This window comes from Herpailurus yagouaroundi, unplaced genomic scaffold (assembly GCF_014898765.1).
Source record: "Herpailurus yagouaroundi ecotype Mexico unplaced genomic scaffold, PumYag 220, whole genome shotgun sequence".
Taxonomy (NCBI): domain Eukaryota; kingdom Metazoa; phylum Chordata; class Mammalia; order Carnivora; family Felidae; genus Herpailurus; species Herpailurus yagouaroundi.
In genome coordinates, this window is record NW_024412451.1 from 1,553,520 (window position 1) to 1,625,608 (window position 72,089).

General features: G+C 41.1%; 1 protein-coding gene across 1 annotated transcript; it reads right to left on the bottom strand.

The window, feature by feature from the left end:
• Nucleotides 1–15,347: 15,347 nt before the first annotated feature.
• On the bottom strand, nucleotides 15,348–48,787 carry ZNF235 (zinc finger protein 235). The gene is made up of 5 exons (XM_040457330.1): nucleotides 48,662–48,787; nucleotides 46,960–47,024; nucleotides 44,198–44,324; nucleotides 43,386–43,481; nucleotides 15,348–18,008 (listed from the first exon to the last, which is right to left on the bottom strand). The coding sequence occupies exons 2-5, from the start codon at nucleotides 46,972–46,974 to the stop codon at nucleotides 16,072–16,074; spliced, it is 2,175 nt and encodes a 724-aa protein (XP_040313264.1). The 5' UTR covers nucleotides 46,975–47,024; nucleotides 48,662–48,787; the 3' UTR covers nucleotides 15,348–16,071.
• Nucleotides 48,788–72,089: the final 23,302 nt, after the last annotated feature.

Here is a 72,089-nt window from a genome sequence, read left to right on the forward strand (position 1 = left end):
GGCTCTGAGCTGCCAGCACAGAGCCCAACACGGGGCTCAAACTCAGGAACCCAGGAGCCATGAGATCATGACCTGAGCTGAAGCCGGTCACTTAACTGACTGAGCCACCCAGGTGCCCCATCAATTTGTTCTCTTTAAGAGGTTCTTCTGGTTTGCCTCCCGGTCTGTTTTTATCTTATTTTTGCTTCCATTCCCTATGTTCGTCTGTTGTGTTTCTTAAATTCCACATATGACATTTGTCTTTCTCTGACTGACTTCGCTTAGCATAATACCATCCAGTTCCATCCACATTGTTGCAACTGGCCAGATTTCATTCTTTTTGATCATCAAGTAATATTCCATTGTAGATATATACCGCTTCTTCTTTATCCATTAAAGGGGCACATGCACCCCAATGTTCATCACAAAATCATTTCCTCACTCATAGTGCTAACTACTGGCACAATTTCTGGAGGGACGACTTAGAATTGCACTGGCCACTTGGGGAACTTTTACAAGTGAGCGAGACTGTTTGAGACGCACCTTGGAACAAAGTGAAGGAAAGATAAATTCATTGGGAGATTTTTTTTTTTTTGCCTAGAAGTGAGAGTATTTTGTTTAATTTGGTGGATACCTGATCCTTTGTTTCTGTATTTGAAGAGTTGATCATTGATAACTTTAAAAATTATTGGGGCGCCTGGGTGGCGCAGTCGGTTAAGCGTCCGACTTCAGCCAGGTCACGATCTCGCGGTCCGGGAGTTCGAGCCCCGCGTCGGGCTCTGGGCTGATGGCTCAGAGCCTGGAGACTGTTTCCGATTCTGTGTCTCCCTCTCTCTCTCTGCCCCTCCCCCGTTCATGCTCTGTCTCTCTCTGTCCCCAAAATAAATAAACGTTGAAAAAAAATTTTTTTTAAATTATTTTTTAGGGGTGCCTGGGTGGCTCAGTTGGTTAAGTGTCCGACTTTGGCTCGGGTCATGATCCCATGGTTCATGAGTTCAAGCCCTGCACTGGGCTCTGTGCTGACAGCTCAGATTCTCTCTCTCTCTCTGCCCCTCCCCTGCCTAAGCTCTGTCTCTCTTTCAAAAAAAAAAAAGTTAAAAAAAATAAAATTATCTTTTAAATTTAACTTTTAAAAATTACCAGGCACCAAATTTTCTCAAAACCAGCTATGTGTCAGTCCTTGAATGGGTCTATTCCAAATCTTTTTCTGCATCTAAACTTTCTTCCTTTTTCTTGCAAAAAGAACATATTAGCCTCATCATGGTGTAAATGCATGATTGTCTGAAGCTGGATCCCTCTCATTTTTTTTTTTCTGTTCCACTTCTTTTTTTTCTTTTTTTAACGTTTATTTGTTTTTAAGACAGAGAGAGACAGAACATGAACAGGGGAGGGGCAGAGAGAGAGGGAGACACAGAATCTGAAACAGGCTCCAGGCTCTGAGCTGTCAGCCCCAGAGCCCGACGCGGGGCTCGAACTCCCGAACCGCAAGATCATGACCTGAGCTGAAGTCAGACGCTTAACCGACTGAGCCACCCAGGCACCCCTGTTCCACTTTTTTAAAATTTTCTCCCATGTGTGAGTTAGAGGGAGCAGAGAGAGAGGGAGAGAGAGAATCTTAAGCAGGCTCAATGCCCAGTGTGAATTCCAACACGGTACTCGATCTCAGGACCATGAGACTATGACCTGAAATCAAGAGTTGTATGCTTAACCAACTGAACCACTCAGGTGCCCCTATTTTCTCTCTCTCATGAAACATTTAAGATTATCAAAAAAAAAAATCATTTGGTTGTTATTCACACACACTAGGAAATAAACTGTCAAAATAGTTTAAAATAGAAGTTATTGGGGCGCCTGGGTGGCGCAGTTGGTTAAACGTCCGACTTCAGCCAGGTCACGATCTCGCGGTCCGTGAGTTCGAGCCCCGCGTCGGGCTCTGGGCTGATGGCTCAGAGCCTGGAGCCTGTTTCCGATTCTGTGTCTCCCTCTCTCTCTGCCCCTCCCCCGTTCATGCTCTGTCTCTCTCTGTCCCAAAAATAAATAAACGTTGAAAAAAAAATTAAAAAAAAATAAAAGTTATTAAACTTCAAATTATTATATGAATAATGTACCAAGAAGAAAAATTACAATTTGGGTATTTTTATATAAAATGACTAAGTTAATACATGCCCAGATTAATACAGTTTCCTTTCATTACCAAATTTATTCTGTAAACTCCCAGGTAACCATCAACAGTATTCTGCTGTTCTTGTGTATAGTGTTCTATATCACTTAGGGGCGCCTGGGTGGCACAGTCGGTTAAGCGTCCGACTTCAGCCAGGTCACGATCTCGCGGTCCGTGAGTTCGAGCCCCGCGTCGGGCTCTGGGCTGATGGCTCAGAGCCTGGAGCCTGTTTCTGATTCTGTGTCTCCCTCTCTCTCTGCCCCTCCCCCGTTCATGCTCTGTCTCTCTCTGTCCCCAAAATAAATAAACGTTGAAAAAAAATTTTAAATATCACTTAGATCAAGGTGGTTGATATTGTTCATATCTGTCTTCAGATGTAATTAAAAAAACTCCAATTCTAACACTCTTTGAGAGAGGTTAAAAATCTTTACTTCTGATTTTAGGTTTTCTTCTATTCCCCTTTAATTTTGTAAGTTTTGTTTCATGTATTCTAAAACCTTGTGACTTGCCACATAAACAATAATTATGGGGCACCTGGGTGGCTCAGTAGGTTGAACATCCGACTTCGGCTCAAATCATGATCTCAGGGTTTGTGGGTTCGAGCCCCAGGTAGGGCTCTGTGCAGACAGCTCAGAGCCTGGAGCCTGCTTCGGATTCTGTGTCTCCCTCTGTCTCTGTTTCTCCCCTGCTTGCGTTCTGTTTCTCAAAAATGAATAAACGTTAAAAAATATTAAAAAAACATTAATAATTGTATGTGTCACTGATGTATTGACCTTTTTATCATTGTAAGATTTCCCTGTTGTGTTTCTGTGAGAGTTTTTGTGAGGAAATCTACTTTATATGATAGTAACATAACTGCCAGTCTTCACACATTTACTGTTCATATGGACTTTTCAACCTATCTGTGTCTTTATGCTTAAGGTGCCTTTCTTGAAGACAACGTATAGTGAATTTTTTACCCATTCAATCTGCATTTGTATAGTTAATTAACATTTGATGCCATTATTTACGTGGTTACATTTAGGGATTCCGTTTTACCAGTTGCTCTCCCTTCTTTTTTTCCCTTTGTTTCTCCTTTCCTGCTTTCTTTTGAGCTAATTGAATATTTTTGAGCATTCAGTATTAATTCAGGCTGTACATATTTGCATTAAGTTACTTAAGTGATTACGTTCTTTTTCACAGTTGTCTTAAAGTTAATATTGTGTCATTTCCTGTAAAAATATTTTTTACATGTATTGCATCATCAATCATGTATATTAAATAAATTAAGAAAAATAGCATTTTATAATTATCCACATATTTACAGTTTTGGTGTTCTTCCTTAATTCCTGGAAGTCCATGTTTCTAGTGTCATTTCTGCTTGGAAATGTACATTTCTCGATGTGCAGTTCTGCTAGGAACGAATTCTCTGTTGTCTGTGATTTGAAAATATCTTTATTTTGAGAGGACATTATTCTGAATACTGATGTGTGTGTGTGTGTGTGTGTGTGTGTGTGTGTGTGTGTGTTTCCTCGCAGCAATTTACAGACAGTGCTGCTATTTTTTTTGGCCCCACGTTGTTTTCTGATTGGACTTTTCCCCAAATGCCAACAGTCATTTGAACCATTGTTTCCCTCTGTAATGTCATTTGTCTTTAGCTGCTCTCATGATTTGATTTATATCCTTGGTTTTTATTAGTTTGATTGCAGTATAGATAGGTCTGGTTTTCCTGTTTGAAGTACACTTCTTAAATCTGTAGATTTATGTCTTGCACCAAATTTGGATTTTTCATCTTTATTTTTTTAAAATTATTGTCTGCCTTATTCCCCCTACCCCTCCTCCTAGGACTGTAAATACACTAAGTTATCCCTTTTGATTATCCTTCTGATCACAGAGGTTCTTTTAAATTTGGGGCTATCTCTGTTCTTCAGATTTGATAATTTCTCTCTGTTTTTAAAGTTTGTTTGAGAGCAAGAGTGAGTGAGTTCATGGAAAGGGGCAGAGAGAGAGGGAGTGAGAGAGAATCCCAAGCAGACTCCACACTGCTAGCACAGAGCCTGACATGGAGCTTGATCCCACGAACCACAAGATCATGACCTGAGCCTAAATCAAGAGTTGGATGCTCAACTGACTGAGCAAGCCATGTGCCCCCAAATTTGATAATTTCCATTAATCTGTCTTCAAGGCCATGGATACTTTTCTCTGTTGTTAGCATTTTGTTATTTTAGGAATCTAGTGAATTTGTTTTTGTTATTGTCTTTTTAATTAATTCATTTGGTTTTTAAAAAAATTTTTGAATTTATTTTTGAGAGCGAGTGAGTGTGAGCGAGCAGGGGAGGGGTAGAGAGAGAGAGAGAGAGAGAGAGACAGAGACAGAGAGAGACAGAGGAGACACAGAATCCGAAGCAGGCTCCAGGCTCTGAGCTGTCAGCACAGAGCCTGATGTGGGACTTGAACTTACAGACCGCGAGATCATGACCTGAACCGAAGTTGGACCCCCAACCAACTGAGCCAGCCAGGTGGCCCTAATTAATTTGTTTTTTAAGTGAAATTCTATTGTTTACAGAAAAATAAAGCAGCCAGGGAGTTCCCATACATTCTCTCCCTCCTCCTCCCCCAACCCATTTTCCCCCGTCATTACCATCTTGCTATCGTGATACATTTGTTACTACTGATGAACCAATCTTGATCCATACTATTAACTAAAGTCTATATTTACTTCAGTATTTACTCTTTCTGTTGTACAGGTCTATGGGTTTTGACAAACACATAATATCCTGTATCTCCCATTACAGTATCATACATAATAGTTTCACGGCTCTAAAATTACTCTATGTCCCACTTAGTTAACCTCCCCTCTTATTTTCTTCAACCCCCTGATCTTTTTATGGTTTCTATAGTTTTGCCTTTTCTAGAATGTCATGTAGCTGGAATGCTATAATATGTAGCCTGTTCAGACTGGCTTCTTTTACTTAGAAATATACATTTAGGGGCGCCTGGGTGGCTCAGTTGGTTGAGCGTCCGACTTCAGCTCAGGTCACGATCTCGCGGTCCGTGAGTTTGAGCCCCGCGTCGGGCTCTGGGCTGACGGCCCAGAGCCTGGAGCCTGCTTCCGATTCTGTGTCTCCCTCTCTTTCTGCCCCTTCCCCTGTTCATGCTCTGTCTCTCTCTGTCTCAAAAATAAATAAAAAAGTTAAAAAATTAAAAAAAAATAGAAATATACATTTAAAGTCACTTCGTGTCTTTTTGGTGGTTCGATAGCTCATTTCTTTGTTTTTAATCATTGAGCAACACTCCATTGTAAGAATATACCATAGATTGTATGTCTACTCACCCATTAAAGGGCAACCATGTTCCTTCCAGTTTTTGACAATTATAGGTAAAGTTCCTATAAACATTTGTGTGAAGATTTGGAGGTATATAGATAGGTTTTCAACCCCAGTGAGTAGGTTCCTAGAAGCATAATTGCTAGATTATATGGCAAAACTAGGTTTAGCTTCATGAGAAACTGCCAAACGCTGTCTTTCAAAGTGTCTGTACCACTTTGCTTTTCCACGAGCAATAAAATATCATTTTTGCGCTCTACATTCTTAACAACATTTGGTATTGCCAGTATTTGGTGTTTTAGCCACTCTAATAGGTGTAGAGTGGTATCTCATTTTTTTTAATTTGCAAGTTCCCAATGACATGACCTCTTTTCACATTTTTTTTTTCCATCTGTATCTTCTTCAGTGAGGTGTCTGTTGAGATCTTGTGCTTATTTTTAAGTTGGCTCGTTGTTGACTTTAAGACTTCTTTGTATATTTGGGATACACAGCCTTTATTAGATCAGAGTTTTTCAGGTATTTTCTCTGATTTTGTGGCTTATCTTTTTATTCTGTCAACAGTGTCTTCTGCAGAACAGAGTTTTTAATTTTAAGGAAGTCTAACATTTTTTTTCTTTCATGGATTGTGGTTTTGGTTTTTTATCTACAAACTCATTGCCAAACCCAAGGTCATCTAGATTTTCTCTTATCTTCTGGGAGTCTGACAGTTGTACATTTCTACATTTAGGTTTGCAATCCATTTTGAGTAAGATTTCACGAAGGATGTAAGGTTTGTGTCTATTTCTTTTTTTTCTTTTGCATGTGGGTGTCCAGTTCTTCCACAACTGTTTGTTGAAAAGACTTTCTTGGCTCCATATTATTGCCTTTGCTCTTTTTCTCAAAGATCACTTGACTATATTTGTGTAGGCTTGTTTCTGGGCTCTATTCCATTAACCTGTTAGTCTATTCTTTTTTCAGTACCACACCATTTTGAGTACCGTGCCTTTGCAGTAAGTCTTGTATTCAGGTAATGTCAGTCCTGTCCTGTGACTTTATTCTTCCTTTGTTGGCTGTTCTCAGTCTCTTGCCTCTTACACAAACTTTAGAGTCCATTTGTCCATATTTATAATATAACATTCTGGAATTTTGTTGGCATCATCTTGAGTCTGTAGATCTAATCGGGAGAATGGACATCTCGACAGTATTAAGTCCTCCTGTCCAAGAACATGGAATATCTCTCCATTTATCTAGACATTAATTTTTTTTAATGTTTATTTATTTTTGAAAGACAGAGACAGAGCATGAGCAGAGGCGGGGCAGAGAGCGAGGGAGACACAGAATCCGAAGCAGGCTCCAGGCCCTGAGCTCTCGGCACAGAGCCTGACGTGGGGCTTAAACTCACGAACTGCAAGATCATGACCTGAGCCGAAGTCGGACGCTCAACCGACTGAGCCACCCAGGCGCCCCAGACATTAATTTTTTTTTTTTACCAGAGCTTTATAATTTTCCTCATGTGGTTCTTATACGTATTTTATTAGATTTATATATAGGTATTTCCCATTTTTGGAGCTAACATAAATGGTATTTTGTTTTTAATTCAAACTACAACTTTCCATGCTGTTACACAGGGAAGAAATTGACTTTTGTATATTGTATCCTGTACCTTGCTCTAACCAGGAGGAGGTGTTTGTTTTTTGTTTTTGTTTTTTTCAGTTCTTTGGGATTTTCTACATAGTCTTTGTGAACAAAGGCTGTTTAATTTCTCCCTCTTCAAGCTGCATACCTCTTATTTCCATTTCTTATTTGTTAGCTAGGACTTCCAGTACAATATTCAATGGGAATGGTGAAGTGAACACGTTTGCATTATCTCTGATCTTCAGAGGAAAACTTCTAGCTTACCACCATTAATTTATTATGTTGTGTTAGGTTTTCTTGTAGATGTTCTTTATCAAGTTCAGGAAGGTCCCCCACTATTCCTAGCTTACTGAGTTTTTATCATTGGAAGAGACGCAGTAGCACTGGCCTGCAGGGCACTCTCCTTGTGTTGTCCTCTGAGAAGCTTTCATTGGTGGATGGGGCCTGCAGTCAGGCCCAATGTCTGCCTTCAAGCCCTCTGCTGGGGCCACAGTTGGACTGGCGTGTGTGGTTGTGTTCCCCATTTCTTTGGGCAGGAGTCACTTTGGAGTGGTGCTGGTCTTTATTGGGGATGTTTCTTTGGATAGGATCTGGCCAAAGCCCTATGGCAGGGGTGGGGGGTGGGTGGGCAGATCTTCAGGAGATGTGGGGGCAGAGTGAGTGATACCAGCAAGGTCAGCACCGGTCAGCTAAGAGGGGCCTTGCAGCCACCCAGAATTCCTGCTTAGGCCAGGGCAGGTCCACACCATGTGTGGCAGGATGTGTTGTGTTAGCAAGTTAGGTAGGGAGTGTTGGTGCTATGTTGGTTCCTGTGTATATCTAGGCTGGGGGGTAGGGTTGGGAAATGGCATCTACCAACTCCTTTGTTCCCAGAGAAGTCTCCCAATGATATCTGCCTCTCCAGCACATGCTCTGAGATTAATAAATCTCCTTTTCATATACCCCAGGCATTTTTCAAACTGCTGCTTCTTGCTGTATCTCTTTAGGGCTGTTTGTTGTGCTATCTCTTTAAGGGCGAGGACTCCATTTCCTATTGCCCTCCAAGCTCTTGCAGAGCCAGCTGCTGACTTTTAAAGTTCCAGTTGTTAAGCCCCATTGGTTGTAAAAACTAAAGAAATTTGGCCCCTCTCGTTTTTAAAGCCCAATGTCATGGGGATTTATCTTTCCTGTGTGGGTCCCCTATGGCTGGGGTACCTGGCATGGGGTCTGGTCCTCTCCCCTCTCTGCACCCATGGCATCCCTCCCTCCTGCAGCCTATTTCATAAGTCTATTTAGATTTCGTGTCTCTGCCCTTCCTACCCTCTTTGATGTGGCCTCTTCTCTACATGGAGCTCTGGAGAGTCTGTTCTGCCAGTCCTTGGGTCATTTCCTGGAGTATTTATAGTGATGTGGGTGTTATCTAGATGTATCTGTGGGACATGGTAAGCTTAGGGTACTCCTCCACTGTCTTCTCCCTGGACCTTTTATTTGGTTATTTTTTTATAGTTTCTATTTTTCAGCTAAAGTTTCTTGTTTGTTTGTTTTTTTTTCCTTCTTTGGTGAGCATAGTTTCCTTTACATGTTAAGCATAGTTATAATAGCTTTTAAAAATCATTGTCGGGGCGCCTGGGTGGCGCAGTCGGTTAAGCGTCCGACTTCAGCCAGGTCATGATCTCGCGGTCCGTGAGTTCGAGCCCCGCGTCGGGCTCTGGGCTGATGGCTCAGAGCCTGGAGCCTGTTTCCGATTCTGTGTCTCCCTCTCTCTGCCCCTCCCCCGTTCATGCTCTGTCTCTCTCTGTCCCAAAAATAAATTTAAAAAAAAATTGAAAAAATTAAAAAAAAAATCATTGTCTAATTCCCACATCTGGATCATTGCAGTGTTGACCTCCATAGATGTGTTTTCTCTTGAAAATGAGTCATGTTTTCCCGTTTTTGTTTTCTCACATATCTAGCAATTTTGAATTATATCCTGGACATTGTGATTAATATATTCAGAAACTCTGGATTCCATTATGTTCCTCTATTTTCTTTTCTTATATTTTTATTAGGCACTTAATTTAGCTGGACTCAAACCAAAAATGTTCCCTTTCCTGTGGGTGGTAGATCAAATTTTAATTAACTTCTGTTAGTATTGGCTTGGATTATTTGTCTCCTCTGTCTAGTTGAGGAGTCAACAAGACATTTGGGAAATGCTTATATACAGAACTTGGGGTTTCACCTCTCTGGCCCTCTTCCAGGATATTCTACACACTTTATTTTCCAGCAGCAGTTGTGTAGGCCTTGAACAATTTTGTTGGAAAACTTATGATTTTCCATCTACGTTTTAGTTGACCAAAATACTGCAGACTGGACTTGCTCTCTGGGTAAAAGCCATGAAAATCAGGAAACTGACCTTGTGTTATTTCTTTCTTTCAAGTGTTGACCATCTCCAGAATCTGCGTGCCTTTTGTTCACTCTCAAATGACTTTGGATAGTTTTTCTTGCACTATTTGGTCTAGAATTTATACTTGTCATCTGCTGGAGTTTGGTGCAACAGGGACCATTTGGTCAGCAGATTTAAAATGTTTCTCTTGGGGCGCCTGGGTGGCGCAGTCGGTTAAGCGTCCGACTTCAGCCAGGTCACGATCTCGCGGTCCGTGAGTTCGAGCCCCGCGTCGGGCTCTGGGCTGACAGCTCAGAGCCTGGAGCCTGTTTCGGATTCTGTGTCTCCCTCTCTCTCTGCCCCTCCCCCGTTCATGCTCTGTCTCTCTCTGTCCCAAAAATAAATAAATGTTGAAAAAAAATTAAAAAAAAAATAAAATAAAATGCTTCTCTCATTCTTATACTTCATATATGGTTACTTGTTTACATATATTTACACACTAAGCAGTTCACCTCTAAAGCAGTGTTTTCCAACTACATCACGGTAATTCATGAGATGTTGCACAGATAACTAATTATAGCAACTGATCAATCTCCAAAGTCTTAAGTTTTTTTTTTTAAGTTTATTTGAGAGCACAAGCAGGGGAGGGGCAGAGAGAAGGAGAGAATACCAAGCAGGCTCTGCATTTTCAGCACAAGCTTGATGTGGGGCTTGATCCCATGAACTGTGAGATCATGACCTGAGCCAAAATTGAGTTGGATGTTAAACCAACTGAGCCACCCAGGCACCCCTGAAATTATTTTGTAAAAATCCTGAGTGTTGGCATTATTACTGTAATAGCCTTATTCTCACTAGAACTGCAATATGACTCTTACGTGAAAGATAATAAATTGGGGTTGGAGCTAGTGTGCAAAACACACTTAAGTCACAGCCTATTTGGACCACAAACTGTAGATTGCTTCATCTGGCATATATTCCTAACCCAGTTTCCTCTTCCCTGCCTTTCTATAGACTGGGAAACATAAACACTCTTGAAGTATTCCTTGCTGTTAGAGATTGACATGAGACACAGTTTTGGGCATTGGGATTTAAGGAAGTCTGATCTTCTTTCCACACATAGGGGAAATTAAGGTGGGAGAGTGAAAGCGAGTAGGAGTGATGAATTTTAGGTCCTTGTGAGTTCTAAAAGTTATTAAAATGAGAATAAAGAGGATATAGGCTGGTAAAATGACAGTTGGTGATTGGATTGGAATGTTTGAGATTATAGAGGGTTTCTGGTTACTTTCTTGTAAGTAAGATGTTACCATTGGAGTCAGGGGCTGAGGTGATGGGGAAGACAAGACCATTGGTGGCACAGCAGTCAAAGAACTGAGAGTCCAGGTTTTTGGAAGTGGATATAATTTCAAGTAGTGTGACAAGAGTAGTGGCAGGGTAACAGGACTCGTTCTGGAGATAAAATCAAGGGACAAGAAGAATGAAGATTGGTTGATAGCTGCATGAAGGAACAGTGGGTAGTTTGTGCAAATTAATGGGCAGAGGGGAGATGGAGATAATGGTTTGGAAGGGAAAATGAACAACAGATACCTACCCCATGTCCAAGTCTAGTAACTAGTACAAGGAATGTGAGAGAAAAGAGACAATTTGGAAGAGTTAGAATCCTTGGTCGGGGACAACTTTCTTCATTGAAATTTCATGGTAGTTATTAAGAATGCCTCAACAACAGGCAGCTTTTTTCCAGTAAATTGTCCAAGTCTCAGAGCAACTACAACTGCACATCGACTGCAGAGTTTGGTAAACTTTCTCTGACCCTAAAAGTCTGTACTCACTAGTTCTCTTTTCATATATTGATGTATAGATTTATATTTATATGTGTACATAAATATACACACATATTTTTTACTTTAATCCTGGATTATTTCAAATATAAAGAAAATACAAAGACTTGACCATTTGTAAACCACCAAACTTCTGTGAATCCACCCAATTTCCACCATGCATTTTAACCTCCCCATTCCTGTGGCCTATCTACACAAAGGAATATATAAAGATTAATTTCATGAAAAAATGAAAAGTACTTATTGTATATTTCTAAGGAGGTAAATAAAAAACTTTAATAAATATGTCTAACCATATGTCTAAAGGAAATCAATACAAATAAAAACATATTAGGGTACTTATGGAACTAGAGTTTCATCAGAACTTAATTCATTTACCAATTTTTGTAAATCACAAGATACAGAGAGCTTGAAAGGGAATATAAACATTAAAGAAAAGACTCTATTTCAAATGAATAATATAACTAGATTGAATGGAAACAAAAAAGAAATAGACAAAGTTACTTTTAAAGTACTTTATATACTTGGTTTAAAGAGAAAAATTCTTGTAAACAAGTCCTGAACACAGCCAGGTTTATTTTTGGCAATGCTATTGTTTTATTTATTTTTTGAGAGAGAGCACGCACGAGTGGGGGAGAAGGACAGAGAGAGAGAATCTTAAGCAGGCTCCATGCTCAGCTTAGAGCCTCATGCAGGGCATGACCCCATGACCGTAGGATCATGACCTGAACTGAAATCAAGAGTTGGATGCTCAACTGACCGAGCTACCCAGTTACCCCCACAATGCTATTGTTTAGCAACTCAAAACTACTTGCTGTGTATTAAAGGATTGAATAATCAGTAAACAGATTGATGATAGTGGGAACTGATTTCCGACTATTGCAAAAGAAGTTAATATGGAATAGGGACAGACTAGACATACTTATTTGAAGTTGAAGGTATCTTCATTTTTCACATACATACATATACAGGAAGGACTGATACCCCAATAATGATAACACATAGCACGCAGATCTTGGTTTCTAAGTACCATTCCACTCAAAGGAATCAGGTCTTTGTAGAATCTGTGGCTGCAGCAGGCAGTATACAAGATAAACCCAAGATGCTATTAGACCAGAAATCAAGTGTTCATATTGATGATACATACAGATAGAAAAGAGACACACGGGAGAAGGGAAAGCTCGAATGCCAATTGCTAAATATAGGAGGAATGACGGAGCAAGAAAGCCATCGCTTTGCAATCATCGCAGTAATAACTGATTCAGACCAAAGATATCAACAATAAAACTAGCAGGTGAAAGATTGTAATAAGGTAGCTGTTACACAAAAATCTCCCCACAAACTAGTTATTAATATCAAAGGCAAAACAGCAATTTTATAGTGGAGAAACCTTGAAGTTGTCAGTTTATTCAAATGATCAAAACTAGGATCACTGATAAATATGTTTCCTGGTTTAATGCACTGAGAAGTATGTGTCATTCATGGAACATGCTTGCCGCACTGATTTGAATCTAATCATGAGAAATCACACCAAAATTTAGGGATAGTCTACAAAATAGCCCATACTTTTCAGAGGTACTGATTTCATGAAAGAGAAATACCGTGGAGCTGATCCAGATTTAAAGATTAAAGGAACAGGACAACTTAACGACCTGTCTTAAGATCAGATCCTGGAATAGAGAAAAAAAAAAAAAAACTGTTATAAACATATTATGGGACAACTGTGGAGTTTGAATAAGCTGTAGATTAGAAAACATTATAACCAAGTATGGTAATCTTAAGACACGTTTGCAAATTCCTTGACGCTCCTCTTATCAAAAGGTGGAGTCCGTGCTCCCTCTCTTTTTGATCCTGGATGGGTTTTTGTAACTGCCTCCTCGAATTAACACTGTAACTTCTGAGGGTAGATTAGACGAGGCCATAGTACTTCTGCTGATTTTTGTTAGGATACTCTGAGCCTCCACGTAGTGTCCAGTCAGTATGAAGTGGCTCTGCGACCACAGAGATGGAAAGACATGCCCAAGGAACCAAAGCTGTGTGGGTCCTCTCAACTCAGCTGAAAATAAAGGCTTTAAAATGCTCTCGAAACAAGTTAAAATTTTACTCTAATACCCCCCGTTTTAAAGGTAATTGTATCATACGTATACATGAGAATATTCTACATACATAGCACAGTATATCTAGAGGTATGAATATGATCTGATTACTTTTAAAGGGGACATAATAGATTGACATGCATCTATCTCCTACAAAACTCTGGCCACTCTTATTTGCATATCCTGGGTATTTACCAGTATTAGTAACCATAAGTTTATTTTTCATGTGATTTTGCATAGTATTGCACTGAATAAACCATAAACTGTTTTGTCAACCCACCTGATGAATGCAAACTGTGCTATAACCAATAATGAAACAATGAACATCCTTTCATGCATCTCTGTAAACAGGTTCCCGTGACATATGGTGAGATAAAGCCATCCATAAGCACATCTGTAGGTATACATATTTGTTGGTCCACACATACTGGGAGGGCGCTAACCTAGTTTTCTCATGAAAGATGGTTCTCTACCTGCCATTATAGATCAAGGTCGTTATCTTTTTTTTTGCAGTTGTATATCATTAGAACATATTTACTCCAATATTTTGCTAAGCATTTTTTTTTTTTATAAAATTAAGTATAAGCATCCTGTGTCCACTCCCACTTTTCCTATAATCTTTTAAGCAAAGCCTCTAGTGCTATGATTGCCAGGTCAAAGGGTATTATGATATATATTGACCAGCTAATGGTGTTCGCTCCTAACAAGAGGCACTGAATGCTGAATGCTGTGCAAATGGTAATCCATCTAAATTGTTACATTTAATGAAATTTCAATAAAATTCAACAGGTTTCTTGCTCCACACTCCCTTTGGTGGGGGGCGGGGTGTGACAAAATTAATGTACTTGAAGTCTGCTAAAGCCCCTGCCTACAGAGGTCTGGATGGGGGACTTATGCACAGAGAAGGCAAGCTGACCTAAGCCTAAATGGAAAAAGGAGAAGAAACCAATTATTAACAATTCAAGTTTACTAAAAAACTTTTTGTCATTAGTAACTACTCAACACTTTTAAAGAGTTAACAGTGAAATCTACCTTAATGGATTAGGGTCCAAAATTCCCAAGCATATAAATTGTATCATGTTATTAGATTGCTTCAAAACAGTATTTTTCAGTCTATAAAATACAAATTAATAACATTAAATATTACACTGTACAACAGGGCTGACACACTACAAAGAACCAGGGCCAGATTGGGGATGGGGGCCATTCACCAGTGCCATCCCAATTTGCATTATTATGGATGGCAGTATTATGTAATTTTCTGTACTTGAGTATCTCCTGAAATTAATCTCATTAAGGCTACTTGCAGGATTCCTTTGAAGTATGTTATTATGAATTCAGGGTAGGGGAGTAGAATTTTCAAATACAGTAAAACCTTGGACTGCGAGTATCTTGTTCTGCAAATGTCCCACAAGACAGGCAAACATTTCTAATATGTTTTAACTTGATAGACGAGGGAGGTCTTGCAATACGAGTCAGGTCTTGCAATACGAGTCGTATGTGATGCCCAGTGTCACGTGATCACAAGTGAGCCAATGGTTCTCTCTCTCTCACCGAAGGATTCCCATGTTCAGATGCTCAGTCTCAGGCTGTGGTGTTCGGCGGAAATCAGTGATTTTTCAGAACGTTGGAAGGTACCCACAACAGGCACTAGTGTATTTTTTATCACTTCAAAGCACCTATGGACAGTCCTTTGCTTTTCCATACAAGAGTAAGCTTAAGAAGGCTTTGCTTCATTCTAGGTCAGGCTGCCTACAGATTGAGACCCTTTCCTCTGCTGCCTTCTTGCCAGTTACATTAAATACAGTATATGACAAGAGTTTATTAATACTGTATGTAGCCAACATCCGTGCGACCACATACAAGGGCCCTGTGCAGAAGAAGAGTCCATTGAACCAATAGATAGCAGTGATTCCGTTAGTGACAGTGACCGTCATCCTACACAGTAACCCTCCTTTCTCTTGTCTCCCTCACACCAGCCACTAAGGTTTTCAAAGGTAAGTGCAGGTTAATTTATTTTTCCTTATATTTTATGATTTTGTATTATATTACAGTATTGTAATCATTTTTATCCGAGTATTTTTGGGTTGTGGAACAAATCATCCGAGTTACTTCTTATGACGAAATTGGCTTAGGTATACAACTGCTTTGGATTAAGCATGTTTCTGGAATGAATTATGCTCACGTGTGGCACACATAAAACCAAGGTTTTACTGTATCTGTCCTAATGATAGATTTTCTCCATTTTGTCCGGTAATTGCTGGGCATCTCTTATGAGCCAAGCGCACTTTTCTACACAGTAGAGATAAAGTAGTGAAAAACATCCCTCCCTACATGGAGGTTACACTGCCACTGACATTAATTTTACTTGTCCATCACTATACTTTTGTTAAAGTCCTGCCCCTAATCTTCATTTATAAGGCCTTTTTCCTGGGTAGACTGGGGTGAATTTTGAAGTGCTTTTATGTTGCATCTCGAAAAATTGGGACATTCAGAATGCTGGCACAAACACTGGCCGTATTTATGGAAAAGGTTTTCTCTCGTCTGTGAAATCCGATTCGCAAAGAATTCAGCACCCAGCTGTCCTTAAAAGAGAGCACTTCACAGAGCTGCTTGCATGTGAAGATTCCTTGAGGCTTCTGAGTTCCGAAGGAACCGTTCTACAATTACTAGCGTCGATTTTCCAATGGAGAAGAAGATGTGAACTCTGACCGAAGGCCACCCCCCACACCTCACATTTCTACAGATTTCCTCCAGTGTGGACTCTCTGATGGTACACAAGATGTGATCTCTGGCTGAAGCCTTTACAACAGACATCACATATGTATGGCCTTTCTCCAGTGTGGACCCGCTGATGTGTGTGAAAGTGGGAGGCCTGACTGAAGCCTTTACCACACTGCTGACATGTGTAAGGCTTCTCTCCTGTGTGCACCCTCTGATGAGCACTGAGCCCGGCACTCCAACTAAATTCTTTCCCACACTCCTCACATTTAAACGGTTTCTCTCCAGTGTGAATGATCTGATGGACTTGAAGATTGGACCTCTGGCTGAAGGCCTTGCCACATGTATCGCACTTATATGGCTTCTCTCCCGTGTGGACTCTCTGATGGGCTTGAAGATGGGAGGCCTGACTGAATCGCTTCTGGCACGCATCACACTTGAATGGTTTCTCCCCAGTGTGGACACTCTGATGAGCTTGAAGATTGGAGGCCTGACTGAAGCCCTTTCCACACTCTTCACATTTATAAGGTTTCTCTCCTGTGTGGACCCTCTGATGATTGTGAAGATTCAAGCTCCAATTGAAGCGCTTCCCACACACCTCACATTTGTATGGTTTTTCTCCAGTGTGGACTCTCTGATGGGCTTGGAAATAGGAACTCTGACTGAAGCCTTTACCACACACGTTGCAGCGAAATGGTTTCTCCCCTGTGTGAACTCTTTGATGGCTCTGGAAACTTGAGGCTGAACTAAAACCCTTCCCACACTCTTCGCATTTATATGGTTTCTCTCCCGTGTGGACCCGTTGATGGCTGTGAAGGTTAAAGCTCAAGCTGAAGCACTTTCCACACTCATCACACTTATACGGTTTCTCTTCCGTGTGGACTCTCTGGTGGGTATGGAGATTTGAGCTACAACTAAAGCGTTTACCACAGTCTCCACACTTATATGGTTTCTCTCCGGTGTGGATTCTCTCGTGGGCCTGAAGATGTGATCTCTGGGTGAAGCCCTTCCCGCACACCTCACATTTGTAAGGTTTCTCTCCAGTGTGGACTCTGCAGTGAATGTTAAGATCTGTGCTACGACTGAAGCCCTTCCCACAACTTTCACATCTGTAGGGCTTCTCTCCTGTGTGAATGGGCAAATGGGCGTAAAGATGGGAGGTCTGGTTAAAGCTCTTCCCACACTCAAGGCACGAATAGGGCTTCTCCCCTGTGTGCACTCTCTGATGAGTCTGCAGGTTTGAGCTCTGGCTGAAACCCTTCCCACACTCGTGACACCAATAGCGTTTTTTTCCCGTGTAAACACTTCGTGGAATGGGCAGAGCTGAGCTATAGCGGGCGTCCTTCTCGTGTGCGCCGTACTCGGAGGACTTCTTTCTCGAGTGTACCTGCTGATGAAGTTCAAGACTGGGGCCATCGTTGAATGCTTTCTCACACTGACGACAGTGGTAGGTCTGCTGGACCAGAGGGGACACCTTTAAGATGTCTTTACCGCAGTCTTCGTTGTGAGGTTTATCGCCATCATGGTGGTGTGAGATACAACTAAGGATGTTAACGTATGGAGCAAATATACACAATTGGTTTTTCATCTGAGTCTGCTTACAACTTCTCTGGTAATTCGGTGTTTCGCTGAGATATATTTTACTCCAAGAATTCTGAACTCTCCCAGCCAGAAATTCTTGATTTTCAAGAATACTGGAATGATCCTCTATAAGGTTCATTATACAGCTATCTTCCACGGAAGCCTGAATACATATTCCTGCTCCCACTTGACAGGGGGAATCACACTGTTTGGGGAACTCAGAACTCTTTCCTTGAATATTTATCTTGGAGTCTTGATCTTTGGTGAATTTGCTCACGATATGTCTCTTGATTTGCCAACATGAAAACTCTCCCAATGAAAGGCACCTTACTCCTGCTTCGTGAAGAGTCTCCTTCTCGTTTTGATTCCTGCCTCCTGAAGGGATAAAGAGAATAAAGAATCAGGGACAGAGAGACTGACATCAGCAAGGTGGTGAATTAAGAAGCTCCAAGCCCTTGTTCCGCAAAGGAAACATTTTTATTTAAAAAAAAAAAAACAGAGACTAGCTAAAATATCTGAAAAACAAAGGTCTACAGCAAACAATAGAATATCCAGTGGAAAAAAACCCACACATTTAAAAGGGAAGGAAATTTGGGATCAGCCCAGAGTGAGGGCTTAAGGTCTTCTCAGGTCTTTTATTTATTTATTTTTGAGAGAGAGAGAGAGAGAGAGCGCGCATGCGTGCACAGGTGTGGGGTGCAGAGGGAAACACAGACTCTGAAGCAGGCTCCAGGCTCTGAGCTGTCAGCACAGAGCCTGACGTGGGGCTTGAACCCACAAGCTGTGAGATCATGACCTGAGCTGAAGTCAGATGCTCAACCAACTGAGCCACCCAGGAGCCCCTTCTCTAAGCATGCGTCTTTCCTTGGGGATCATTTGGGCGTTCTCCGTACGCAGCTACTTGTAAACGTACTGGCAGTTTTGCTCATGGTAAGGTGCTGTCTGAAGGATCCAGGAGCCCAATTCCCTATCTCAAACTGGACAGAGCAGACTTTGTGATAGTCCAACCCGTCTGGGGTCTGCTGGGGGACTAGAGACCTGCACAAGGCTGGGAACAGAGATTCTGTATGAAGGACTACAAGAGAACAGCTCTGTCCTCAAAAAGTTAGGGAGACCGTCTCTGGGAGTCTTTGTATATGAAGGAATTGAAAACCACACACATAGGTTCAGGCAAGACACATGCTCAGAATATGCCTGGGGAGACCCCAGGGTTCAGAACGCACCCTGCACATTAGTGAAGACCTTCCCTGGACAAGAGCTGGTCTCAAAAGATGTTTTTTCTAATGCCCAATTTGCAACAACAACAAAAAAATTAAAGCATACAAAACCCCCAGGAAAAATATGGCCTAGATTGGAGGGAATAAAATAAAATGGCAGAAATGAACTGTCCACCATGGGTAACGCCAATGCCAGAGTCTTTAGGACTGTCCAAAATATACTCAGAGGGCCAAAGGAGCAAGTGACATAAGCAGGAGGGCAGAGTGGGAAGGTCCAGCCCTGCTCCCATCCAGGAACGACAAGTAAAACACCACAGACAAAAATGACTTTGTGAGAACTTGGAAAACCAGTTAAGAAGCAGCAGCAACCAAGATAACATTTAGCCAAATAAAAGCTGTACCGGAAACTGCAAAACTTCCCAGAGGTTTTGCTCGCCCACCCCCTCCTGGTGAGTGTGTGGGGAGGTTGGGAGGAGGCCGCCCGGTTCCTGGTTCCTCTCTCAGCAATGTTCTGACTGACTTGGGGGCTGCTGCTGCCTGAGCACTGGTGGGAAGAGGGGCACGGTTCTGTGATGGAGTTTGCAGACCTGTGGGCACCTGGGGGGAAGAAATGATCAGGCAGAGGAATATAATCAAAACCTGAGGTCCTGAAAAAAAGCAGAGGTGGGAAAAATCAACATGTCCAAAAGCAGCCACACATGCGGGGGTGGTGAGGGATGGGAAGGAATGATGGAACAGACCAGGGTCCAGGGAAGATGCACCCCAGAAAAATGTCAAGCTAATGAAGGTCTTCCTCTGCACACAGCCAGTCCACAGACAGGTGGCTGTCCCCCGACCCCACAGGCTTAATTTTCAACAAAAGATCACAAGGCAAACAAAGAAACTCAACTCATGCAAAGGAGAGTAAGTATCTCTAAAAAACCAAACCTGTAGAAACAGGACTCTAATTTACTTGACAAAGACTTTAAAGACTTTAAATATGCTCAATGAACTAAGAAATACTGACATGACAAGATACCGACATAAAATCACGAAAATGACACCTGAACACAATTCTGAACCTGAACAATGCAGTAACAAAACTGGAAACTTCACCGAGAGTTCAACAGCAGCCTTGAACAGGCAGAAGAATCCATGAACTTGGAAGCCAGGTCACAGGAAATCATCAAGTTGAAAAAGCAAAAGGAAAAAATGAACAGGGCTGAAGGGACTTCAAGCTGACAAGGGGATGAACTGTATGAGTCCCAGAGGATACGAAAAGGGGGTAGAGAACTAATTTGAAGTAATATAGTGTCCAGAAACTCCAAAACTTCCACAGGATAAACTCCAAAAGACCCACATTAAAATACACTAAAACCAAACCGTGCAAAGTCAAATATCTAGAAAGGAGCAAGCAGAGGGCAGTCGGTCACACAGAAGGGATCCTCCCTAAGATCACGAGCGGATTTCTCAACAAAAACCTAGCAGGTCAGAAGACAGTAGGATGATATATGTAAATTAATGAAGGGAAAAAATCAGACAACTGAACATATTTCCAGTAAAACTGTCTCTCAAAAATGTGGGAGAAACAGACGTTCCAAGACGAACAAAATCTGTGGGAGTTCATTTCCATTAGACTTGACCTACAAGAAACACTAAAAGAGTGTTTGGAAGGGTACTGGACAATATTTGCACGTTATAAAGAAATGAAGTTCTCTGCTAAAGGTAATATATGGAGACACTTAAAAACCTGTATAATTTTAGGGGTGCCTGGGTGGCTCAGAGGGTTAAGCATCCGACTCTTGACTTCAGCTCAGGTCATGACCTCACAGTCATGGGGCTCTCTCTCCCTTCCCTCTGCCCTTCCTCCACTGGCAATCTTTCTCTCAAAATAAACATTTAAAAGACAAAACCTGTATAATTTCGGTTCCTAACTTCACTTTTAATTCTGCTACTGTCTTTAAAATCCTATGGGTACACAATATACTTTTTGGTAGCAATATTAAGGGAAGGTAGAAGTTGTAAAAAGTGTTTTTGTACGTGAAGTTAAGCTCTTAGCAGTTTAAAATAGATTGTTTTAATAACTTTAGGTATTAAAAAAATTTTTTTTTAATGTTTATTTTTGAGACAGAGACAGAGCATGAACAGGGGAGGGTCAGAGAGAGGGAGACACAGAATCTGAAGCAGGCTCTGAGCTGTCAGCACAGAGCCCAACGTGGGGCTCAAACCCACGGACTGTGAGATCATGACCTGAGCCACCCAGGAGCCCCTAGGTATTTTTTTTTTTGTGGTTACCATGGTGTTTACATAAACGTCCTAAAGAACGTACACCCCAAAAAAGAATCAAAATGCATCAACTACAAATAACACAAAAAGAGTAGGGAAGGAAATGAACAACAAACAAAGCTGTAAGACATGAAGATTAAAATCCCCTATCGAGGGGCGTCTGGGTAGCCGACTTCGGCTCGGGTCATGGTCTTGCGGTCCGTGAGTTCGAGCCCCGCGTCGGGCTCTGTGCTGATGGCTCAGAGCCTGGAGCCTGTTTCGGATTCTGTGTCTCCCTCTCTCTGACCCTCCCCTGTTCATGCTCTGTCTCTCCCTGTCTCAGAAATAAATAAAAAAACGTTTAAAAAAAAAAAAATCCCCTACCGAAAGACAGCTTGACAGAATGGCTTCAGAACACACGACCCACCTATATGCTGCCTGTAACAGACTCGCCTGAAATCTAAGGATGTGCACAGGTAAAAAGTCAAAGGATGAAACAAGATATTCCAGGCCAAAAGAGTAACCAAAAGAGAGCAGGGATGGCTATACTAATAACAGGGGAAAAAAAAAAAAGACTTTAAGTAAAAAATGATAAAAGTATTAACACACTAAGAAGACCTAACAATTACAAACACACATGCACCAAACATCAGAGCTCTTAAATAGGAGGCAAACACTGAGAATCAAAAGAAATAGCTCTGCAATAACATTAGGAGGCTTCAATACACACTTTTAATAATGGACAAAACAACTGAAAAGATCACCAATAAGGAGACAGAAGACTAGAACATTATAATTATACATCAGCGGGGCCTATGTTAAGTCATACAAACTGCTTTTCCAGTCACAATGCAAGAAAACCAGACAATAGCGGAAAACAGGAAAACCCACAACTAAGTAGAAATTAACATAAAATAGATCAAAGAAGAAATCAAAAGGGAAATAAGAAAATACCTAGAGACAAATGAAAACAAAAACACAGCATATCAAAAACTGATGAGATCTGTAGGTAAAGCAGTGCTAGAAGGGAAAATCATAGCTACAAATGCATACATTAAAAAAGAAATCTTAACTTTACAACTTAAAGAACTGGAAAAAGATCAAACTAAACTCACAGCTAACAGAAAGAAGGAAACAATAAAGAGAGAAAAATTAGAGAGTTGGTCTTCAAAAAAGATCAAAATGGACAAAGGTTTAGCTTCATTAACTAAGAAAAGTAGAAGACTCAGCTAGAATCAGAAATGAAAGTGGGACAATCTTACTGGGCCTATAGAAATAAAAGGACTCTAAGAAAAAGCTATGAATATTTGTAGGCAAGCAAATTGGATAAGCTAAATGAAATGGGTAAATTCCTAGGAAAACGCCTACCATTACTAAATGAGAAAAACACAACATCTGATGGACCTGTAACTAGTAAGGAGATCAAATCAGTAACAATAAACTTTTCAACAAGGAAAAGTCCAGGACCATGACCACATACCTTTGCTAATACATTTACCAAAATCAAGAGAAAGAGGGAGTATTACAAATGATTTTATAGAAATATAAAGGACTTTAAAAGAATACTATGAAAGAGTATATGTAAAAAAATAACCTAGATGAAATGGACAAATGCCCAGAAACCCTCAAACTACCACGACAGAATCATGAACAGAAATCTAAACTACAAAAGTAATTACAAAGAAGAATGAACACGGGAAAGCTTAGAACCAGATGGCTCCATTGGAAAATTCAACCAAATATTTAAAGAAGAATTAACATGTAGGGAACAGCCCCAAATTCATTCTAGAAGGCAAGCATTACCCTGATTCCAAAGCCAGACAGAGATACTAAAGGAAAAGAAAACCTAAGTGCCAATATCCCTGATGAACACTGATGCAAACATCCTCAACAAAACAGAATTCAATAGCAAAATAAAAGGCTTATACACCATGACCAAGGGAGAATTATTCTTACAACGCAAAGATGGTTCAACATAGAAAATCAACCAATGTAATATACCACAACACAATGAAGAAAAGAATACATGATCATCTCAATTCAGTAAGAGCAACGGACAAAACTGAATAAACTTGCATGATAAAAACACTTATCAAACCAGGAATAAAAGGAAAATATGTCAACAAAATAAAGGCCATATGTGAAAAGCTCACGGCAAACATCATATTCAATGGTGGAAGACTGAAAACTTTCCCTCCATCAGCAGGAACAAGGTAAGGATGCCTGCGTTTGCCATGTCTATTAAACACAGTACTGAATGTCTGAGTCAGAGAAATGAGGCAAGAAAAAAAGGCACCCAAATTGGAAAGAAGTAAAAATGTTGACACATATTATGATTTTATTTGTGGAAAACCCTTAAGATTCCACAAAGAAAATGCTTAAGAAGCAATAAGCAAATTCAGCCAAGTTGCAGACACAACTAATTTTTGTGAGATTTTATTTCTATGCACTAACAATGAATGATATGAAATAAAAATCAATTACAAAGACAAATATAGAGACCAACAGAATAAAATGGGAAACCTAGAAATCAACACTCATATATATGGTCAAAAGGATTTCAGCAAGGGTTCCAAGACCACTCAACAGGGAAAGGACATCTTTCCAACAGGTGGTGCTAGGAAATCCCCATGTCGTTGCAAAAGAATCAAGTTGGGCTCTTACCTTACATCTTTCAAAAACCAATTCCAAATGCACCGAAGCCCTAAACAGCTAAAACTGTAAAACTCTTAGAAGAAAAAAGGGGAAAAGCTTCCTGTTGTGGGATCATGTGATTACTTGCTCAAAGCATGAGCAGAAGTAAAAAGAGATACACGAGACCGTATCAAAATAAAAAACTTCCACAAATCAAAGGACCAAATACTGGAGTGAAAAGGCAACCCAGGAATGGGAGAAAATATTTCCAAATCATGTTTCTGATAAGGGATTAATATAAAGAGTGTATAAGTATCTCCTATAAAACAACACAAACCCCCCCAAAATTGGCAAAATACGTGAACACATATTTCTGCAGAGATGATAAACACATGGCCAATAGGCTCATAAAAAGATGCTCATCACTGACTGTTAGGGAAATGCAAATGAAAACCACAGCAGGGTACCACCTCACACCCACCAGGATGGGCACTATCAGAAAAACAAACCTAACAAATAAACCCAGAATGAATGTAAACTGGTGCAGCCACTATGGAAAACAGTATGGAGGTTCCTCAAAAAATTAAAAACAGAAATATCACCCAATAATTCCACTATGGGGTGTTTACCTAAAGAACATGAAAACACTAATTTGAAAAGGTATATGCCCCCCCGCTAGGTTTACTGCAGCCTTATTTATAATAGCCATGATATGGAAGCAACCTAAGTGTCCATCAATAGATAACTAGAGAAGGAAAATGGGTATATCCACAGTGGAATATTATGCAGGCATAAAGAAGGATGAGATTGTGCCATCTGCAACAACATGGATGGACAGAGAGGGTATTAGGCTGAGTGAAATAAGTCAAACTGAGAAAGACAAACACCATATGATTTCCATCATATGTGGAATCTAAAAAATAAAAAGTAGAATCAGCCCTTAAACATAGAGAACAAACTGATGATTGCCAGAGAGGACGGGGTTGGGGGTTGGGCAAAATGGGTGAAGGGGAGTGGGAGATCTAGGCTTCCAGTTATGGAATGAGTAAGTCATGGGAATAAAAGGCACAGCACAGGGAACACAGCCAACAATATCATAATGGTGTTGTGGGTTGACAGACGGAGGTTACACTTGTGGTGAGCCCGGCATAAGGTACAGAGAAATTGAACCACTATGTTGCACACCCTAAACTAACGTAACACTGTAAGGCAACTATATGCAAGCAAAAGAAGCCAGAAAACAAAGTACTGGTCAGGATGAGGAGAAACTGGAATCCCGTGTGCTGTTGGTGGGAACGTAAAACAATGCAGCCACCACAGAAACAGTTTGGTGATTGTTCCAAAAACCTACCAATACCCAAGATCATCCAGCAAATTCGCTTCTCAGTACATACCAAAATGAAATGAAAGCAGATTATCAGATTGGTACACAGATTCTACACACAATTAAAAGGCAAGAGGGGCACCTGGGTGGCTCAGTCAGTTAAGCGTCTTGACTTTGGCTCAGGTCCCGATCTCATGGTCAGAGTTTGAGCCCCATGTCAGGCTCTGTGCTGACAGCTCGGAGCCTGGAGTCTGCTTCAGATGCTGTGTCTCCCTCTCTCTCTCTCTCTCAAAAATAAACATTAATTTTTTTAAAAGAGAATATTATTAACTTTATGCCAATAAATTAAAAAATTAAAGTGAAATAGGACAAATTTCTTGAAAGAGAAAACAAGGCTGATCTAAGAAGATATCTGAATAGCCCTGTATCAAAGAAATAAAATAAATTCATATTTTAAAACCTTTCCACAAAGAAAACTCAGAGCCCGCATGGCTTCATGTAGAAAGTTTACCAAACCTTTAGGGAAGAAATAATACTAATGACGTACAAACTCTTCCAGCGAAGTGTTTAAGACTGACTACTTCCTAATGTACTTTATCCGGCCAACATCACCCTGACACCAAAATCAGACACAGACATTACAAGAAAAGACAACTACAGACCAGTATCTTTCAGGATCGCGGTTACAAAGTTAGGCCAAATAAACACAACAATGTATAAAAAGGGCACAAAATCATGAGCTGGTGATTGTTTCAAGAATGACAGGTTGACTTAACATTCTAAAATCAGATGAAACACTTTCCTCCAAAGATGAGGAATAAGGCATAATCATGACAAAGTTTGAAATATTGTGAGAATTACCAAAATACGACACAGAGAAATGAAGTGAGTAAAGGCTGTTGGAAAAATAGCGCTGGGGTGCCCGGTGGCTCAGTCAGTTAAGCATCGGGACTCTTGGTTTCGGCTCAGGTCCTGAGCTCTCGGTCTTGGGATGTGTGGATCAAGCCACACATCGGGCTCTGTGCTTGGGATTCTCTCGCTCCCTCTCTGACTCTCCCCCGTTTCCATGCTCTCATGCGCTCTCTCAAAATAAACATTAAAAAGCTTTTAAAAATAATAAAAAAGAGACAGTGCTAACAGACTTGATGCAGGGTTGCTACAAACCTTCAATTTGTAAAAACCACACAAATACTAGGAGCATAAAAACCCACCTGGAGAGAGGTACACCTGTACTCAAATAGCCAACAGTTAGAGGCACCACTTTTTTTTTTTAACTTTATTCATTTTTGAGAGACAGAGAGAGAGCATGAGCAGGGAAGGGGCAGAGACAGAGGGAGGCACAGAACCCGAAGCAGGCTCCAGGCTCTGAGCTGTCAGCACAGAGCCCGACGCGGGGCTCGAACTCACGAACTGGGAGATCGTGACCTGAGCCGAAGGCGGATGCTCAATCGACTGAGCAACCCGGGCGCCCCAAGGCACCACCTGCTTTTTGAAAGTGCGTGTTACACCGCTTAACTTTTACAAAGAACGTACGTGAGTCCTGGCATTTGCTAAACCACAAGAAATCCGAAGAGCGTTTTCACTTTTATGAGAAAAGGTGAAAAGTGAAAATAGCATTTAGCTTTCGTTTTGCGGTGAGCCGTGACAGAGGCAGCGCGCGCCCCAAGGGGCCAACGGCTAAGCTCCGGAACTGAAGGCAGCATCTCAGTGCTGAAGCCACTATAGCCTTAACCGTGGCTGGGAGCACCTGTGCCTCATCTGTGCACCCACGAGCAAGATGTGTCCTAGGTAGCAGAAAGCCTAAGAGAGAGGAATTTCTGGGTCTGGGAACAGTCAAAACAGTCAAAAATGTTCCATATAAATGACTGGTAACTGCTTTTTTTTTTTTTTTTTTTTTTGAGAGAGAGAGAGAGAGGGAGCACGTGAGCAGAGGGAGCGGCAAAGGGAGAGGGAGAAAGAGGATCTTAAGCAGACTCCACACTCAGTACAGAGCCGGATGCGGGGCTTGATCTCACAACTGTGACATCATAACCTGAGTCAAAATCAAGAGTCAGATGCCCAACCAACCGAGCCACCCAGGCGTCCTGGTAATTGCTTCTTTAAGCCATTTTGGCTCACAGAAGACTTCATAGGAACCCTCTACGTTCAGAGAGCAGGAGAAACCTATACGTGAAAAGATGTCCAGTATCGCTCATCGCTAGTGAAATGCAAATCAAAACCACAAGCAGATACAACCTCATGCTCGTTAGAATTCCTGGCATCAAAAAGACGAGAGATAAGAAGTGAGGATGTGGAGGAAAGGGAATCCTTGTGCACTGTCGTTGGGATTGTAAACTGGCGCAGCCAGTATAGAAAACAGTAAGGAGGGTCCTCAAAACATCTAAAACAGAACTATCACAGGACCTCGCAATTCCAGTTCTGGGCATATATCTGAAGAAAACAAAATCAGCCTGTCGGAGAGATCTGCACCATGTTCACTGCAGCAGCATTTACAATAGCGAATACGTGGAAACAAGGGTCCATCGATGGATGAATGCATAAAGAAACCGGGTCGTGTATAAGGGGGGGAGGATATTATTCAGCCATAAAAAAGAATGAAATCTTGCCATTATGACAACACAGACAGACCTCAAGGGCATTATGCTAAGTGAAATAAGTCAGGCAAAGACAAATACTGTATGATCTCTCTTGTAGGTAGATGTAAAAACAACTCAGAGGAAGAGATCGAATTTGTGGTTACCAGGAATGGAGGGACTGGATGAAAGGGACCAGAAGGCTCAAAGTTCCAATGATAAGGTAAATAAGTACTGGCGATGGAACGGTGAATATTGTTAGCACTGCTTATGTGACCTATCTGAAGGTTGCTAAAAGCATAAACCCTAAAAGTTTTCATCACAAGGGAAAAAAACCCATTTTTAAAAAACCTCTAACAGGTAATGGATTTTAACTAAACTTACCATGGTAATCATTTCGTAATATTAAGTCAAGTCATTATGATGTATACCTTAAAATTTTACAGTGCTGTATGTCAATTATAGCTCCATAAAATGGGAAGAAAAAGGAGACATCAATACAGATACTATGGACACGAAAGGAATAACAAATGGATACCATGAATAACTCCACGCCCACAAATTTAATAATCTAGATGAAATGGAACAATTCTTTGAAAGACACAATCTGCAAAACTCATACAAGAAGAAACAATCTGAATAGGCCTACATCTGTATTTTTTTAAAGTTTACTTTTTTTGAGAGAAAGAGAGTCCGAGAGCGTGCACGAACAGGGGAGGGGCAGAGAGAGACTCCCAACCAGGCTCCGCACTGCCAGCACAGAGCCTGATGCAGGGCTCAATCTCACCAACTGTGAGATCATGACCTGAGCCCAAACCAAGAGTCGGACACTTAACTGACTGAGCCACCCAGGGGCCCTAGGCCTGTATCTATTAAGGAAGCTGAATCATTAATCTTTTGAAGCAGCACCAGGCCCAGATGTGTTCACTTGTGAATTCTACCAAACGTTTAAGAAAGGCATTATATTACTTCTTTACAATAGCTTCCAGAGGACAAAAGCAATGAGAATATTTCCTCGCTCATTCTATGAGGCCATCGTTACCTTAATACCAAAATCAGACAAAGATATTACAGGAAAACTACAGACTGATATATTTCATCAACGCCAAAGATCCTCCAAAAATATTAGCAAGTCAAATGCAACAATGCATAAAAAGAATTAGACGCTGTGGTCAAGCATACTAGGCATGCAGGAAAGGTTCAACCCTGGGAAATTAATCCATTACATGAAAAAAACTACAGAAAAATCACATAAGACTATCAAAAGATACAGAGAAAAAGCATTTGATAAAATCCAATACTTGTTTATAATAAAAACTCTCAAGCAAACCAGGAATATAGAAGAAATTCCTCAACTGGAGAAAGGACATCTAACTAGTATCTTTGTGAGACACATAAAACCTTCCCGCTAAAATCAGGAATCTCTTAGCACTCCTTTTCAACACTGTACTGTAAGTCCCAGCTAACGCAAATGGGTACAGATTGCAAAGGAAGAAATAAAACGTTGTTGGTGGATGATGTGATTGTCTATGTAGAAACCCCCAAAGAATCAATCAAAAAACCTCCTGGAACTAATAAACAATTATAGCAAGGATGCAGAACACAAAATTGATACAGAAAAGTATATTGCTCCCTTATACACTAGCAATGGACAAGTGGAATTGGAAATTACGACAGCATTACCATTTACATTAGCACCCCCTAAGAGTCTATGTTCAGGGATAAAAAGCCTCAAGACTGTCAAGATATCAGTCCCTCACAATCCCGATCAAAATCCCAGCGAGACATCTGGTGGATATCGACAAATGGATTTAAAAGTTTCTACGGAAACGCAAAAGACCCAGAAGAGCCAACACAGTACTGAAGGAGAATTACAAGGTTGGAAGACGCGTTAAGCAACACCTAGACCTATTCTATAGAGCTCAGTATTCAAGATGGTGTAGAATTGGCGACAGAAGAGATGGACCAATGGAGTGGAATAAAGACGTGAGAAATAGGGCTCAAGCAAATATAATCAGCCGATCTTTGACAACGGGGTAAAGGCAATACAATGAAGCAAAGACAGTCGGTGCCAGAACAACCGGACATTCACATGCGAAAAAAAAAAAAAAAATCCATACAGAGAGTTTAAGCTTTTCGCAAACATGAACTCAAAGCATAGACCTTAATGTAAACGCAAAACTAGCAAACTCCTAAATGAAGTTTCTGCTCTGTGCAAGCCGCGTCAATAGAATAAGAGGAGTCAGGGAGAAAATATTTGTAAAAAATATATGTGGCAAAGGAACTCGTCAAAGCCAACAATAAGAAAACAATGTGTTTAAAATATGGACAAAAGCCCTGAACAGACACATCACCGAAGAAAATATACTAATAGCAAACAGGCCTCCGAAAAGGTGTTCAACATCACATGTCCTTAGTGAACTGCAAATCAAAATGAGATACCACTACACCTATTAGGATGGCCCAAATCCCAAAGGTCAACATCACTGCCGGTGAGTATATAACTGGAAGCCTCAATTCACTGCTGCTGAAAATGCAAGATGGTATGGCCACTTTGGAAGATAGTCTGGCAGTTTCTTATAAAGCCACAAAAGTAAATAGTGCACCTTGGCACTTACCAGATGAGTGGAAAACGTACGTCCACACAAAAATCATCACACAGATGTTTGCGGCAGCTTTATTCATAATTGTCAAAACTTGGAAGCCAACAAGTTGAATGGATGAATAAACTGTGGTACATCCAGACAATGGACTATCGTCCAGTGCTAAAAAGAACAGAGCTAACAAGCCCTGAGGGAACTTTAAATGCACATTGCTAAGTGAAAGAAGTGAATCTGAAACAGCTGAAAGCTCTAAGATTCCACCTGACATCCTGGGAAAGGCAAATCTATGGAGACAAAAGGATCGCTGGTTGACAGTGTTTAGAGGGGAGGGGGAATTAACAGGTAGAGCACGGAGAATTTTAAGGCAATCTGTTCTGGATCATACCGTAATGGTAGATACATACCACTACAAATTTGTACAAACTCCTACAATGCACAACGGCAAGAGCAAACTCTGAAGTACAGACACTGGGCGATGATGATGTATCCCGGTGGGTTCATCGACTGCAACAAAAGTACCACTCTAGTATCAAATGTTGACAGGGAAGGCTGTGTGTGTGCCTGCACGTGGGTGTAGTCTAGAGGAACTCTCTGCATCTTCTGCTCAATTTTGCTGTGAACCTAAAAGTTAGGTGAAAAATAAAACCTATTTTAAAAATGTATTTACAGGGGCGCCTGGGTGGCTCAGTCGGTTGAGCGTCTGACTTCGGCTCAGGTCATGATCTCACAGTTTGTGGGTTTGAGCCCCGCATCAGGCTCTGTGCTGACCGCTTGCTCAGAGCCTGGAGCCTGCTTCAGATTCTGTGTCTCCTTCTCTCTCTGCTCCTCCCCCACTCACGCTTTGTCTCTCAAAAATAAATAAAATGTAAAAAAATTTAAAAAAATGAAAATAAAAATAAAAATGTATTTATAGACTTAAATACGGAAAAAAACGAATAAAAAGTAACACACATATGCCAACCACAAGATCCAACCATTCCATGTGTTATTCTTGCCTAAGGAAAATGAAGTTGTATGCTAATACACACACATATATAAGAATATTCAGCATCTTCACTCGTAATAGCCCAAAGCTGGACAAACCCGTCAGCAGGTGAATGAATAAACAAATCGTAGTATATTCACACTGGAATACTACTTGGCAATAAAAAGGAATGAACTATGGATAGATGCAACACGGGTGAATCTCAACCTATACTGAGTAAAATAAGACAGCCAAGGGAAAGAAAAAACACCATATGGTTTAAAAAAAGTTTTAGGGGCCCCTGGGTGGCTCAGTTGGTTAAGGGTCTGACTTTGGCTCAGATCACAATCTCACGGTTCGTCAGTTCGAGCCCCGCATCGGGCTCTGTGCTGAAAGCTCAGAGCCTGCTTCAGATTCTGGGCCTCCCTCTCTCTTTGCCCCTCCCCTGCTTGCACTCTGTGTCTGTCTCTCTGTGTCTCAAAATTAAGCATTAAAAATTTTTTTTCAATTAAAAAAAAGTCCTGTAGAGTGACAGAAAGTAGACCAGTAGTTGCTTGGGGACGGGTGTGGGACATGAAGAAGGGGAGAGAGGGAGAGATTACAAGCGGGCATGAGAATTGTGCACAACTTTTAAAGACTTCTTTTGCATTAGAGTGCTTCCCAAATTAACCCCCCTTCCAGATCTGGCAAGAAAAAGCCAAAACTGTTCAGGGCTGGGGAACAGGAAATTTAGGGTGGAAATCCTGGAAGCCAGAAAGCCACAGAAGTAAGATTAATCTAAGTTTTTCCCAAATCCCTGGCTCACCATTAATGGCACAGGGTAAGATTTGTGAGTTTGATTCTCTGTTGACTCAGTGCTATTACTTAACCCAAACACAGTTTGAAGTGTCAAAGGTCACAACTCAAGGTCGGAAACACCACCGGAAATTTAGGGGAGAAAAACCAAAGGTAAGGGAGCCACAGAGGGTCCGTCCCTAACTAGGACTATAAACCCTACCCACATCTTTGGCAGATCTCTTGACTATGCAGACGTAGCAAAGACCCCAGGGCCTGGACTAAAAAAGCGGCAGCCCGAAGTCATGAGAGGCATTACAGCAAAACACCAAAAAATATTTAATCTGCCCCAAATATTACAGAAAACGACAAACAGATGAGCAAAGAGAGAAGATCCAAAGGCACGATGATGAATGTAAACACAACCGTATTAATAACTACACTGTGTGTGAATGTACTACCCCAAAATCGGAAGGCAGATGTTGGCAGATCACATAAAAAGAAAAGATCCAACTATACACTGTCAACAAGACACCTATTCTAAATACGCATCGTTAAAAAAAATAAAAGACATACAAATATATCATGCAAAGCCTAAGAAAGATTGAGTGGCTAAACTAGTATCAGATAAAGAGAGACTCTACGAAATAGATGTGGATGGAGGTAGAGTGTATTATACTAAGTGACATAAATCAGAAAAAGACAACTACTGTATGACTGCCCTCACGTGTGGAATTTTTAGAAGCACAATAGATGAGCAAAGGGGAAGGAAAAAAAGAGAGGGAAGCAAACCGTAAGAGACTCTCACCTGTAGAGAGCAAACTGAGGGTTGCTGGAGGGGAGGTGGGCAAAGGGATGCCTTAGATGGGTGATGGGTATGAAGGAGGGCACTTGTGATCAGCACTGGGTGTTGCATGTGTTGTATGTAAATGAGGAGCCACTAAATTCTACACCTGAAATGAATATTACACTTGATGCTAATTAACTGGAATTTGAATACAAACTGGAAACAAAAAGAGAACACTATTAAAGACAGAGAGAGCCATAATAAAAGGGTCAATATGGCAAAATGATGTAAAAATTACAAACGCATATGTATCTAACAAAGGCTACAAAACACACGAAGCAAAATCAGAAACTGAGAGATGGACAAAACTACAGAGTTAGAGATTTTAACACACTTCTCTTAGTTGGTGAAACAATTCGACCATAAAAAAAAAAAAAATCAGTGAAACAATACAAACTCTGAACCCTTAAAATGAACCATTTTAACTAAAATGAAACTTATAGATCATCACTGCACCCAACTATAGAACACACATTTTTTCTCCAAATACACATGCAAAATCCATCAAAATAACTGTATCCAGGGGTTATGAAAAAAGTTTCCAAAGACTGGAATACTGAAGAGTATGTTCTCTGACCAGAGTGGAATTAAATTCGAAACCAGTGACAATAAAGCTGGAGGTATCACAATCCCACAAGATACACTACAAAGCTATAGTAATCAAAATAGTATGGTAGTGGCACAAAGACACATAGATCAACGGAACAGAAGAGAGAGCCCAGGAAGAAACCCCTGCTTATATGGTTAATTAATCTTTGACAAAGGAGGCAAAAATATACAACGGGGGAAAGACAGTCTTTCTTTTATTTAAAGTTTATTTACTTTGAGAGAGAGATCTTGTGTGCACGTGCAAGAAGGGGAAGGGCAGAGAGAGAGAGAGAGAGAGAGAGAGAGAGAGAGAGAGAGAGAAAACTCACGACTGTGAGATCATGACCTGAGCCAAAATCAAGAGTCAGACACTTAACTGACTGAGCCACCCAGATGCCCCAAGACAGTCTCTTTAATAACTGGTGCTGGGAAAACTGGACCACTTTCTTCTATTACACACAAAAATAAAGTCAAAATGGATTAAAGACCTAAGTGTGAGATCCGAAATCCTAAAAATCCTAGAAGAGAGCACAGGTAGTAATCTCTTCGACACTGGCCTTAGAAACATTTTTCTACATCTATCTCTTCAGGCAAAGAAAACAGAAGAACAAATAAACTACTGGAGTTACACTAAAATAAAAAGCTTTTGCACACCAAAGGAAACCATCAGTGAAATAAAAAGGCAACCTCCTTAAAAGAAGACATTTGCAAATGATATATCTGAGAAGAGATGAATATCCAAAACATATAAACAACTTACATATAACTTAACACCAAAAAACACAAATAACCCAATTCAAAAGCCGGCAAAAGACCTGAACAGACATTTTTCCAAAGAAGACATATAAATGGCCAAGAGACACATGAAAAGACACCCAACATCACTTACCATCAGGAAAATGCCAATCAAAACCAGAATGAGATATCACATCCTATCTGTCAGAATGGCTAGTATCAAAAAGATGAATAATAAGCATTGATGAGGATGTGGAGAAAAAGGAACCACTGCCTACTGCTGGTAGGAATGTAAATTGGTGCAGCCACTGTGGAAAACCGTATGAGGGTTCCTCAAAAAATCAAAAATAGAATTACCATATGGAGCGCCTGGGTGGCTCAGTCAGTTAAGCATCCAATTTCGGCTTGGGTCATGATCTCGCGGTTCATGGGGTCCAGCCCCGCGTCGGGCTCTGTGCTGCCAGCTCGGAGCCTGGAGCCCGCTTCAGATTCTGTGTCTCCCTCTGTCTCTCCTGCCCCTCCCCTGCTCTTGCTCTGTCTCTCTCTCTCAAAAATAAATCAACATTTAAAAAAATTAAAAAAAAAATAGAATTACCATATAATCTAGTAATTCCACTACTGGATATTTACCAAAAGAAAACAAAACACCAATTCAAAAAGATACACGCACCCCTATATTTACCGCAGCATCATTTACAACAGGCAAGACATGGAAGCAGCCCAAGTGTCCATCAACAGGATGAAGAAGATGAGGGGGGTGTGTGTGTGTGTGTGTGTCCATACACGCACACGGACATACATACACACGATGGAATAGTAGTCATAAAAAAGAGTGAGATCTTGCCATTTGCAACAACATGGATAGACCTAGGAGGTATTATGCTGAGTGAACTAAGTCAGAGAAATAACTCGATTTCACTTATAGGTGGAATCTAACAGTCAAAACATGCAAACAAAATGGAAACAGGCCCATAAATACAGGGAACTAGTGATTGCTGGAGGGGCGTGAGGGATGGGCAAAACAGGTGAAGGGGAGTGGGAAGTGTAGGATCCCAACTTCGGAATGGGGGACTTACAGGGATGAAAGGTACAGCAATGGCATAGTAACAGTGCTATATGGTGACAGATGGCAGACATTGCATACGGTTGTCTACTCTCTATGCTGCACACCTGAAACGAATGTATCATCGTATGCCAACTAGATGTCAATAAAAAGACTAGATTGAAACCACAGTGAAGACATCCAGAAAAGTCCTAACAATACGAAAATTAAATACACTCTAAGCAACCCACACGTCAAACAGGAAATTGCATGGGAAATTAGAAAACACTTTGAAATAGTGATGAAGGAACATTATATCACCATTTCTGGCGTGCAGTTAAATAGCACTCAGAGATACTTTTATAGCTTAAACGTTTACATTAGGAAACAAGAAAGGTCTAAAATCAAACACCTAAGGTTCCATCTCAAGAAGCCGTGAAAAGAGTAGGAAAGAAGAGTAAAAATCAAATAAATAGAAACAAACAATAGGGAAAACTCAGTATCAGTCATGAAAGATAGGATATTATTACAGATCTTAGAGGCATTAAAATAAGGGGATATATTCAACAACTTAGATAAGATGTACTAATTCCCTGAAACATACAAATAACCAAATCTGTAGCAAGAAAAGCAAAAAATCTAAAGAGTTCAGGGATTTCATTCATAAAAACATTCTCACAATAAGACCAGACGACTTCACCAGTGGATTCCACTTGGCACTCAGGAAAGGAGTAATACCAGTCCTACCCAAACCCTTCCAGAAAACAGAAGAGGAAGGTATACCTGAATGTCACTTGTGTAAGGCCAGTATTACCTCGACATCAAAACCAGACAAAGATATCAAGTCCCAAGAACGTTACAAATCAAAGTCCCCCCTAACAAAAGTACAAATATCCTTAATAAAGAACAAATCTTGTTTGTTTCTACAAACATAATAAAAAGAATAGTAGTACATCATGAATAGGTGGGGTTAATCCCAGCGTTAAAGACAAGACGACAGGCCCCGAATGGAGTTGCATATGCTAAGCCTCATGCCCCCAAACCAAGACTTAGTATAATTTTTGGCTCACCCAGAAATGCAATCTTAAACCAATCAGGAATCCCCTGATCTGCTCTAGTTAGGTAGCCTGCCATCCCCCACAGGGAAAGTAACCTTGCAAATGACCAACCTGCTTTTGTGCCTCACAGAACTTCCTTGTCCGTGTTCCGTTCTGCCTGTAAGTCTTTGACTTTATATAGCTCCTGAGGGAGCTCTTCTATCTGCTCTCCTGAATGCTGCCTGATTCAGGAATCACTGAATAAAGCCAGTAAGATCTTTAAAATTTAGTCAGCCGAATTTTGGGTTTTAATAGGAGGAACGCAAGGTTGTTTTACCATGTGAAATCGCCAATGCATTTTATCGTATTTACAACATACAAGAGAAAATGTAATGATCACCTCAGTATTTTACGAAAGATGTATATGCGTATACTATTACCCATTCATGATAAAAACTCTGAAACTCAGAAGGGAACTCAACCGAAAAAGAAAACCTACAGCTGACGACGCCATTATCAGTGCTGAAAGACTGACGCTGTTCACCTGCCTTGAGGCAAGCAAGCAAACAAAAAAAACCCAAAGGCATTCAGATCGGAAAGAAGAAAGAATATACATTTGTACATCATGATCTTCTACATAGAAAATCTTTAGGAATGTGCAATAATGCCTCTAGAATATACCAATATGGGAAGACTGCAGGCTACAAGGTTGATGTCAAAAATGAACTGTATTCCTAGGAGATAGAAGCAAACAACTGAGAAATGAAATATATAGTGTCAAAAAAAATAAAACACTTCTGAAAAATTAAAGATATATATAAAACCTATCCACTGAATGCTATAAAATGGGCTATTGTGATTTATAATAAATACATATTTTGGTCTTCAGTTCCTGGCCCGCAGATCCCCAAATCCCTGGAATTTCCTAAGAGAAAAGAACAATGGGAGCATCTTTGTTATAATATTTGGTGTCTTTTCCTAAGCTCCTGAAATCCTTCCATTTCCATAAAGGTGAAATGGGTGTCCTATACTTCCTAACAAACCTCTTTCAACCACATCTGAGTTTAGGTTAATGAGGTGACTTTTGGAAATCCTCTAAGGATGGGAGGCTGGTTGCCATGAAAGCCAGCCTTGATTACAGGGCTGGAATTTTTAGTCCCACCTCCTGACCTCTGGGGGAAGGGAGAGGGCCAGAAAGCTGAACCAATCACTAACAGCCAATGACCTAATCGATCATGCCTAACTAACGAGGCCTCCATAAAAACCCAAAAGGAGGGGGTTTGGGGAACTTTCAGGTAGGTGGACATGTGGAGATGCAGGGAGAGTGGTGAGCCCAGAGAGTGCCTGGAAGTTTCACACCCCTCCCCACATATTTTGCCCTACGCGTCCCTTCCATCTGGCTGTTTAGTTATATCCCCTTGTAATAAACTGATAATCTAGTAAGTAAACGGTATCTCTGAGTTCTGTGAGCCACTAAAGCAAATTAATTGAACCCAAGGTTGGGGTTGAGGGAACCTCTGAAGCACAGTTAACAACCTGGCCTTATCACTGGCCTCTGAAAGGGGGTGAAGGGTGAGGGGTCGGGATCTTATAGAACTGAGCCCTTAACCTGTAGGATCTGACGCTGTATCCAGACAGATGGTGTCAGAATTGAGTTGAAATGTACGACACCCAGCTGGAATCTTGACTAATTGCTTAGTATGGCAATAACCTCCACTTATTAGAACCGGTATCAGAATTATAGAATTGAGATGTGTCCCTACAAAAAAAGAAAAAAAAAAAGTCAACTAAACACACACACAAAATGTAATAATGAAGGAAAAGAGGGCCAAAAAAGCTTTATGATATACCTGAAACAAATATAAAAACAAATAAAATGGCAAAAGTCTTTCCCTATCAATAATTACTTTAAATGTAAATGGATTAAACCCCCAATCAAAAGGCATAAACTGGAGGAATGGATTAAACAAAACAGAACAAAACATGATCCAGCTATAAGCTGTCTACAAGAGACTTTATATCTAAGACCACGCATAGCTTGAAAGTGACATGACAGGGGTGCCTGGGTGGCTTGGTTGGCTGAGCGTCCAACTTTGGCTCCCATCACGATCTCATAGTTCATGAGTTTGAGCCTCGCATCGGGCTTGCTGCTGTCAGCGCAGAGCCCGCTATGGATCCTCTGCTCCCCCAACCATGCCTTTCCCCCACTCACACCCTCTCTCTCTCAAAAGTGAATAAACATTAAAAAAGAAGAAGAAGAAAAACAGAAAGTGACAGGACAGAAAGATATCCCATGCAAAAGAGAGCTGGATAGCTATAACTGATGTCAGACAAAAAAGAGTTTTAAGTCAAAAACTTATAAGAAACAATGTGTACTGATAAAAGAGTCAATGCACCAAGAAGATATAAAAATTACAAATGGATATATACTAAACATCAAAATACCAAATATATGAGGCAAATATAGACGAATTGAAGGGATAAATAGCTATCGATAGTAACAGAAGGAACATTCAATATCCTGCTTTCAGTAATGGATAGAACTAGACAAAAGATCAAGGAAATAGAGAACTTAACACTACAAGCCAACTGGACCTAACATACACAGGAAATGCCACCCAACAACAGCATAATATACATTTTTCTCAAGTCGTTCTCCAGGGCAGACCATATGTGAAGCCATAAAACAAGTCTTTAACAAATTTTTTTTAAAAGATTGAATGAAATCATACAACAAATTTTTCTAATCGCAATGGACTGAAGCTAGAAATCAAAAGCAGGAAATCTTGGAAAACTGACGAATATGTGGAACTCAAAACATACTTATCAATAACCAATGAATCAAAGAAAAACAATCACAAATAAAATTAGAAAATATCTGGAGACAAATGAAAATGAAAATCCAGGGTACCAAAACTTAGGGGAAGCAGTGAAAGCATTGCAAAGAAGAAAATTTTTATCTGTAAATACGTGCATCAAAAAAGAGATCCAACAATGCCACTTCTGGATATATATCCAAAGGAAACAAAATCATGGTTCAAAAGAGATATTTACACCCCCACGTTCACTGCATTATTTACAATAGCTGAGACATGGAAATCACCCAAGTGTTCATAACTAACGAACAGATAATGAAAATGTCACACACACACACACACACACACACACACACACACACACACACGCAGGAATATGATTCAGCCATAAAAAAGAAGAAAATGTGTAACAACATGGATGGACTCTGCGGGCATTATGCTAAGTGGAATAAGTCAGACACAGAAAGACAAATACCCTATGATCTCATTTATGTGTGGAATCTAAAAATATCAAATTTACAGAAACAGAGATCAGATTTATGGTAGTAAGAGCTGGGGGTGGGGTGCGTGATGGAAATTGGGAAGAAAGATGTAAAATCATTTATGTTCATAGATAATATGATCTTATATGCAGAAAGCCTGAAAGATTCCACATAAGAATTGTTAAAATAAATGAATTCAGCAGGATACAAAGCCACACACAAAAACCAGTTGCATTTCTACATACAAAGAATGAACAATCAGAAAAGGAAATCGAGAAAAACAAATCAAAGCCACAATGAGATACCACCTCACACCTGTCAGAATGGCTAACATTAACAACACAGGCAACAACAGATGTTGGTGAGGATGTGGAGAAAGAGGATCTCTTTTGCACTGATGGTGGGAATGCAAGCTGGTGCAGCCACTCTGGAAAATAGTATGGAGGTTCCTCAAAAGATTAAAAACAATGACCCTATGACCCAAAAACTGCACTACTAGGTATTTACCCAAGGGATACAGGTATGCTGTTTCAAAGGGGCACATGCACCCCAACGTTTATAGCAGCACTATCGACAGTAGCCAAAGTATGGAAAGAGCCCAAATGTCCATCGATGGATGAATGGATAAAGAAGATGTGGTATGTGTATATATGTGTGTATGTATATATAATATATATAATATAATATAATATAATATAATATAATATAATATATATGCATACATACCATATGTATATATGAAGTATTACTTAACAATCAAAAAGAATGAAATTTTGCCATGTCCCACTACGTGGATCGAACTAGAGGGTATTATGCTAAGTGAAATTAGTCAGAGAAAGACAAAAATCATATGACTTCACTCACATGAGGACTTTAAGAGACAAAACAGATGAACAGAAGGGAAGGGAAACAAAAATAATATAAAAACAGGGAGGGGGACAAAACAGAAGAGACTCATAAATGTGGAGAACAAACTGAGGGTTGCTGGAGGGGCTGTGGGTGGGAGGATGGGCTAAATGGGCAAGGGGCATTAAGAAAGACACTTGTTGGGACGAACATTGGGTGTTACATGTAGGGGATGAATGCCTGGATTCTACTCCTGAAATCCTATGCTAACTAACCTGGATGTAAATTAAAAAAAAAAAAAAAATCCATATACAATAGCACCAAAAAGAATAAAACTTGGGAATTAACTGAACCAAGGAGGTGAAAGACATGCACACTGAAAAGTACAAAACATTGATAAATTAAAAACATTAAAAAAATGGAATGACAGCCCATGTTCCTGAATTGGAAGGTTTACTATTGTGAAGATATCAGTGCTACATGGTCAAAGGACCTACAGGTTCAATGCAATCTCTATCAAAATCCCAACAATACAGAAACAAAAACCCATCCTAAATTCACATGGAATCTCAAGGGACCCTGAGTGGCCAAAACAACCTTTAAAAAACAAAAAAAGTTGGAGGTAATCAATTCCTGATTTCAAAACTTACTATAAAGCTGCTGTAGTCAAAAAAGTGTGGTACTGGCATAAAGACATACAGACCGAGGGAATAGTCTAGAAGGCCCCAAAATGAACCATTGCATACACAGTCAAGTGGTTTTTGACAAGGGTGCCAAGACCATTGAATGCGAAAAGAACAGTCTTTTCAATAAATGGTGCTGGAAACATTGGCTATTTACACGCAAAAGCGTGAAGTCAGATCTTTCCTTACACCATATTCACAAATTACCTCAAAATGCATCAAAAAGCAAAACATAGGAGCAAAAACTATAAAACTCCTAGGAGAAAGAATACGCCAAAAGCTTTGTGATACTGGATTTGACACTGATTTCTTGGCTAGGACACCAAAGGCACAGGGAAGACAACACACAGACAAATTTGAAAATTTCATGGAAATTAAAAACTCTTGTGCATCAGAAGACACTGTCAATAGAGTAAAAAGGCCACACACAAAATGAGAAAATACTTGGGGCGCCTGGGTGGCGCAGTCGGTTAAACGTCCGACTTCGGCCAGGTCACGATCTCGCGGTCCGTGAGTTCGAGCCCCGCGTCAGGCTCTGGGCTGATGGCTCAGAGCCTGGAGCCTGTTTCCGATTCTGTGTCTCCCTCTCTCTCTCTGCCTCTCTCTGTCCCAAAAATAAATAAACGTTGAAAAAAAAAATTAAAAAAGAAAATGAGAAAATACTTGCAAATCATATATCTGAAACAGGATTGGTATTCAGAACACAGAGAACTCCTAAAACTCAAAGGAAAACAAACAATTGGACTCACAAATGGACAAAAGACTTGCACAGATATTTCTCCAAAGAAGAAACACAAATGGCTAATAAGCACATGAAAAGATGATCAATATCACTAATTATCAGAGAACCGCAAATCAAAACGAGGTACGGCTTTGCACCCATTAGGGTGGCTATTAAGCGTAAAAAAAAAAAAAACAAAACAACCCACAGAACACAAGTGTTGGTGAGGATGAAGAAAACTGGAACCCTTGTGTATTGCTGGTGGGAACATAAAATAGTGCAGCTATCGTGAAAAACGGTATGGCAGTTCCTCAAAAATTAAAAACAGAATAACCAGGGGCACCTGGGTGGCTTAGTCGGGTAAGCATCTGACTCTTGATTCAGCACAGGTCATGATCTCACGGTCGTGAGATAGAGCCTCCCTGGGGCTTTGTGCTGGGCATGGAACCTGCTTAAGATTCTCTCTCTCCCCCTCTCTGTCGCTCTGCCCTCCCCAACTTGCTTGCAGTCTCTCTCTCTCTCTCTCCCCCTCCCTTCCTCTCCCAAGGAAAAAAAAAATAGAATTGCTAACACGATCCAACACTTTTGTTCTGGGTATACACACAAAAAATGGAAAGCAAGAACTTGAACAGATATTTGTACACCCATGTTCACAGCAGCATTTTTCACCAAAACCAAATGGTACAAGCCCAAATGTCCATCAATGGATGACGAAAACGTGATAGGTGCACACGACGCGACGTTACTCAGCCATAAAAAAGAAGGAAATTCTGACATGCGTTACAACACAACCAACCTTGAAGACGTTATGCTAAGTGAAACAAACCAGGTGCAAATGGCAAATGTCGTATGACTCCACTTCCATGAGGTACGTGAAATAGTCAAATCCACAGAGACGGAAAGGAGAACGGTGGTCGCCAGGAAGTGGGGTAAGAGAAGAACAGGGGGCGCTGTTTACGGTGCAGGGTTCCAGTGTGGGATGATGGAAACGTTCTGGAGATGGACAGCACGGAGGGTTGTGCAACAGTGTGGATGTACCTAAGGCCCACTTGAAGATGGTTGAGACAAAGGGTATTGTGTGTATTTTACCACAATGTAAAAATCCCAGATGCTAATAAGTCTGGTGGTATAGTGCTTACGCGCAAACGAAGGCAAGTCAGGGACACGGCGAGTGCCGGGAGATGGCATTTGAAGTGGTGGTCGGATAAGGCCTTGGATAGAAGGACTTCGGATAGACAGGAGCGAGAGAGAAAGCAAGAGCGGTCAGACGTGCACCGGCTGGCAGCATTCCGGCCGGAGGAGAGAACGGGAAAGGTCCTGATGCAGAAGCTCCTGAGTGCCGTGAGGCGGGCAGACAGAGGGAGGGGGACGTGACGGGAGAAAAACGTAGAACGAGTGGTGAGGCTGGGGGAACGAGCCCATACCACAGGACCTTCCAGGCCCCTGGAACACGCTGGGTTTTATTCTGTAAAAGCAGAAGCCCGGGGAGGGACTGAAGCAGGTGTGACGCAGCGGGACTGAGGTTTCGAGGGGCCTCTCTGGCTGCTGCACGGAGATTAGCCAGGACGCAGGCAGATCGAGGGGACCGTCCCCTGCCAGGACCCGAGCCGCGCCATTCTCACCCGAGTGCCTACCCCTCTGGGTGTGGATCTCCTTCGTGCAAAGCTTTTCCTCTCTCTCCAACTGGGATATCACATCTGGTTTGGAGGATGAATGCCCTGTGGAAAGAGAAGACGCGAGTGAAAACACGAAGGGCGCGAGTACTGAAAACCGTGGGTTCCCATCCCATAATGTGAGGCTCTGCCCCTCCCCGCAGCAGTGGTTACCAAACACTTTTCCGTCACGACCCGCGGTGAGCAGTACGCTTGGCATCATTAGAAATCTATTCTTACCACACAAATTACCGAAATAAATGACCAAACGAACGGTTTCTAACCACTGTCTGTCTTCCTCACATCCTTCCCCGTCTGACACCCCTCAATGTAAACAGCTGAACTTAACGCGTCAAGGTGAACCCCCGCTAAGGAGCTCTGTCCTGTAAGTATTCTAGATTAGAAGATAGTCGGTGCCATTTACGAACGTCCTGACCCACCAGTGGCTCATGATCTACAAGTTTAAAAAAGATGCCTGAAATATGGAGCCAGGCGAAGACAAGCTTAACTGTTCATTTACAGTTCATTTACACGAGACCATGTCTGCCTCGGAACAAAGACTAGAAACATCTTGTCTCCATGTTCTAAAGGGACTGGGAAACCCTGGTCTCTGAGGAGCCCTGAAGCCTTAAACTAGTGGGCGGAGGCCGGGGATGTCACTCAACATCCCAATAGGCACAGGACGGCCCTCACAACAAAGAAATATCTGCCCCGATGCCAACAGCGCCAAGGTGAAGAAACCCTGCTCGAGGGGATGAGTGACAGAAAGGTCTTGTGCTCACCCACAGAGACCAGGTTCCGGAAGTTCTCCAGCATCACTTCTCGGTACAGCTTCCTCTGGGTGGGGTCCAGCAGCCCCAGCTCCTCCTCCGTGAAGACCACAGCCACGTCCTTGAACGTCACCGCCTCCTACAACACCAAGCACACGTAACCTCGAGCTCGCACCCCATGGCCACTGGGAGCGGGGCAGCACGGAGAAGGTGGAGACACGGGGGAAGAGAAGGTGGAGATACGGGGGAAGCCGTTCCTGATTCTGAGGGAACCGAGCAACTCTTCTCATAGTTTCTCCTCTTCCCCTTCCACAGTCTTACCAAACACGCTAGGGCCGTGCAGGGGAGGGGAAGGAGAGAGAAGAAGGAGAAAAATACCTTGTATACAGGTAGCCTCGTGCCCTTCATACGGTTTTTATACAGATCTCAGCCAACTGTCCTGTTACTTCCCTAGGATAAGTTCCAGGAAGTGGCATTTGCACTCTTGAAAAATAAGCACCTTGATTTTGTTAATATAATGGCAATTTTCCCCATTAACTCTTCCTGTACAAGTTAACTCTTCCTGTTACAAGTATTCTGGATTCTCTACACTCTGGCCCAAACTGGGGGCGCCTGGCTGCCTCCGTTGGTAGAGCTTTGGGACTTTTGATCTCAGGGCTGTGAGTCTGAGCCCCACATATGGTGTAGAGATTATTTAAAAATAAAATCTTCAAAACAAAACAACGAGAACATAAGTCTTTTCGACACAGTGTGGCAACTACGCTCAAATAATAATAAAAGATCATCTTTCCATTTGTTTTCACATATTACCTGTTCATTTCCTTTGTTCATAATCCTACCGGAGTATCGTATGCGTCAGTAAAATTCCTACTGAGAATATCAAGCCTTTTTTCTAGCATGTATAAATTCTTAGCCACCACCCCCCCCCCCCCAACTCCTGTTTCCTATTTGTGTCATAACTTTTTCTGCGTGGAAATAAAACCTCTAGCTGGAGTTCTGAGCACCTGTGTACTAAACAACGACTTGACACGTCTGACACAGAAGAGACAGGCACTAAGAAAAGGAATCAGGTGATGACAATGTTATGTTTGGAGACCCCCATCCACCAGATCTGCCAGCATACATGTAGCCTGGCCTGAGGTCCCCGAACAGAGAAGTCTCTTTTCTTCTGGGTCTTTCCATTTACCCTAATCGGACACCTGAAACTCCCGACTTAGGCAATGGGAACTTTAGGGTCAGCTGGGAACCGAGTGGATTTCAGGAGGTATCTGAAGGTTCACAAACCTGTTTCTTCATGTGAAAACGCAGAGAAGACCAGGTATATCCTCACACAGCTGTTCCACAGAGTAAATGCCTGGCAAATCCCTAGTGCTCAAGATTTTTAAAAATAAGTATGTGCTGGGGCGCCTGGGTGGCTCAGTCAGCTAAGCGTCTGACTTCGGCTCAGGTCATTATCTCACAGCTTGTGGGTTCGAGCTCCACATCAGGCTCTGTGCTGACAGCTGGGAGCCTGGAGCCTGCTTCAGATTCTGTGTCTCCCTCTCTCTCTGCCCCTCCCCGTTCAAACTCTGTCTCTCTCTCTCTCTCAAAAAATAAACATGAAAAAAAAAATTAAAAAAAAAATGTGCTTCTTCAAAACATACTAACGCATCAACGAATAAAACAAATATTTAACTATATAATACACACGATTTAACTTAGAATTAAAAAAAGGAATCTAGCTTTTAAGAAGTATTTAAATTTATTTACTTATTCATTTTTAAGTAACCTGTACACCCAATTTGAGGCTTGAACTCACAACCCCAAGATCAAGAGTCACACGCTCTACCCTGAGCCAGCCAGGCACTCTCAGAATCTAGCTCTTGCTGTTTGAAAACTAAAATTATTTTCTGAGTTCAGTCTCTGGCAGACTCCGCTGCACCAAGCAAGCCATATTGCAGACATTCTTATCACGATGAATGAGGCACCACATGTGAGAAAACAATCGAGTCCCCAGAACTTTCAAGAGAAATAAAAAAATGACTGACTTCTCAGAATTTCTGTAAGGGGTGAAAGGTTATATGTAAGCAAATTGTTATTGTAAACATCTCAAAAATGGTAAAATCCATGTGGGTTTTATATGGAGAATGGGGTAAAACAGCAGGTAAATTACAGAAAATAATGTGACCCTTTACACTGTAGGTAATTATCAAGTTGCATTTTAAAAACCCAAAATGGGGGCCACCTGGGTGGCTCTGTGGGTTGAGACTCTTGATCTCAGCTCAGGTTATTATCTCACTGTTCGTGGGACTCAGCCCTGTGTCGGGCTCTGCACTGACAGCTCAGACCCTGCTTGGGGTTCTATCTCCTTCTCTCTCCCTGCCCCTCTCCTGCTCACTCACACTCTTTCTCTTTCTCTCTCAAGATAATGAAATACACATTAAAAGAAATAAAATATTAAAAATCCAAAATGCTACTTAAACTGTGATTACAAGTCCAGACACATAAACACAAATGGGAAAGAATACGGCACAATTAAAACTGTTCATTTGTAAACAGGTTTAGAACGTGCAAGTTTTTTTTTTTTTTTAAGTTTTTTAAATATCAATTTTCACGCTGTTATTTGGCAATAAACAAAAAACAAGAGGCTGGTACACAACAATTATTCAAGTGCCTGGGGTTCTTGCCAAGTAGGAGGGTAAATGCTTCCACCCTTCCCAAGTAGGGGGTTAATGCGTCCACACTTTGTGAAACGAGAGGTCATTTTAAGGAACAGAAAGGCAAAACCAACTTACCTGGAATTTGGTCATTTTTTTCTCCTTTTCCTTTTGGGGAAGGGCAGAGTTCTGGGAAGGCAAAGCTGTTGATGGGAAAGCCGTCGTGAGAGAGCCGTCAGTCCACGTGGCACTTGTGGGAACCCCAAGAGGTGCCCCTGTAGACCAGGGGCTGGATTCCAGCTTCCTCTGGGTTCCCCCAGACGGCTGCCTGAGCTCAGCAACAGTCCCTCACCTAAGTGCTTCTGGTAGCTTCCAGAGTATTCCTGAGCCTGGGTCTCAGAGGAAATGAGAAGCAGGCAGGCAGTATAACTTAACGGGGCCAAGGTGCATGGGTTCAAGCTCTGCATTTCTACTTACTACTTTCTACTCACCACCAGTGTAAACCTTGAGCAAATTATTAATCTTTCTGTGCCTCAATCCAGTCACCTGTAAATGGGTATAATAATAATGCGGGTATTCCCTATTCCCTAAGGTGTCAGACAGGCAGATGCTTTTATGCTTCCCAAAACTTCCCTTGCAAATGTGCTTTCTAGAAAATAAATCTTTTCAGAAACCCACTAATTCAGAGATGAAGGCTCCAGGTGGCGAGTCACCGATACCCTAGGAAAGTCTAATTATTATTATTATTTTTTAACGTTTAATTTATTTCTGAGAGAGGCACACACAGAGAATCCGAAGCAGGCTCCAGGCTCTGGGCTGCCAGCACGGAGCCTGACTCGGGGCTCGAACTCACCAACGGTGAGATCCCGACCGAGCCCAAGTTGCAGGCTCAACCGACTGAGCCACCCAGGAGCCCCTAGGAAAGTCTAATTCCGACTGGTTGCCCACAGATAATCTGTTCTGCTGCTAATGAAAAACTGCCATGATTTCCCCCCAATGACACCATTTTAATAGGTGTAATTACTTGAGCATGTTATTAAGCTCAACAAAGTTTCCTCTCCCATATGCATGCAGGCAATGACTGATTGAAACCGCAGACTAAGAAATCCTGCTGCATCTTAAATGAACAACACGCAGCTATTACACGTTCTCAACACTTAAGGACTCAGTACACCGCAGGCACTCTGCGAAGTCGTGCGCAGGACTGTTTCTCCGGGATCAGCCACAAAGAACTTTCCCCGGGATCCAGCTGAAGATAACTCTCCTTCCCAACCAAGGGTCTGGGAAGAGTCCCGGAATCCCGGAACGGCCCCACAGCAGAGATCGGTGAAGGGCCAGTGGAGCTGCAGCCGGGGCTCCGACCCCACGCCCCCAATGCCAGCCTCTCAGGAGCTTCTAAATAACAGGGGGCCCGATATTATGACAGCATTCCCGGCACCACCCAACATTTTACTAGGCACTAGGCACTGGTTTTAAGCGTTTCGTATATAATCTCATCTAATTCTTGGAAGAACACTACTGGGCAGGCACTAACCCTTTTCAGCCAGGGGGAAACGGAGGCAGGGAAATGCTAATCACTGGCCCAGTGTGTCACCTCGAGGCACACGCACAGCTGGCTCTAGGGGTGAGGGAGGAGAGCTCTGGGCGCGGAGAGCGCGGGAGACCTTCAAACTCCGCACGCCACGCGCGCCCGCCCCCACGCGGAGGCTTCGTCGCCGCTGCCTCCGTCCCCGCCCTCCGCCGCGACTCCCATGCCCCATGAGCGAGGACCCGGCGGCTGCTGGCCTCACGCCGAGGCCGAGAAGGCTCGGAGGGACCGCAGGGGCGCGGGGTAACTCACCTCCCTGCCAACAATCTCGGCCCGACCTCGCCTTCCTGGAGCGGAAGTGTCCCCGACTGTACCCCGCTCCTGGACTACACTTCCCAGAATGCCCAAACGGAAGCGCCTCCGATTTCACGCAACTCCTGGACTACATTTCCCAGGATGCAGCTTGCGGGACCGCGCTTCCAACAGCTGACTCTTGTTTGGGTGTAAAGCGGCTTCAGGTTGGGTTACCTCGCTGGTGCTGTGTCAGGTTTCTTTTTGTTTTATTCATTTCTTAGAGCGCCTGAGAAAATTGCGAGTTGAAAAAAATTCGGTCGTATTGAAGAAAAACGGACCAAAATTTTTAGGGGAAGGCTGGATCTCAAACTTGTATCAAATGCCGGCTCCCCGATATCTCCAATACCACCGTCGGGTAATACACGGAGTTTATTGCTAATCGCAGGGACGGAGAACACCACCGCGATGGACACGGCACCTTGACACGGACACGAAGTCAAGGTTGAATTTACTGAGAATTGCAAGTTCGGTTGCAGGCGGGTCTTTCAGTGCGATGGACTTGGATTAGACTCGCGTAGGCCAGGATTGGGGAGAACAGCAAGGGTTTTTAGGTGCCAACGGTTGCTTTCTTTTGCAGAGATTGAAGAATTGATGGACCTTGTGGAAGTTACTTTGTTGAACAATCAAGCACTTTGCTAGGACAGGAATCCCCTGGAGTAGTAAACGTGTGCTAATGACGACTGAACAGTTATGTTAACGTAGATGGTAGACGGTGGTAAAGGAGGTAGGTAGATAGGAAATTTCAGTCTTTGGTGACCATAGCTGTTCCACGCTGTGTCTCGTGCGGAGGGGAAGGAACAGAGGTAAAGGGAGTGTGTTTGACTCCTCTGCCTCCTTTATTCCACAAGGCACCTAAGGGCTCTTGACACCGTTTTGTGGCATGATCTATTCATTCCAATATGCTAAGAATATACAAAAAGTAGATACAAATGTTGATTATGCCTAAAAGAGAAATATCTTGAACTTCATTTAAAAAAAAAAAAAATGAGGGGCGCCTGGGTGGCGCAGTCGGTTGAGCGTCCGACTTCAGCCAGGTCACGATCTCGCGGTCCGGGAGTTCGAGCCCCGCGTTGGGCTCTGGGCTGATGGCTCAGAGCCTGGAGCCTGTTTCCGATTCTGTGTCTCCCTCTCTCTCTGCCCCTCCCCCGTTCATGCTCTGTCTCTCTCTGTCCCAAAAATAAATAAACATTGAAAAAAAATAAATAAAAATAAAAAATAAAAAAAAATGAGTTGTGTTTAAAAAAAAAGCCAAGTAAATTAAAAAATCTAATTGGCTTTATGTAACCATTCATGAATTGAGCAGCATCCTTCTAGTAAATGGAAAGAAGCTCCTGGGAGCTTTCCAAAGTAAACAAGACCTTTCATTCCTCACCTGAGATAAAGAGCCCAAGACCTCATCCAGTTTATACTGGCTCTCAGAGCATGCCCATAGCCCCTTCTCCTTGTCCGACAGTTACCTCTGCTTCATTATCCTATTGAAGTCTCCACCCGAAGAGAAGCACAAGAGTTCATTAACATAACATAGGATGCATGTGTAGGCATGTTTTCTAAGCGCCTATGCACGACCTTGTGCCCACCTTTGCATAAAATGACAAAGCTCCTCCTACTGAATATTCATCCTAAACCCCAAAAAGAAACCTCTCACCGCTGCCAGGGGAGTCACAGCTTTGGAAGTTATTCCCTGTGATCTCCTTATTTGCTGTAAATAAAATTTCCTTTGTGTGACAGCTCCACTTGGTGTTGTCTCTATCTGTAACTCACCAAGGAGCAAACTCACATTAGTTTGGTGGCAGAACCAAACTAAAATGGAGTCTCTTAGGTCAGGGACAAAATGTAGATGGTTAATGCAGGTGCAAAAAGGAAACTTAACCTAACCTTACAGGAATTTACAGCTCATCTCAGAAATCAGTGGAGGACACCAGTCAATCCCCAAATGCCAAGTCTGTTCACGGCTATGTCTGGACTTCCTTTCCTTGACTCAGCTACCCTGATCCAAATAAGAAAGAAGACCACTGGGCAACCAATCAACTAAAAAAGACAAATGACTTCCATATTTGTCCCATAAATACCCCTTAGCCTGTGAACAACTCAGAACTCTTGTTTCTGTAGCTTTGAGATTCCTGGTTTGCAGGTCAAAAGCCTTGCCGTAAACTCATCCTGCTTTGTTTCATTCAGTATGCAGAAATTGCCTTTTGACATACCTAATCCCTATTCAGATTTTCCAATTACCTCCCAAATCTTTCATAACTGGTTTGTTCAAGTCAGCATCCAGAGTTGTTCATTCCATTTATCTACTCAGGTGCATTTATCCTTGAATACAGCCCTTTCAGTTTACCTTTTCAGATCTTTGACCTGTGGAGGAATTGGGTCAGTTGTCATGATGTCCCAGTTAACTGGATCCAAATAATTGGATCTCTCCAATTATTTTTTTTTTTTAATTTTTTTTTCAATGTTTATTTATTTTTGGGACAGAGAGAGACAGAGCATGAACGGGCGAGGGGCAGAGAGAGAGGGAGACACAGAATCGGAAACAGGCTCCAGGCTCCGAGCCATCAGCCCAGAGCCCGACGCGGGGCTCGAACTCACGGACCGCGAGATCGTGACCTGGCTGAAGTCGGACGCTTAACCGACTGCGCCACCCAGGCGCCCCTCTCCAATTATTTTTTGTGTCATTAAATAATTTGTTCTTCTATGTATCTCCTTTAAAGTTTATTTTTAAAGTTTATTTATTTATTTATTTTTAGTAATCTCTACACCCAACATGGGGCTTGAACTCATGACCCCAAGATCAAGAGTTTCATGCTCTTCCAATTGAGCCAGCTAGATGCCCCTATTTTTTAAAGTTTTAATTTTAATCCCAATTATTTAGCATTCAGTGTTATATTAGCTCAGGTGTATAGTATAGTGATTCAATTCCTAAAAGTTTAAATCTAAAGTCCTGATAGATTTGAGTTTATCTCTCTGGACAAAAAAGACCATGGAGGATAGTGAAAATATCTGAACACCAACTGAAGCCAATTCAAATCCTGGGCAATGCACCTCTGAATAGGAAAATAGATAACATTAAATATGTGAAAAATGGTGATTTTAAAGAAAAGAACCATTTTAAGATCAAAAGATTCTTCCCCAAAATAAAAACATTTGGTAACATTTGTTTTGCTGTTTTATATATTAAGCAGGATCAACCTGATAATAGGAAAGATAAAAATGACTGACAAAAAAATATAACAGAGGCTTCCACTTTGAGTAATGGCAAAATAGGTAACTCCCATTAATCTCTCTCTCTCTCTCTCTCACACACACACACACACACACACAGTCTGTTGATAAGCACCAGTAAGCTAACAGTGTGTACAGAATTTCAGGAGAATAAGTTCTGAAATTCAGGAGAACTTGGAGCCCCTTTTCCCCTGAGGGGCACTGGCCAGTTCTGAAAATGGTAAGGCTGAGAAGCAAGGCACTCATCTCTGACACTGTGATGACTCCAGGGTTATAAAAGTTGGAGTCCATGGCCTGCCAAGAGTGGATAACTGATAAAACTCCTATATTTTGTGTTGGATACCAGGAACCACTGAACCCTGGAGGTAAGAGTGAATAGCATACAGATCTGCCCTGGTAGGGGTCTGCAGCCCAAGTCCAAATCAGCTGTAACCTTAAAACTATGTAAAAGGAATCCTGAATTGCTAATACCTTCGGGTACCTGAGGGTCAAGTGAATATCCTCTTTAGAAAAAAGATACCACCCTAAGCCTGAAATTATTTTGACAAATTTTTAAATACAATATCAGACAAAATATATATATTTTTAACGTTTATTTATTTTTGGGACAGAGAGAGACAGAGCATGAATGGGCGAGGGGCAGAGAGAGAGGGAGACACACAGAATCGGAAACAGGCTCCAGGCTCTGAGCCATCAGCCCAGAGCCCGACGCGGGGCTCGAACTCACGGACTGAGAGATCGTGACCCGGCTGAAGTCGGACGCTCAACCGACTGCGCCACCCAGGCGCCCAGACAAAATATATTTTAAGTCAAAAACTATTGATAGACCACACGAAAGTTGCACACGGATGTTCGAAGCCCATTATATTAATATCCAGAAAAGTGGAAACCAGTGTCCATTAGCTGATGAATGGGTAAACAAAATGTGGTCTATCTATACTATGGAATATAACTTGACCATAAAAAGAGAATAAAGTACTGATACATGGATGAACCTTGAAAACATTATGTTAAGTAAAAGAAACCACCCCAAAAGGATGTGTATGATTCCATTTATATGAAATGTCCATAATACGCAAATACATAGAGACAGAAGGTAGACTGGGAGTTGCCAGGGGCTGGGGGTGGATAGGCAGAATAGGGAGGGACTGTGCATGGGTATAGAGTTTCATTTTGGAGTGATGAAAATGTTCTGGAGGGAGAATAATGGTGAGGTACACAATTGTGTGAATATACTAAAAATCCACTGAATTGTATACTTTAAAAGGGTGACTTTTATCAAATGTGAATTAAATCAACACATGTTTTTAAAACATTGCTAGAGAGACCCTTCATAATCATAAAATGTTAAGTTCACCAAGAACATATAACAATTCTAAATTGTGTGCACCTGTATAATTAATAGGCTGGCTGAATTTTGTCCCCAGATCCTGGAAGATAGCCATTAAATCCTTAGAATCTGCTAAGTGACAGGAGTCTTTCTTATTTATGAGGGTTCCCTCAGACCACACCTGACAGTTTACACCGGACAGATGAGTTTTGGGGGGAGGGCAAGATAATTTTATGATAATGGATGACTCAGGATGGGGGCTGATCACACCAGAAAGACTAACCATGTGATTGAGGGCTGGTACTTTGAACCAGGTGATATCAGTCTATGGAGGGGAAGGAGACTGGAGACTGGGCCCCAAGACTAATGATTCATTCGACCATGCCTACATAATAAAGCCCCAGTAAAGTCAATGGTCTTCTTCATTTTGACTGTTTACCTGTATTAGTTATATTAAGACCTTTTGCAGGATTCTTCTGAGTAAATTTTACATGAAATTTTTGAGATGAACTCAATATAATTTTCTCCCTTTTACCCATTTAACAAATAAGTTCTGGGCGCAGCTACAAAGTGCTAACCAGTGGTAAGGTGTAGCTTCAGGAAGTGGGGGGGATATGGTGGAGTAGGGGGATCCTAAGTTCACCCTATCCCTTGGATACACCTAGATAACATCCACATCAGTGTAAATAACCCAGAAAGTGATTTGTTGACTGGCAGAACAGACTCTCCACCCCTAAATGTAGAGAAGAGACCACATAAGAAAGGGTAGGAAGGGTGGAGATGCAGATAGGAACCAAACTGACCTGCAGGATCATACACAAGAGGATGCCTCAGTTGGAGAGAAAGGAAAGGAGCAGACCACACTAGGCAACCCTGGCATAGGGGACCCACACTGGAAAGACAAATCCCCATTAACATTTGGCTTAAAAATCAGAGGGACTTAATTTCATGAGTTCTTACCGTCAGTGGGGTTTAACACCTAGAACTTTAAAAATCAGTGGGGCTCAGATCTGGGAAAAGTGGAGGTTGATAGGAAACTGAGTCCCTGCCCTTAAAAAGAGCATAACAAACAGCCCCACCAAGATATAGCTTAGAAGCAGCAGTTTGAAAAACACCTGAGGCTCAAAGGAAGGGGATTTATTTACTAATCTCAGAACATGTGCTGGAGGGACAAAGATCTTTATGAGACTTCTCCAAGAACAAAAGAACTGGTGGAAACCATTTCCCTCCCCCCAGCCCCAGTCTAGATATAAGACAACTGTGGGAATCAGCATAGTGCCAACACTCTCATGCGAACAGCATGCCCCATCCCCACACTCTCCTGAAGACTCACACACTCTGACCTACCTTATGCAGTATTCCTAAGTGGCTACAGGTCCCCCACAACAGACCTGTGTAAACCTTGCTAACATCATGCGCTGCCCCCGCCCCTGTACTCTCCTGTAGACCAACATCTCCAACGTGCCCTCAGCAGGAGTCTATCCAAAGTGGTGACACAAATATGGCAGTATGCAAGCAGCCCCAACAGAGGCCAGTACCACCACTCTAAAGTGACTCCTTTCCCAGAGAGAGGGGAAGATAAGCACATATATCAGTCCAATTGTGGCTCAAGCAATTAGCTAGGGACAGACATCTGGTCTGATTGCAGGCCCTGCAAACCAATGAAAACTTCTTAGGGGACAATACACGGAGAGCGCCCTGCAGTTCAGTGCTACTAAATCTGTGGAAAAAGCCTGGTCTGACCCAACTCAGGCCCAAGGTGGCCCCAGACTGGCCCTCTAACAACACAGAGACCAAATTATGCCTACAACAGGCAAAGAGTCAGTGCAGATGGCTGGATTGAAGGCAAATGTGGCTTAGCCACAACAGTAGGGTGCATACAACACATGTAGGAGACATCCATGAAGTGCAAGTTTCTGGTGAATAGGGGACATTGAACTTCAGGGCACTACAGGACCTCTTTTTCATATGGTCACTACTTTCAAGAGCAAGAGACATAGCTGACGTTCCTAACACAGAAACAGACACACAGAGTTAGACAAAATGAGGAGACAGAGGAATATGTTACAAATGAGAGAAAAGGACAAAATCATACCAAAAGAGAGTTAAACAAAAGGGAGACCAGTAATATGTCTGACAGATAATCTAAAGAAATGGTCATAAAGATACACACTGGACTTGAGAAAAGAGTGAAGGACCTTGGTGAGTCCCTCAACAAAGACAAAACATAAAAAGGACCAGAGATGAAGAACTCAAAAAGTGAAATTGAAAATGCTCTACAGGGAATAAAGGGTAGATTAGAGGAAGTAGAAGAATGGATCAGTGATGGGTATACTGAGTAATGGAAAGCAATCAAACTGAACATGAGATAGAAAAAAGAATAATAAAAAGCAACACCACCAAGCATAACAACATTTGCATTATAGGGACCCCAGAAGGAGAAGAGAGGGAAAAGGAGGCAGAAAATTTGTTTGAAGAAATAATAGCTGAAAAGTTCCTGCATCTGGAAAAAGTAACAGAAATCCAAATTCAGGAGGCACAGAGAGCCCTGAACAAAATCGATCCAAGGAAATCCACACCAAGACACATAGTAATTAAAATGGCAATAAGTAGTGATAGAGAATTTTAAAAGCCGCAAGAGAAAAGAAAACAGTTACATACAAGGGAAATCCCAGAAGGCTATCAGCTGATTTTTCAGCAGAAACTTTGCAGGCCAGAAGGGAGTGGCATGATCTATTCAAAGTGCTGAAAGAAAAAAAAAAAAAAAATCCTGCAGCAAAACAAACTCTATTTAGCAAGGCTGTCATTCAGAATAGGAGAGATAAAGAGTTTCAGAGTTTCCAAGACAAAAAAAAGTTTCAAAAACTAAGAAAAGTTAAGGAATTCATCACCACTAAAACATCCCTACGAGAAATGTTAAAGGGGACTCTGAGTGGAAAGGAAAGGCCACAAGCATGAGTAAGAAAAGTAGGAAGCGTAAAAGCAGCAAAATTAAATATATCTATAAAAATAAGTCAAAGGATTAACAAAATAAAGGGATATAAAGTATGACACCATTTACCTAAAACATGGGGCGGGGCAGGAGGGAGGAATAAAGAATGGGTTCAAACTTAAATGACCACCAACTGCTATATGCAGAAGGTGCTATATACAAGCCTAATGGTAACCACAAATAAAAAACCACTAATAAATACGCAAAGAATAAAGACAAAAGATTCCAAGGATGTCACTAAAGAAATCCAGCAAACCATGAAAGAAGAGAGCAAGAGAATAAAGGAATAGAGAAGAGCTAGAAAGAGAAAGCGTAAAATGAATAACAAAATGGTAATAAGTACACACCTATCAATAATTACTTTGAATTTAAATGGATTAAATGCTCCATTCAAAAGACAACGCATGGCAGAATGGATAAAAATACAAGACACATCTATATGCTGCCCATGAGAGACACATTTCAGACCTAAAGACACCTGCAGATTGAAAGTGAAAGGGTGGAAAAGCATTTATCATGCAAATGGAAATGAAAAGAAAGCCAGAGTAGCAATACTTATATTGTACAAAGTAGACTTTAAAAGAGGTTGTAACAAAAGACAAGGATACTACATAATCATAAAGGGAAGAATCCACGAAGAAAATATAACCATGTAAATATTTATGCACCTAACACGAAAGCACCCACATATATAAAGCAGCCAATAACAAACATAAAGGAAATAACCGAGAATAATACCATAGTAGGGGACTTTAACACCCTACTTAATATCAATGGTAAGATTATCCAAAAAGAAAATTAACAAGGAAACAGTAGCTTTGCATGACACATTAGACCAGATGGATTTAACAGATATGTTCAGAACATTCCATACTAAAACAGCAGAATACAGTCTTTTTGAGTGCCCGTGGAAAATTCTCCAGAATACATCACATGTTAGGCCACAAAACAAGTCTCAACAAATTAAAAAAGACTGAAGTCATACCATGCATCATTTCTGACCACAACACTGTGAAACTAGAACTCAACCACAAGAAAAAATCTGGAAAGAACACAAGTACATGGAGGTTAAATAATATGCTACTCAACAATGAACGGGTCAACCCAGAAATCAAAGAGGAAATCAAAAAAATACATGGAGACCAGTGAAAATGAAAACACAATAGTCTCAAATCTTTGGGAGACAACAAAAGCTGTTCTAAAAGGGAAGTTTAGCAATACAGGCCTTACTCCAGAAGGAATAAAAACCTCAAAAAACAACCTAACCTCACACCTAACAGAACAAGAAAAAGAACAAACAAAACCCCAAACCAGTAGAAGGAAGGAAATAAAGATAAGAGCAGAAACTAAAACAAAACAACAACAACAACAACAACAACAATAGAAAAGATCAATGAAACCAGGAGCTGGTTCTTTGAAAAGATCAACAAAATTCATAATCCTTTAGCCAGAGGATTATGCAATTATAAATGGGATTGGTTTCTTAATTTATCTTTCTGCCACTTCATTGTTAGCGTATAGAAAAGCAACAGAATTATGTATATTGATTTTGGATCCTGTGACCTTCCTGAGTTCATTTATCAGTTCTAGTAGTTTTTTGGTGGAGTCTTTAGGGTTTTCTATATATGATATCATGTCATCTGCAAATAGTGAAAGTTTTACTTCTTTGCTGATCTGGATGCTTGTCATTTCTTTTTCTTGTCTGATTGCTGTGACTAAGGCTTATGGTACTATGTTGAATAAAAGTAGAAAGGGAGAGAGAGAGAGAGAAGGCTCAAACTAAAATCAGATATGAAAGAGGAGAAATAACAACTGATACCACAGACATACAAACAATTATAAGAGAACATTATGAAAAATTATATGCCAACAATATAAACTGGACATCCTAGAAGAAGTGGGTAAATTCCTAAAACAATATAGCCTACCAAAACTGGATAAGGAAGAAATGGAACATTTGAATAGATGAGCAATGAAATTGAATCAGTAATCAAAAAACCCCCACCAAACAAAATTCCAGGACCAGACAGAGTCACAAGTGAACTCTACCAAACATTTATAGAAGAATTAGTATCTATTCTTTTCAAACTATTCCAAAAAATAGAAGAGAAAGTAAAGCTTCCAAATTCATTCTCTGAGGCCAGCATTACCCTGATACCAAAACCAGATAAAGACACTACAAAAAAAAAAAACAAAACAAACAAAAAAAAAAAAAACCCTACAAGCCAATATCTCTGGTGAACATAGATGCAAAAATCCTCAACAAAATATTAGCAAACTGAATCAAACAGCAGATTTAAAAAAATCATTCACCCCAATCAAGTGGGATTTACTCCTGAGATAAGAGGGTGGTTCAATATTCACAAATCAATCAATGTGATACAGCTCATCAACACAGGAAAGATAAAAACTATATGATCATTTCAATAGATGCAGAAAAAGCACTTACCAAGGTACAACATCCATTTAGGATAAAAGCCCTCAACAAAGTTGGTTTGGGGGAACATACCTCAACATAATAAAGGCCATATATGAAAAACCCACAGCTAAGATCATACTCAACAGTTAAAAAGTGAGAGCTTTCTCCCTAAGGTTAGGAACAAGACAAGGATGTTTACTCTCACTACTTTTATTCAACATGGTACCATAAGCCTTAGACACAGCAATCAGACAAGAAAAAGAAATGACAAGCATCCAGATCAGCAAAGAAGTAAAACTTTCACTATTTGCAGATGACATGATATCATATATAGAAAACCCTACAGACTCCACCAAAAAAACTACTAGAACTGATAAATGAATTCAGGAAGGTCACAGGATCCAAAATCAATATACATAATTCTGTTGCTTTTCTATACGCTAACAATGAAGTGGCAGAAAGATAAATTAAGAAACCAATCCCATTTATAATTGCAAAAAAAAAATTCCTAGGAATAAACTTAACCAAGAAAGTGAAAGAAGCCCTGTACTCTGAAAACTATGAAACATTCATTAAGTAAATTGAAGATGACACAAACAAATGAAACATATTCCATGCTCATGCACAGGGAGAACAAATATTGTTAAAATGTCCATAATACCCAAATACTCTACACATTTAAGGCAATCCCTATAAAAACCAATAGCATTTTTCACAGAACTAGAACAAATAATCCTAAAATTTGTATGGAGTCACAAAAGACCCAAAATACCAACGCAATATTGAAAAATAACAAAACTGGAGATATCATAATCCCAGATTTCAAGATATACTACAAAGCTATAGTAATAAAAGCAGTATAATATTAACACAAAAATAAACACATAGATTAATGGAACAAAATAGAGAGGCCATAAATAAACCCACAGTTGGCCAACAGGCACATGAAAAGATGCTCAACATCACTTATCATCAGGGAAATACAAATCAAAACTGAAGTGAGATATCATCTCACACCTGTCAGAATGGCCAAAATAAAAAACACAAGAAAAAAAAATGTTGGCAAGAATGTGGAGAAAAAGGAACATTTGTACACTGTTGTGGGAATGTAAACTCATGCAGCTACTGTGGAAAACAGCACGGAGGTTCCTCAAGAAATTAAAAATATATGGGCGCCTGGGTGACTCAGTTGGGTAAGCATCCGACTTCGGCTCAGGTCATGTTCTCCCAGTTCGTGAGTTGGAGCCCCATGTCAGGCCCTGTGCTGATAGCTCAGAGCCTGGAGCCTGCTTCGGATTTTGTGTCTCCCTCTCTCCTTGCCCTTCCCCTGCTCGTGCTCTCTCTCTCAAAAACAAACATTAAAAAAAAGAAATTAAAAATGGAATTACCAATTGATCCAGTCATTCCACCACGGGTTATTTACCCAAAGAATACAAAAACACTAAGTGAAAACAAAACAAAACAAAACAAAACAAAACAAAACATATGCACCCCTATGTTTACTGCAGCACTATTTACCATAGCCAAGTCATGGAGGGAGCCCAAGTGTCCATCAATAGATGAACAACTACAGAAGATGTGGTAAATACATACACAATGGAATATCATTCATCTGTAAAAAAAAAAAAAAATGAAGTCTTGCCACTTGTGACAATATGGATGGATCTAGAAAGTATGATGCCATGTGAAATAAGTCATTCAGAGAAAAATACCATGTGATTTCACCAGTATGTGGAATTTAAGAAACAAAACAAAGAAAAAAAAAGACAAATGAAAAAACAGACTCTTAGCTATAGAAAACAAACTTCTGGTCACCAGAGGGAAGGTAGATGGGGGGATGGATGAAATAGGTGAAGGGGGTCAAGGGCACACTTATCGTGATGAGCACTGAATAATGTATAGAATTGTTGAGTCACTGTACTGTGCACCTGACACTAATATAACACTGTATGTTAATTGTGCTGGAATTAAAGCAATAAAATAAATATTAAAAAAATATACGCTTTCGGGGCAAAAAGCAAAGACCGTAGCTTCAGCAGTGAACAAAGTCTCTGAGTTCATAGAGCTTATATCTTACTGCACAACATGTATATCTAATCATATTTTCTAGATTTGTAACCATTTATAAGTTAGTTAACCACTATTATGAACTCTCAACCTCCAAAATAATTTCAGAATTTTATTTTCTATAATGTTTTTCACTATTATTCCAAAGTTTCTAAATTTATACTGGTATCTAAATGTTTGAGGTCGTTTTATTTATTTTTTTTTTCCAATGAACTTTTCAATTCAGTGCTACATGACTTAGCAGGACATGTTTAGAGAACTTCACCTCCCTCCCTGTAATAGTCATTAAAAGTTTCTTCTGTTGTGGTGGTGGGTGCCTGGTAAACAGCCTCTATGTAACTCTGCCTACCAGAGCGTTTGAGAATCAGAGCCAGACTGCACATCGGAACTTCGGGGCTCTGCTCAAAATGTTTAGTAAAATGTTTACAGATAGATTACCAGGGGATATTTTCATACAGAGTTTAAATCCTTTTTCTGTCTTGAGTATCATATTGGAAAGATGCCAATGTCCAAGGGAGTGTGAGGTCCTGGGATAGTTGGAATAACTTGCAAGTTTGGGAGAAGGTACCTTATCACCCACTCCTGAAAGGCAGTGTTTAAGCAGAGAGTGGCCCTTTGGCTCCTTTGAGATGGTTTCTCCATGAAAATGAAGGGGGAAAGAAAGCAGAAGTGATAACATACATTATTTTACAACCAAACAGTAATTCAGAGCTCCATAAATTCCCGGGGGGGGCGGGAGTGAAAAAGCTCATCTTTCACAACACAGATAGAGCCTGGGAGAATGAAAAGAACAGGGCACAACACAAACTCTGAAAGCCACCCTTTGAAAGGGGCTTATATTGTGCCTGGAACTCTCTGAAGATAGCATATGGATGACTCTTCGCTTTCCTTAGGTCTCTGCTCAAATGTCAATGGAAAATTGGTTATTTTACATTGGGTGGCCTTCTTTGCTGCTCACTGTAAAAATAAGAAATCCTCCCCACGCCTGACTGACTGCTGGCAGTCTCCATCCCATAATGAAATGTAAACATTAATAACATTCTGCCAATAATAATTACAGCAGCTGACATCTATAGAACACTTACGCATATCACGGCAGTAATTTAAGTGCTTTATATTTAATATCTTGTTTGATTCACAGCAATAAGACGGAGATAAGGACAATAGTTATCCTCATTTTACAGATAAGAAAATTAAGGCACAGAGAGAGAGAGTTCAGGAACTTTTTCCTGATAAGCCAGTAGCCAACAGAAAAGCCAGGATTTTTGCCCAGAGCCTTAACTTCCAAGATAGTATCTCCCAACCCTGGCAGCGTGCTAAAATTTCAGGGACGCTCAAAACTTGCCTAAAGTTCTTCTAAAACTAAATTAGAATCTGAAATATGTATATTCATTATATTTATATATATGTTGTATTTATATATAATTATAAATAAAATATTTTTTATAGGCACATAAACAAAAAAATTACATAAGCCTCTTCTAAAACTAAATCAGAATCTGTCAAGACATCCGTAATTTGGGGAGGGACCCTAGGTGATTTTAGGACTCAGTCAGGGCAGAGAACCACTGCACTAGGTGAGAACCCAGGTGATTGGTGACCTGAGTCCTTTCTGGTACCCCTATGCTAACCTGCCTCACTAGGAGTAAAGGAATCGCACATGGGTTCCCAGCATGCCAGGCAGGGAGCTGAGTCTGTCATCCAGGCTTCCAAGCCTCCAGATTGTCAGCTTCTTGTGTCTCTCCATTATAAGATACTAGCAGAGGTGTCTCTAAGAAGAAAGGGTAGCTTCATGATTTGTAAGTGCTCTTGGGGGCAAATACTCAGAGTAGAAAGGCTGACTTTATTTTAGACCTACCAGATCATTTTTTTTTTCTATTCACTTTTTAAAAAGTTTATTTATCTATTTCGAGGGGTGGGGGAGAGGGGTAGAGAGAGGGAGAAAGAGATCCCAAGGATCTGTGCTGTCAGTACAGAGCATGATGTGGGGCTCCAACTCATGAATCGTGAGATCATGATCTGAGCTTAAGCCAAGAGTCCAACGCTTAACCAGCTGAGCCACTCACATGCTCCCCCAGATCAGCTTTTTTTTTTTTTTTTTTAATGCAGGCAATTCTTATTACCCTCCATCCCAAGGGGCTTTCTGAATTTGAAAGATAAAGAAATCATGTTAACTAGATATTTAAAAAGTAGTCTTCAGACACGATATTTGTGTTTGTTCAAAGTTAAACATTCATAAAAGGAATTCTTGTTTAGAATGGAGGAAGGAGGCCAGCAGAGGGAGCTCTCATGGTCTGTCACTCCCCATCAATTGCAGACCCAATGGGAAGAGACACACTGTGCAGGTGGACTCTACTTCACTATCCCAGCAGGAGGCTTCCCTCCCTTCCCCTGCCCCCACTCTGCAACAGCCCAGCCAATGAGAGACTGCCACAACTCAACCAATGAAAAGCCACTGTGCTTTAAACTCCCAGTTTACTCCAAGGGACATTCTGTTTCTCACCGTCTTCCCAATTTCCCCCTTTCCTCCATAATAGACTGTTCCTCTCCTTTGTTCTGGAGACATGTCTATGGTTTTGCTGCAGCTTGCTTGTCCTGAATTGGAATTCTCTGCTATTCTCTGTCATTCCCGAATAAACCCAATTTTGCTCATAAAATAACTCGCAGTTGTATTTTTAAGGTTAACAAAAGGTAACACTGAAGTTTCAAATGACAAGTGAAGGGAATGAGAGAGAAGGGAATACCTTAAAATATCTATAGGTGCCCCATATATTCCTTCCAACATTTTCTTGCTTTTGTCATGCTTTTATATTACACTAAAATGTCTGCTACAAGGATTTCATTTTTGGCTCACACAGCATGTATACATAGTCCCTTTTTTTTTTTTAAATTTTTTCAACGTTTTTTATTTTTATTTTTGGGACAGAGAGAGACAGAGCATGAACGGGGGAGGGGCAGAGAGAGAGGGAGACACAGAATCGGAAACAGGCTCCAGGCTCCGAGCCATCAGCCCAGAGCCTGACGCGGGGCTCGAACTCACGGACCTGGAGATCGTGACCTGGCTGAAGTCGGACGCTCAACCGACTGCGCCACCCAGGCGCCCCTACATAGTCCCTTTTAACCCACACAACAACCTTATGAAGTGTGTGATAACATTGCCCTTATTTTACATCTTTGAACCTGAGGCCCGGAGAGATTAAGTAACCTGCCCAAGGTTATAAGTGTTAGAACTCAGTTTCAAAACTAGCAAGTCTGGATCCAGAGTCTGAGCCTTAACTTCTCAGAATATTTACCCCTGATCAATTAACTTGGCTTCTTATTGTTAGTGTTCGGTCTAAGATGGAAATGTGGTTATGTTCTTGCATGACATACCTCTGTGGCTTCTCTGTGTCTTTAGGATAAACACACAATTCACAGAAATTTTCCAGGTCAGAACCGTTCCCCTCCCTCTCTAAACCTTCTCTCCACTCTAAATTTCCAGCCTGAGTGTGTCCCTTGCTTTCCCACAAAGGCCTCGAGGTCTTTGCTTGTGCTGTTCTTTTTATTTTATCGTGCCTTCCTTCCCTGCTCAACTGGCATTTAGACTTTAATTATTCTCAGTTTAAATATCCTCTGCTTCAAGATGCTTCCTACTCAGATTTGGCCTCATTCTCATTAGCTTCCAAGCCTACTTTACATCCTTTTTTAAAGTTTATTTATTTCTTTATTTTGAGAGACCGAGCGTGAGTGCAAGCAGGGGAATGGTAGAGAGAGAGGGAGAGAGAGAATCCCAAGTAATGCCAATCCATGCTGACAGTGTGGAGCCTGAAGTGGAGCTCAAACCCACAAACTGTGAGATCATGACCTGAGGCAAAATCAAGAATCAGACACTTAACCAAGCGAGCTACGCAGGTGCCCCTACAACCTAATGAAAGCAGAGTGTAGTGGCCAAGACAACGTGGAATGGAACCTGGCCACTGAGGTTTATCCCTGGCTGTGTGACACTTAGCACAAGTCATTGTTCAAGTAACCTCTCCATGCCTCTGTTCTCTCATCTGTAAAATAAGACCAGGTTCATATAGAAATACACAAATTAATACGTGCAAAGTAGTCAAGGCTCTTCCTGTTAATATGTGATCAATAGATGCTAGTAATTACCATCATTATCATTAAAGACACCACGTGACATGTACAGGAGCCACACATTAGTGCTAGTTTATTTCTCTAAAAAAATTTTTTTTAACATTTATTTATTGTTGAGAGACAGAGCACGAGCAGGGGAGGGGCAGAGAGAGAGGGAGACACAGAATCCAAAGCAGGCTTCAGCCTCTGAGCTGTCAGCACAGAGCCCAATGTGGGGCTTGAACCCATGAACTGTGAGATCAAGACATGAGCCAAAGTTGGACACTCAACTCACTGAGCCACCCAGGCACCCCAGTGCTAGTTTATTTCTAAAGAAATGTGTCTATAGATCAGTGGAACAGAATAAAGAACCCAGAAATGGACCCAAAAGTGTATGGCCAACTAATCTTCAACAAAGCAGGAAAGAGTATCCAAAGGAAAAAAGACAGTCTCTTCAGCAAATGGTGCTGGGAAAACTGGACAGTGACATGCATAAAAATGAAATTGGACCACTTTCTTATACCATACACAAAAATAAATTCAAGATGAATGAAAGAACGAATGTGAGACAGGAAACCATCAAAATCCTACAGGAGAAAACAGGCAGCAACTTCTTTGATCTCAGCCACAGCAACTTCTTACTAGACATATCTCTGGAGGCAAGGGAAATAAAAGCAAAAATGAACTAGGGACATCGTCAAGATAAAAAAGCTTCTGCACAGCAAAGGAAAAAATCAATATTGCAAATTACATCTCAGATAAAGGATTAGTATCCAAAATCTATAAAGAATTTATCAAACTCAACACCCATAAAACAAATAATCCAGTGGAGAAATGGGCAGAAGACATGAATACTTTTCCAAGAAAGACGTCCACATGGCCAACTGACACATGAAAAGATGCTCAACATCACTCATCATCAGAGAAATATAAATCAAAACCACACTGAGGTATACCTCACACCTGTCAAATGGCTAAAATTAACTCAGGAAACAACAGATGTTGGTGAGGATGTGGAGAAAGAGGAACCCTTTTGCACTGTTGGTGGGAATGCAGACTGGTGTGGCCACTCTGGAAAACAGTATGGAGGGTCCTCAAAAAATTAAAATTAGAACTACCCTATAGCCCAGCAATTGTGCTACTAGGTATTTATCCAAAGGATGCAAAAATGCTGATTCAAAGGGGTATATGTTTTCCCATGTTTATAGCAGTGCTATCAACAATAGCCAAATTATGGAATGAGCCCAAATGTCCATTGACTGATGAATGCATAAAGAAGATGTGGTGTGTATGTGTGTGTATGTAATACATACACACACACACACACACACACACACACACACACACACAATGGAATACTACTCAGTGATCAAAAAGGATGAAATTTTGCCATTTGCAATAATATGGATGGAACTACAGCATATTATGCTAAGCTAAAGAAGTCAGCCAGAGAAAGACAAATATATGACTTCACTCAAATGTGGAATTTAAGAAACACAACAGATGAACATAGGGGAAGGGAAGGAAAAATAAGATAAAATCAGAAATGGAGACAAAGCATAAGAGACTCAAACACAGAGAACAAACTGAGGGTTGCTGGAAGGGAGGTGAGTCGGGGGGAATGGGCTAAATGGGGGATAGGCATTGGGAGGGCACTTGTTGGGGAGAGCACTGTTATATATAAGTGATGAATCACTAAATTCTACTCCTGAAAACAATATTACACTATATGTTAACTAGTTAGAGTTTAAATAAAAAATTGAGAAAGATATTGTAAGATAAAAAATGTCAGTATTTGAAAGATCTGCAAAACTCAGCGATTTAATATTCTCTAAATGACCAATGCATAATGTCACAAAACCATGAATGGATAGAAGACTCAAAGTACAAGACAGACTAAAGGATTCTTAATGTAATGGAATACAAAAAGTACCCGATATGGTTTCAGACTCTACACTGCAATAGCCTTTAAAAAACTATCACTTGTCGAACTTTGGTGCAGTATCAAAGAAGAATATTCTCTGTAATCTATTAAGGTAATTCTTTTCCAACTATAACTGTGGGAGGCTGGATTTTCTTCATTACTTAACCAAAACAATATTATCACAACAGATAGAACACAGAAGATACAAAAATCGACCTGTTTTCTTAAAGTCAGAAATTAAAGAGATCTGCAAAAATGTAAAATATTGCCACCTTTCTTCTTAAATCTGTTTATGGAAATACAGTTTTCTCATAAATGCTATTACTTATAGTCTCATGTTATAGGTTTGTTTTTAAAGTAAATTAAAAGCTTAAGCATTAATTCCTAAACAGCAAATACACATTTCATAGGGTCACCCTAAAGTAATTTGTATTGTTGACCTTAAAAACAAAAGTTATTTTACTAGGAAAAAGGGGTGTATTTGGGAATAGCAGAGAACTGCAATTCGGACATGGAAGCTATATCAAAACTATAGGTAAGTCCAACAAACAAAGGAGAGGCACATTACTTTACGGAGAAGGAGGGAATTGGGAGAGGTTGCTTTGCATAAAGTCCATTTGAGAAAAGCAACAGTCCAGAGTGATGAGGTTTCTCATTGGCTATGGTGCTGGGGCAGTGGATTTCTTGTAGGAGATGCATGGTACCTCTTTTCCTGTTGGGGCCTGTAAGTGAGTCTTTCCTGTTCTTCTGTAGGGGTCTGTAATTGGCAGTTCTTCCTGTGATTGACCTCAAATGGTAGGGGGTGAGAGCTCCCTTTTCTGGTCTCCCCACTCCATATTTTAACATATTTTTTGAAGGTTTATTTATTTTTGAGAGAGAGAGAGAGAGAGAGAGTGAGAGAGAGAGACATACAGAACACAAGCATGGGAAGGGCAGAGAGAGAGGGAGACACAATCTGAAACAGGCTCCAGGCTCTGAGCTGTCAGCACAGAGCCTGAAGTGGGGCTGGAACCCACCAACCTGAGATCATGACCTGAGCGGAGGTCAGACGCTTAACCAACTGAGCCCCCCAGGCGCCCCATCTCCCCACTCCATTTAAGTGAGATTTCTCTTTATTAATTTTCATAGTACAAAGAAAGCTTAGAAAGTTTAGACTGGAACTGAAAAACTAAGGCTTAATTACTAGTATTGCTCACGACCAAGGACACATCCCACATATTCTCCGATTTATGTAAATATCTTTGTAGAAGAAGAATGCCAAGTCCTACTTACATAGGGCCCTGCTGCCAGGAGCCAAGGGGTCACTGCCTCCATTTCCACACCGTCCTGGGGAAGTCAAGAGTGCGGAAGGAAAGGAGGCTGTGAAATATCACCATTGCCAGAGCGAGCCACACCAAGCAATCCAACACTTAATTAGGAAGGCACTATCATCTACTCATTTTACAGATGAGCAAACAAGGCACAGACTATGTAACTCTTCCCAATGTTGTCCTGCCAGGAAGCGGCTGGTAGTTGGGCGAGAGGGAGGAGAGACTCAAGCCGCACCCGCCCCAGGGAGGCAAGAACCTCCCCAAACGGGAGAAGACTCGGCCTAAGGGAACTACAGCTGCCCTCCCCATACCTCAAATATCCATTCTCTCCCCCTTCATACAGACTACTGAGTTGTTGCTGCCTCAAGAGCAGGGGGAAAAGTTCTAAGGGTTGCGGGATGCTTAACTGACAACCAGTGGGAGGGGAACGACGGCCATAACCTCCCACACCTGGGCCGGAAGTGCCAGCCACCACCGGCCTCTGTAGAGCAACACTTCCCAGAATGCCCCAGCACCTGCTTCGTGGGAGCGGAAGTGTCTGAGACTACACGGAGTTCCGGACTACACTTCCCAGAATGCCCGAGAGGATATCATCTACTGCTCCGACCCTGGGGGCAGAAGTGCCTCCTTCCCGCTGTTCGGAGCTCCTGAACTCTTGCTTTCCAGAGTGTCAGAGTAGAGCAGAGGCCACGGGTCACGCCTCCCAGGGGCTGGTGTGCTAGGGGCCACTGGGAGCGTCTGGACTCTGCTTCCTGCAATGCCCTAGGACAACATTAACTACAGTCCCGACACTCCGTCAGAGATGTGGACTACCACACTGAGTACTTTTCCATAGACACATCTTTCTGGAGCCGAAATGTCTCAAAAAAGCCCAGATCTCTGGTGGACTGAGCGCCACTGACACGCTTGCCTGGCGTAGAAGTTTCTTCAGCTACATGGATCTTCTACACTAACGTTCTACACTCCTGGACGCGCAGTTGTGCTTCTGGCCTGGTGGCCCTTTGGTGTTTTGAATACAAGTATCCCTGGCTTTACCCCACTTTGCTTTTATAAAAGACTTAGATTTGTACCTGACTTTGCTACCCAGAAGAAATCCAAAGAGCATTTTCACTGTTACGAAAAAAGCCATTACCACACTAAATGTAAGTCTTTCATAAAAACGAAGTAATCCCAATGTTCAGAAAGTTGGAGATACTCTAGAACGCCCTACTTTCAGACAGTGGAAACCTGTAATGAGGTTCAGTGTAGATGAATTCTGTGCCTCTGGTCAAGCCTAGCCTTCCCTTTTCTTTTTCTCACTTTTTAAAAATTACACATGTAGCCATACAAATTTGGCAGTAGTCAAGAAAATATCTTGTGAAGGAGAGAAAAGTGAAGCTTGAAATACAGAAAGGGGCGCCTGGGTGGCGCAGTCGGTTGAGCGTCCGACTTCAGCCAGGTCACGATCTCGCGGTCCGTGAGTTCGAGCCCCGCGTCGGGCTCTGGGCTGATGGCTCAGAGTCTGGGGCCTGTTTCCGATTCTGTGTCTCCCTCTCTCTCTGCCCCTCCCCCGTTCATGCTCTGTCTCTCTCTGTCCCAAAAATAAATAACGTTGAAAAAAAAATTTAAAAAAGAAATACAGAAAGAAAATACAAACCATCCTAAAGTGGAAGCCATGTGTAGAAGATTTTGAAGGCGGATTGGCATAAGCTGCACCGGACACCAAATTTAAGGAACACTATCTCAGTCTTACCTGGACTGAATTTCCTTTGTTCCATGTACACCTGGATGCATCTGGAACTCAAACAATGTTAGCTGGCTTGAGTTGTTTCCAGGGCACCAAGAAATGACAAAAGCACAAACGTTAATCAGGTCATAATGCGGATACGGCAAAAACTTCTCAAATTTCCTTGGTTTTAATTGCTCACGCTAAAGAACTGTGGTCTCTTTAGAGAAGTGAAAGCTACACTGTCAGGGATTGGAGAGAGCATTACAGTATTAAAAGGAGTAAATCCTGTATAAAATCTTGAAAATGTTTCTTCTTTGAGTTCATCGTTAGGTATCACATCACCTACTTTTAACTTGCTCTTAATAAATACGAAAAAAAATCAGCCACATGCCTCATTATTCCACAGACCAGTTGAAATCAGAGAAGCCATGATTTATTTTGTGAGATACGGACTCAAGTCCAGGAAAAGTTTAGAACCACCACCACCAAGAGAAAATACACACACACATAAACCCAAAAAGTGTGTGTTGTCTGCTTTTCTCTTGCACAAGAATGAAATATTCTTCTATTATGAAATTTTTAAAAAGCACACACTGAGAAAAAACAATTAAATGTCCAGAAACTCATCTTCCATCTTCAACAATTATCAACATGTTGCCCCACTTGTTTCATCTCACTTTATTTTCTTTCCTTTTTATTACTGAACTAAATTAAATACAAGTCCATCTTGTCAAAATATTTTCATATATTTCTCAAACACACGAGAGCACTTACTTATATAACCATAATGCACTGAACAAAATTGACAACACTTCCTTAATATTAATTTACTCTATCCTTATTTGAAATTCCCAATTCTCTCTTGAGTCCCTCACACTTGGTTTCCTTGAATCAATATCAAAACCTGTCCATTCATTGCATGATCATTGCATGAGTCTTTGAGTCTGTTGTAATCTAGAACTGACTTCTGTTACTCCTTTTTGTCATCCTCTTGGCCTGCTAAAAAAGCTATATCATATACTGGATTTCTCATATACTGAATTTTCTCATATACTGGATTTGTCAGATAGCTCCCTGACAAATCTGTCTTTTAATTTTCCCCTTAGTTGTTGTCTTATGTAGAGGCCTCCAAAGTGATAAACATTGAGGGTCAGAGTGAAAGGGAAGTAGGCCTTCAGCCCAGCTCTAAGTCATTTCTATCTCTAGGAGTGTTTTAAGCTGATCCTGGATCACTGATGGCCTCACAGCTAACTAGCAGAAGGAAATAAAATTTTCTGTGGAAGAAAGTCATTACCATCCTTGGCCACAAATTATTACCACATTTTTTTTTAATTTTTTTAAATGTTTATTTATTTTGGACAGAGAGAGAGAGAGACAGAGCATGAGCGGGGGAGGGGCAGAGAGAGTGGGAGACCCAGAATCCGAAGCAGGCTCTAGGCTCTGAGCTGTCAGCACAGAGCCCGACGTGGGGCTCGAACCCACAGACCGTGAGATCATGACCTGAGCCGAAGTCGGATGCTCAACTGACTGAGCCACCCAGGTGCCCCAAATTATTACCACATTTAAACCTTCAACATAAATAATGGGCAAAGTAAACTTTAAGGCAAAAACACTATGCTGGAATTACTAATGGATTAATCATAATGATAAAGAGATTAAATCTTCCAAGAACATAACACAAATGTGTCTTTGTATGCTTGTAATAAATATCCTCAAATATATATATTTTTTTAAATAGGCAGAACTATAAGGATAAATATTCTCCAATTACCAAATAGAATAAACACATGCAGTAAAACAGTGAAAACAGTGTATGGAAAATTTGGCACCATCAGGAAATTTGATCTAATAGGTTTTTTTTTTTTTTTTGTAGAATACACATCTATTTGGGTATATATAAAATGTTAATAAAATTTGACCATATACTGGGCCATAGAGCAACAGCAGCAAATTTCAAAACACTAATAATATAAGTATATTCTCTGGCCAAAATTCAATAAAGGTAGAAATCAGTAATGAAATCCTTCCTAGATAATAATAGTTGGTCTGAAAATTAAGAAAATCAATCCTGATCATGGATTCATGATCCATGAGAGTTCAGCGGATGGGCTAGGCAGAATCTGGAATATATTTTAAACTGAGTGGTAATAAAAATAACACACATATATATTTATGGAATGCAACCAAAGCCATACTTTAAGGGAAATGTAAATAAATATGTATACTGGAAAGGAATAAATGCTGAAAACCAGTTAGAGACATATCCATCTTAAGAAATTTAAACAGGATAGCAATGGACTTCCAGTTCTGAACAAC

What these genes read in the sequence shown, in the direction of transcription:
- ZNF235 (XM_040457330.1), bottom strand. An exon ending in CCGGAACCTGGTCTCTGTGG is followed by an intron (nt 43,482 to 44,197) that starts GTGAGCACAAGA and finishes CTCTTTCCACAG; the next exon opens with GGCATTCATCCTCCAAACCA. An exon ending in CCAGAGGGGTAGGCACTCGG is followed by an intron (nt 18,009 to 43,385) that starts GTGAGAATGGCG and finishes TTATCCCTTCAG; the next exon opens with GAGGCAGGAATCAAAACGAG.